Genomic DNA, 61,630 nt, shown 5'->3' on the forward strand with positions numbered 1-61,630 from the left:
ATTCTTGTATCAACATGTTAAACAAGCTACGAGGATGAGGGAAGGGGACGTTCCCTCCTTGCTAGATTTGATATTTACCAGGAAGGAGGAAGAAATATTTGACATTCAGTACCTTCCTCCCTTGGGTAAAAGTGACCATGTCATTTTGGGAATAAAGTATGCAATGTGTTATAATCTGGAAGAAAATATGAAGGTTGATGCAATTGAAAAACCTGACTTTAAGAGAGGACATTATGGCAACCTTAGAAATTTTTTTAGTGGGTATAATTGGACAGACTTGTTGCTGGGCAAGGAAGTGAATGAGATGTATGTCAAGTTTTGTGAAATATATGATAAAGGCACACAAAAAATTATACCAAAACAGAGAAGCAGAACTAGGAAACAGGATTGGTTCAACAGAAAGTGCGAGAGGGCTAGAGACCAAAAGACACAAAAATGGAATCAATACAGGAAGAGGCCAAACCCCCAAACATACCAGCGATACAAAGATGCGAGAAACAACTACACGGCAGTGAGGAGAGAGGCAGAAAGAAATTTTGAAAAAGGGATTGCAGACAAATGTAAAACAGAACCAGCTCTATTCTATAAATTCATAAACAACTAATTGCAGGTAAAAAATGATATACAATGTTGAAAATGGGAAATAGATTCACAGAAAATGAAAAGGAAATGTGTGAAACATTAAACGAAAAGTTCCAAAGTGTGTTTGTACAAAATGAAATCTTCAGGGAACCAGATACAATAAGAATTCCAGAGAACAACATAGAGCACATAGAGGTGCCTAGAGACGAAGTGGAAAAAATGCTCAAGGAGCTAAATAAGAACAAAGCAGTTGGTCCAGATGGAGTTTCACCTTGGGTTCTGAGAGAATGTGCACCTGAGCTCAGCATTCCTCTTCAACTGATTTTTCAGGCATCCCTGTTTACAGGAGTTGTAGCTGATATGTGGAAAAAGGCTAACATAGTTCTAATCTACAAAAGTGGAAGCTGGGAAGACCCCCTTAATTATAGACCGGTATCATTGACAAGTGTAATAGTCAAAATATTGGAAAAAATAATTAAAACTAAATGGGTAGAACACTTGGAGAGAAATGATATAATATCAGACAGACAGTATGGTTTTCGATCTGGACGATCCAGTGTATCGAATTTACTCAGTTTCTATGATCGAGCAACAGAGATATTACAGGAAAGAGATGGTTGGGTTGACTGCATCTATCTGAACCTAAAAAAGGCTTTTGACAGAATTCCACATAAGAGGTTGTCCTGGAAACTGGAAAATATTGGAGGGGTGACAGGTACGCTTGTAACATGGATGAAAATTTTTCTGACTGATAGAAAAATCAGGGCAGTGATCAGAGGCAATGTATCGGACTGGAGAAATGTCACAAAGTGGAGTATCACAGGGTTCAGTTCTTGCACCAGTGATGTTTATTGTCTACATAAATGATCTACCAGTTGGTATACGGAATTATACGAACATGTTTGCTGATGATGCTAAGATAATCGGAAGGATAAGAAACTTAGATGATTGTCATGCCCTTCAAGATGACCTGGACAAAATAAGTATATGGAGCACCACTTGGCAAATGGAATTTAATGTTAATAAATGCCATGTTATGGAATGTGGAATAGGAGAACATAGACCCCACACAACCTATATATTATGTGAGAAATCTTTAAAGAATTCTGATAAAGAAAGAGATCTAGAGGTGGTTCTAGATAGTAAACTATCATCTGAGGACCACATAAAGAATATTGCGGAAGGAGCCTATGCCACGCTTTCTAACTTGAGAATTGCTTTTATATATGTGGATGGCGATATACTAAAGAAATTGTTCACGACTTTTGTTAGGCCAAAGCTAGAATATGCAGCGGTTGTGTGGTGCCCATATCTTAAAAAGTACATCAACAAACTGGAAAAGGTGCAAAGACATGCTACTAAGTGGCTCCCAAAACTGAAGGGCAAGAGCTACGAAGAGAGGTTAGAGGCATTAAATATGCCAAAACTGGAAGACAGAAGAAAAAGAGGTGATATGATCACTACATACGAAATAATAACAGGAATTGATAAAATCGATAGGGAAGATTTCCTGAGACGTGGAACTTTAAGAACAAGAGGTCATAGATATAAACTAGCTAAACACAGATGCCGAAGAAATATAAGAAAATTCACTTTCGCAAACAGAGTGGCAGACGGTTGGAACAAGTTAGGTGAGAAGGTGGTGGAGGCCAAGACCGTCAGTAGTGTCAAAGCGTTATATGACAAAGAGTGCTGGGAAGACAGGACACCACGAGCGTAGCTCTCATCCTGTAACTACACTTAGGTAATTACACACACGCAGTAAAAGGGAAAGTCTCGCCTTATCTCCGGTCATTAAAACACACCATAGAATCAGAAGCAAAAATCCCACAAAACATTATATGGACATTGTACAGGAAATATCTAATAATAACAATATATATATATAATAAAGAATAGAGCGACATTATTATTTTTTCTTTGCCCTTTCCATCCTGAATTCGTCTCTGTTCACCACTTTGAACCTGTCTTTTTTTATTCTGTCTGTTCTCTCTCTCTCTCTCTCTCTCTCTCTCTCTCTCTCTCTCTCTCTCTCTCTCTCTCTCTCTCTCTCTCTCTCTCTCCTGTCTCTCTCTATATATATATATATCTGTCTCTCTGTATCTGTGTCTCTGTCTCTCTCTCTGCATATGTCTCTCTGTATCTGTGTCTCTGTCTCTCTCTCTGTATCTGTGTCTCTGTCTCTCTCTCGCTCTTTGTCAACAGTCATCACAGCCACACTACTTCCCCTCCCTTCCCCTCGTACCCTCCCCTCTCTTGAGGTTATCTTGAGATGATTTCAGGGATTTTTAGTGTCCCCGCGGCCCGATCCTCGACCAGGCCTCCACCCCCAGGAAGCAGCTCGTGACAGCTGACTAACACCCAGGTACCTATTTTACTGCTAGGTAACAGGGACATAGGGTGAAAGAAACTCTGCCCAATGTTTCTCGCCGGCGCCTGAGATCGAACCCAGGACCACAGGATCACAAGTACAGCGTGTTGTCCGCTCGGCCGACCGGCTCCCTCTATTCTATTCCCTCCGGCTCTATTCTATCATTCACCTTACAACTAAATTTTCCCTCATATCAAGCTTTTTTTTAAGCAGTAATTGAGGGTGTTATCAGGCTGGTGCCGGGAAGATGTTTAGAGGCGCTGGAGGACCCGAGGCTCCTGTAGCGACCACTCTGGGGGCCGTCGGGGACTAATCGTTCGTAATTACATTCGTATCTTCTTTGGTCATGTGGCGTTTGATAAGAGCAAGGGCAGGAGGGAAGACTGGTAGGAGAGGGAGGGAGGGTTGGTAGGGAAGGGAGGGAGGGTTGGTAGGGAGGGAGGGAGGACGGAGGAGGGAGGGAGAAGGAAAAGGGAGGGGGTGAGTGTTTATAAGTGTATTCACCTATTTGTGCTACCTGGATGGAGGTGTTAGCTTTTGAAAGCTAACAAAGCTTTGCTCAAATGCTTGTGAGCTTTTGAGCAAAGCTCAACCCCAGCAAACACAACTAGGTGAATACACAACTAGGTGAATACACACACACACACACACACACACACACACACACACACACGTGGAGAGAGAGAGCGTACGTACGAGCGTACACCATACGTGGAGAGCCAAACTATTGGAGGTGGTGACAAGCAACTTTTTAACCCAGCATGTCGGAGAACCCACAAGGATGAGAGGCAATGACGAACCAGCGAGACTCGACCTAGTCTTCACTCTGAACGACTCCGACATAAGAGAAATCGGTTTTGAGGACCCAGTAGGAATGAGCGACCACAGTGTACTGGTGTTTGAGTACTTGATTGAAGAAGGGTTATTGAACTCGAGGAGGGATACCGAAACCAAAAGGTTAGCATACCGAAAGGGAAACTATGAGGGGATAAGAAAATTCCTAACAGATATAGCATGGGAAACAGAGCTCAGGGGAAAGACGGCCCAAGATATGATGGATTACATCACGCAGAAGTGCAAGGACGCAGCGAACAAGTTTGTCCCAGTCCAAAAGGAAAACAGAGAAATGAAGATGAGAAACCCATGGTTTAATCAAAGATGTAGGCTAGCTAAGCAGCAAAGTAAAAGGGCATGGAGAAACTATAGGAATAACAGGACACTGGAGAGCAGAGAAAGATACCAGAATGCCAGGAATGAATATGTCAGGATGAGAAGAGAGGCAGAAAGACAATACGAAAATGACATCGCAAGCAAGGCAAAGACTCAGCCTAAATTGTTGCATAGCCACATTAGGAGAAAAACAACAGTAAAGGAACAGGTTATGAGATTAAGGATAGGGGCGGAAGGATTCACTACAAATGACAAGGAAGTGTGTGAGGAATTGAATAAGAAATTCCAGGAGGTCTTCACCTTAGAACAAGGAGAAATTCCAGAGGTAAGTGAGGGAATAGCTAACCAGGAACCACTGGAAGAGTTTGAGATTACCAGTGGGGAAGTAAGGAAGTGTTTACTAGAGTTGGATGTGACAAAGGCTATAGGCCCAGATGGAATCTCCCCTTGGGTTCTAAAGGAAGGAGCAAGAGAACTGAGCCTACCACTCTCCATAGTGTATAACAAATCACTGGCAACAGGGGAACTGCCAGATATTTGGAAAGCAGCTAACGTAGTCCCGATATACAAGAAAGGGGATAGACAGGAGGCACTGAACTACAGGCCAGTGTCCCTAACCTGCATACCATGCAAGCTGATGGAGAAGATTGTGCGAAAAAAACTAGTGGAGCATCTGGAGCGAAGGAACTTTGTAACACAGCATCAACATGGGTTCAGGGATGGCAGGTCCTGCCTCACAGGGTTACTTGAATTCTACGACCAGGCAACAAAATAAGGCAAGAAAGAGAAGGGTGGGCAGACTGCATATTTTTGGATTGTCAGAAAGCCTTTGATACAGTGCCACACAAGAGGCTAGTGCGAAAGTTGGAGATGCAGGCTGGAGTGAGAGGGAAGGTACTCCGGTGGATAGAGGAATACCTAAGCAACAGGAGACAACGAGTCTGTGTGAGGGGTGAGGTCTCAGATTGGCGAGACGTCACAAGTGGAGTCCCGCAGGGGTCAGTCCTTGGACCTATACTGTTTCTGGTATATGTAAATGATCTCCCAGAGGGTATAGATTCGTTCCTCTCAATGTTTGCCGACGATGCAAAAATTATGAGGAGGATTGAAACAGAGGATGATAGTAGGAGGCTACAAGATGACCTGGATAGACTGAGTGAATGGTCCAACAAATGGCTGTTGAAGTTCAACCCGAGTAAATGCAAAGTAATGAAACTAGGAAGTGGAAACAGGAGGCCAGGCACAGGATACAGAATAGGAGATGAAGTACTTAATGAAACAGACAGAGAGAAAGATCTAGGAGTTGATATCACACCAAACCTGTCTCCTGAAGCCCACATAAAGAGAATAACGTCTGCGGCATATGCGAGGCTGGCTAACATCAGAACGGCGTTCAGGAACCTGTGTAAGGAATCATTCAGAATCTTGTACACCACATATGTAAGACCAATCCTGGAGTATGCGGCCCCAGCATGGAGCCCGTACCTTGTCAAGCACAAGACGAAGCTGGAAAAAGTCCAAAGGTATGCTACTAGACTAGTCCCAGAACTAAGAGGCATGAGTTATGAGGAAAGGCTGCGGGAAATGCACCTCACGACACTGGAAGACAGAAGAGTAAGGGGGGACATGATCACTACCTACAAAATCCTCAGGGGAATCGACCGGGTAAACAAGGACGAACTTTTCAACACTGGTGGGACGCGAACAAGGGGACACAGGTGGAAGCTGAGTACCCAAATGAGCCACAGAGACGTTAGAAAGAACTTTTTCAGTGTCAGAGTAGTTAGCAAATGGAATGCATTAGGAAGTGATGTGGTGGAGGCTGACTCCATTCACAGTTTCAAATGTAGATATGATAGAGCCCAATAGGCTCAGGAATCTGTACACCAGTTGATTGACGGTTGAGAGGCGGGACCAAAGAGCCAGAGCTCAACCCCCGCAAGCACAATTAGGTGAGTACAATTAGGTGAGTACACACACACACACACACACACACACACACACACACACACACACACACACACACACACACAAAACACCACACACCACACACACACACACACACACACACACACACACACACACACACACACACACACACAACAAACACACACGTACACATTCCCAGCCAGTATAGCCCGCAACAGCTTTCTATCTCCCCGGTTTCCTATTTCCTCCTATGTCAAAAGAGTCATCAAGTTGACGAATTCGACCTAAATATTTGTCCCGGCCGGCAATAGAGCTCAGGGTCCCTGGATTGTGAATCACAGACGTCAACTACTCGTCCGCCAGACCCCGTCGTGTGTGGGGGGGAGGGAGAGGGAGGCACAGTGAGTTGTCGTGACTGTGGTGGAGTGTGGCAAGGAAGTGGCCCGGTGGTCCCGTGTCCCATTGTACATTATCTAACCTTATACATATTTCATGCACAGTACACTGGCAGCCGTGGAGTTGCTGTTTCTCTTCTCACACTGTCTCCTGGCCTCCAGTACTGTCTCATGGTCTCCAGCACTGTCTCCTGGCTTCCAGTATTGTCTCTTGGCCTCCAGCACTGTCTCCTGGCCTCCAGTACTGTCTCATGGTCTCCAGCACCGTCTCCTGGCTTCCAGTACTGTCTCCTGGCCTCCAGTATTGTCTCCTGGCTCCCAGCACTGTCTCCCGGCCTCCAACACTGTCTCTCGGCCTCGAGCACTGTCTCCTGGCCTCCAGCACTGTCTCCTGGCCTCCAGCACTGTCTCCTTGCCTCCAGCACTGTCTCCTGGTCTCCAGCACTGTCTCCTGGTCTCCAGCACTGTCTCCTGGTCTCCAGCACTGTCTCCTGGCCTCCAGCACTGTCTCCTGGCCTTCAGCACTATCTCCTGGCCTCTAGGAACCATGGCATTAGAAATAGTCCAATGTGTTTTTCAGCAGCATCTTGATTCATTTCAAGATGTTGGATTATTATCGAAAATGTCTTTTTCAGATCAAAATGTCTTACCCAACATTTCTTTGTCTGCATATCTATAAATCGAGTTTATTATTAAAAAAGTTTGTTGTATACGTTTTCTACAAAAGTAGATTTTGTTGTTCAGGTGTTATTGCTGTTCAAAAAGTGTTCCAGTTCTTTGGAGTTTTTTCCAGTTCAATGTTTTTTTTATATTTCAATTTTGTTTTCACTTTAATTGTTTTTCCAATAAAATGGGTTTACCACTTCAACAGTTTTTTTAATTATTTTTCAGTTCATTAGTTTTTCAGTTAAATATTTTGTCTGTTCATTAGTTTTAACTGTTCAATAGTTTTTTCAGTTTAATAGATAACTAGTTTAATAAATCTTCCAGTTAATAGTTTTTCCTGTTCAATAGTTTTCCCAGTCAAATAGCTTTTCCAGTCCAATAATTTTCTCAGTCCAATAGCTTTTCCAGTCCAATAGTTTTCCAGTTACCTTTCTGTGGCCGAAAACTTTTTTCTTGCCTGGGGAACATTGTGAAGTAACAAAGTTTGTTTCCTAATTTGGAGGCTATTTCTGTTCAATGTTTTTCAAAATACCGAGATTGTTCCAGTTCTTCAGTTATATTCCATTTGGCTGGAAACATACAGAGTTTTGATCATACTTTACGATCCAGTCGGTCACCGGGTCAGTATTTCTTTGTCACTCTTTGCATTGTTCTCTGTGTTTCTCCGGTTTTTCTATATCACTTTCTTTGGCGTTTGGTATCACTTTCTATGTCTCTGAGTGCGGGTGTGAATCTATATTGGTCTGTATGTCTGTCTCACTCTTACTCTGTCTCTTTCTTTCTCCCTTTCTCCTTCTCTCTCTTTTCTCCCTCTGCCTCTTTCTCTCTCTCTCTTCTCTCTCTCTCTCTCTCTCTCTCCTCTCTCTCTCTCTCTCTCTCTCTCTCTCTCTCTCTTGCTCACACACACGCATTCCCAAGTTATCAGTAAAAATATGGTCAATAATACAGTTATAACAGTAATAAAATAGTATGGACAACAAAACCATTATAGAGATTCCTTTGACATAACATTGCATTCCAAGAATTGCTGAAAATTAGCAAGAAATACAACGAAAGGCTAAAAAAAACAAATATCAAGAAATAATATAAATAGCTTAGCAACAATAAAATTATTTAGTGATTAAAATGACAAAATGGACAAAAATAATTTTTTAATGTATCATAAATTCGTAAGATCACCAAGAGCCTAGATGTTACTATATCAGCCATTCTGATTAATCAATTATAATAAAGATAGGTAATTAAAGGTCGAATTAACCCAATTAGGGTTAAGAATCTCCAGTAACCTGCTTTTTTCTTTTATGGTTAAGAGAGATGAACCGACAAAAGCATTTAACTTTGATGGAACTGCTAAATAAACATCTGTCGTTCAGTTGTTATATAAAAGAGATTATTCTTGGCGTAGTCATCTGCTGTCTTATATAATTAAGGTTGGGAAAACGTTTAAAGAAAACAGAAAAAACTATTTTGCCTTGATATTTTATTTAATTACCACTGCAAGGTAATGCAAAGGTGAGTATGAAGATTATAAATTATATTAATAATATGTATTTCAATAAAAATGAATAATAAAAATGAAAATAAAAATTTATAATAATATTATAATATAAAAATAAAAATACTAAAAATAAAATAATAAAAATTAAATTAAAAATAATGAAAATGCAATAATAAAAATGGAAAATAATATATATTGATAAAAAAAAATTGAAATAAATTCAAATTATTTACAATATCATATTAAATTATCAGTCAACCAAAAGCAGCAAAAATACAAGACAAACACCATTAAAAATTCCACTCTAACTCACCCTGGACTACAGTTACGAACAGGTAAAAAAAAGAATAAACGCCCTCACGAACGACCAGTCCACGGATGCCCTTTCAGTCCATTACGTCTCCTCACGAACGCCTTACCTACCGTACTCCGTGAATCTACTTCGTCCCCACGAACGCCCAATGCTCATTGTATCCACCTCATCTCCATGAACGGGAGTTTCATGCCCCATGAACCCCCATACGCAAGATACTTCGTGAATCCATCGCAGCACCACGAACGGCTTATTATCGGATCCTTCATGAATCCACTCCTATCCTGTGAAACCGGATCCAGATGGCCTTCAGGAAGAGTCGTGGCCATAGTCTTTATTGTGTATGAAAACACACAGTAAAAATATATACCGTTCTTGAGACAATAACAAGCATTACAGGGAGACAAAGCAGAGGGAGACGCCAGAGGGGAGAGGGAGAGAGGATAGAAGGGGGGGAGAGAGAGAGAGAGAAGCAGGGAAGAGAAGCGGAGGTTGGAGAAGAGTGGTGAGTAAGAGAGGAGGTAGAGAAAGCGATAGTAAATAGAAAGACGAATGAAAGAACGAGGAGAGAAGTTTAGATTATCAGGATTATGTTGGTGATGAAGAGATGCGGCAAGTAGAAGGAGGGAGGGAAGGAGAGGGAAGGAGAGAGAGAGGGAGGGAGAGGTGAGAAGAGTAGGAATATTTACTCAGGTCGTTTTCATTCAAACACCCGCACCACCAAGATATAGAGAGGTGTACAATCTCCTCCGTCGTATGTTTTACAGAGCTTAGTGTATGTGGCCCATGTTGTCAGGTGTCGTGTGTGTGTGTGTGTGTGTGTGTGTGTGTGTGTGTGTGTGTGTGTGTGTGTGTGTGGTGTGTGGTTGTTTGTGTTTGTGTGTGTGTGTGTGTGTGTGGTGTGTGTGTGTGTGTGTGTGGTGTGTGTGTGTGTGTGTGTGTGTGTGTGTGTGTGTGTATGTGTGTGTGACGTTTGATGGTGGAGGTGTAATGTGTTTGGCATCCGGAGTGCGCTGTGTGCTATATTCGGTAGAGTATGGCTTTAATGTTTGGTCACGGTGTTTAGCAACTGTCTCTTCAATTGTCTGATGATTGAAAAAAATAAATGGTTTAATACATGCTGTTTGCTCATAGATGTTTGGTGTGAATTGTTGGTGTCTGATGTTTGATATATTTGAAGTTCAGTGAAGTTCTATTTGATGTGTCGGGATTTATTTTCCTGTGACTGGCTAGTGGGTGTGTAAGCGCTCATTCGTGTTCATTGAAAATTACATGTGTTTGCAGAAAGACTTAAATACGTTGCACATATAGTGGAAGAAATGGTTCCTGGACTTCAACTAAGAAAAATGCAAGGTCATGTGATGAGACAGATATAATGAGACATGATAAACAATATATAGTGAAGGAATTGAAACTATGCGAGTATCATTAAGGGAAAATAATATATATATATATATTATATATATATATATATATGTTTCATTGAATATGACCGCATATTCTGTATTTATTATTTTCTGGTTTAGGGCTTCTATCCCTCTAACTATTTCTTAGCATCAGGGCTTAATTGAAATAGGAGTTCTCCAAAACTCATTTTCGTACTTTTAAGGTGAAGAAAAGAAGTGATTTACTATAGAGTGTATTACACTATTTGTATAATTTGCACGACGTTTCGAACCTCCATGGTTCATTCTCAAGTGAACAGATCTTACAATACTAGTTGATTTTATACCCACATTAGGTCAGGTGATAATACAATGAAGGTGAAAACATGGGATACATAAGGGGCTGCAGAAGCTTATTGGCCCATACGAGGCATCTCCTAATCTAAATCTCCTATCTTTTCTTCACCTTAAAAGTACGAAAATGAGTTTTGGAGAACTCCTATTTCAATTAAGCCCTGATGCTAAGAAAATAGTTAGAGGGATAGAAGCCCTAAACCAGAAAATAATAAATACAGAATATGCGGTCATATTCAATGAAACATGTTTGAAAGAAAACCTGCTGCCAGTATACACCAATATAAACCCACATGACCCAGCAGTCCGCAATACAGAGTTTACCTATAGGTATAGGCAAGAGCTCATTCGGCATCAACTAAACAAGAAGAAGGAAGCCCTCCAAACCTTTATAGAGCAGGCGGAGCATCTGTTAAACAAATGGACCCAGTACGACATCCCTATCCAACTCAAGCAAACCATCAACAGTGAACTATTTAACCTGAAACAACAACATAAAATTCTTGTAGAAACAAAGACACTCCGTAAGTTAACATCCCTAAACGGTGGACAGCTAAAAATCCCTCGTCCTAAAGATGGCTACTTTAACCTGACTTCTTATGATCTTACCCAGGACCAACGAGACCTCTTAAATCTTGGTCTAAATTGTCAATTCTTATCTAAACCAAAGATGCATCAAAAACGCCTGGAAATCGAAATGCTTCTGGACGATATCCATAAGCTAGAAGACAACAAAAAAGTCATCACCACTGACACACTTCAAGCCGAACTACTTGCAGAAGCAGGGAAAAAACGAGGAACATATTCATCTACAATCTTAACCCCACGACTCAAAGAAGCAGCGAAACAACTAAAAAATCTGAAAGACGTAACAATAAGAAAAGCCGACAAAACAGCAGCATATGTATTGATTCCTACCCATGAATACATGAACAAAATTAGCGACATCCTAAGTGACGACTCCAAATTTCAACGAATCACGAGGAACCCCGTAGAAGACCTTAAGCGGAAAGTAAACAAAACAATTACAGCAATCAACGCAAAGAAAGGTAGTGTGCATTTCAATAAACTTCAAGGCGACTATGGCTTAGGATATGCCTACGGCAATGTTAAGACGCATAAACCAGGTAACCCACTACGCCCTATAATCAGCCAAATACCAACCCCAACTTATCACCTGGCAAAGAAACTCAATGAACTCCTAACTCCATACACTCCAAGTAAGTTTAGTCTACAATCATCAGCAGACTTCCTAGAATTGATCAAATCTACCCAGCCCGATGGAATCATCGCTTCCCTGGACGTTGAATCCCTTTTTACCAACGTCCCAGTCGACACAACCATAGGAATGATACTGGACAGAGTATACAGAGACGAGAGCACCCCAAATTAGACATACCTGAGCCACACTTGAAAAGTCTTCTCGAAGCATGTACAAAGGAAGCCCCTTTCATCAGTCCACAAGGAGACATGTATTTACAAATAGACGGAGTAGCGATGGGCTCCCCCTTAGGAGTTTTATTTGCTAATTTTTATATGGGAACCATCGAAGATAGGGTCTTCAGTAGCAGACAAAAACCAACTGTATACTGCCGTTATGTAGATGACATATTCGTAATAGTAAAAGACTCGGATGAACTAATTGACCTAAAAAGACACCTAGAGAGAGAGTCAGTACTCCGATTTACACATGAAAATAGTGAAAATAACAGTCTGCCATTCTTGGATGTACTAATAACAAAAACAGGAACCTCTTTAAGCACCAACGTATATACCAAGCCCACCAACATAGGATTATGCCTGAACGGTAGAAGTGAGTGCCCCCAAAGATACAAAGCCAGTGTTCTCAATGCTTATATTCGTCGGGCGCTTACCCACTGCTCTGAATGGAGCAACGTGAGTAGAGAGTTTGAAAGAGTAACTCAGGTATTGGTGAACAACGGATATAGCAACGCGGAAATAGACGCTGCTATAAGAAGACACTTGGACCGTTGGTATAATTCAGAACCTAGAACAGAAACCACAACACCCCCAATAAAATTATATTACAAATCAACCATGCACAGTGAACATATAAAAGAGGAAAGAATAATGAAAGAAATAATCCGTAAAGGAGTAAAAAGCACTACTCCTAACCAAAACATAAACCTGATAATATTCTACAAAACCAAGAAGACTTCCGAACTCCTTATCAAAAACAGCCCGAAGCCGACGGAGAACCCTCTACAGCAGTCAAGCGTTGTATACATGTACACTTGCCCCCACGAAGGATGTAACCTTCAATGTAAGTACATAGGTATGACGTCGACCAAGCTGACGAGGCGTTTGACATGCCATCTTCAATCTGGTGCCCCTAGGAATCACATGAGACAAGCCCATGACATTACTCTAACAAGAGAAATGTTGAACAAGAATACTTGCATAATAGACAAAACCCAAGATTCAAGAAGATTACAAATTCTTGAGGCAATTCACATAAGAATAGAGCGACCTACCATGAACACCCAAATCACGGAACTATTTACTCTACCCACCATGAGAGTAAGGACAAGACAAGAACATATCGATGCCAACACAGAAGACAATGTCCAACATAACAGGCCAATTACACTGGATTAATCTTTGTGTTTAGATAGGAGATGCCTCGTATGGGCCAATAAGCCTTCTGCAGCCCCTATGTTTATCCCTCATGTATCCCATGTTTTCACCTTCATTGTATTATCACCTGACCTAATGCGGGTATAAAATCAACTAGTATTGTAAGATCTGTTCACTTGAGAATGAACCATGGAGGTTCGAAACGTCGTGCAAATTATACAAATAAGTGTAATACACTCTATAGTAAATCACTTCTTTTCTTCACCTTAAAAGTACGAAAATGAGTTTTGGAGAACTCCTATTTCAATTAAGCCCTGATGCTAAGAAAATAGTTAGAGGGATAGAAGCCCTAAACCAGAAAATAATAAATACAGAATATGCGGTCATATTCAATGAAACATGTTTGAAAGAAAACCTGCTGCCAGTATACACCAATATATATATATATATATATATATATATATATATATATATATATATATATATATATATATTATATATATATATATATATATATATATATATATATATATATATATATATATATATATACATATGTCGTACCTAGTAGCCAGAATGCACTTCTCGGCCTACTATGCAAGGCCCGATTTGCCTAATAGGCCAAGTTTTCCTGAATTAATATATTTTCTCTAATTTTTTTCTTATGAAATGATAAAGCTACCCATTTCATTATGTAAGAGGTCATTTTTTTTTATTGGAGTTAAAGTTAACGTAGATATATGACTGAACCTAACCAGCCCTACCTAACGTAACCTAACCTATCTTTATAGGTTAGGTTAGGTTAGGTAGCCAAAAAAGTTAGGTTAGGTTAGGTAGGTTAGGTAGTCGAAAAACAATTAATTCATGAAAACTTGGCTTATTAGGCAAATTGGGCCTTGCATAGTAGGCTGAGAAGTGCGATCTGGCTACTAGGTACGACATATATATATATATATATATATATATATATATATATATATATATATATATATATATATATATATATATATATATATATATATATATATATATATACACACACACACACACACACACAATCACACAATTACATGAGCAGTTAATATTGAACCCAAGACAAAAGACTAAGATTCAACAACCTTCAGGAGTCAAGATACGGACACATTCCAAACACTATACAACAACATACGTCAGACCAATGCTAGAGTATGCAGTACCAAAATGGCATCTCCAACACAAAGGACACAAAGCAAAAATTAAGAAGCTACTGTGTTCACTACTTTCGGTACTTTGACGGAGTAGAGCTTCAGGATTATACTAAACTGAACCTAATGACATTGAAAGAAAGTAGAAATAGAGAAAGTAGAAATATAGTCCCTTAATGGATGCATAGGTTGTGAAGTGACGCAGATTGACGAGTAGTTGTCACCAATCATTTAACTACCGACAGTTGGTAAGGCGAATCCAAGGAGCTGAAGCTCGTTTTCGCGAGTTTTTTTAAGATTAGAACCATCACAGGTAAATCCAAACCCAGACACATGTGTGCTCTGCTAGAGTGAAGAAAATTCCAACATTTAGAATGAACAAGACAGGAAAACCCTGAGGAGCAGAGGTACAAGTGGAGCTGATGAGTGTAATGGTCAGTAACCAAACTCGCCTCCCAGGGACCCTGGTTCGAGGCGCGAGCAACAGCTGAGCCTTTTCTTGGCATACTCTAACGTAATTAGTAGTTTTTTTTATTATTCTTGTCGTGTTTTTTTATGTATTTGTTGATGTTAATTCTACTGGTATTTCGGTTGTATGTTGCTATTGTGTATGTTGATAATATTGTGTTATTATTGGTGTGTGTTCCTGCTTTATTAATGGGGGATGTTATTGTTGCTGTTTGTGAACCCATCAACTTTATTTCTGTTGCTGTTGTTGTAACTGTTGTCAGTATATCTCCTCTTTATTATTTTATTACAACAATACCGTGCTCAATATTATTATCATGGCTTGTATTATTAATAACTTGTCGAGGAATAATTTTTACCAGTTGCTTCCTTGCATTCTGGTGTGACGAAGAGAGTCATTCTTATTTTTTTTGTGTGTGGTTGTCCAGCTGAAGTTCCATGGTCGTCCTGGGAGATATTCTCTCTCTGGTCTGCCAGGGAGAGAATATCTCTCCAGTTCTTCCCTCCCTTCCAGTTATTGTTTTATCTCACGACCTCAGTGGTGACTGAGGAAGTCACCACTGTGAGGAAGTCACTACAGTGTGTGTGGTGAGATTACTCTCTTGATTCAGGTGTTCACTTCATGTTCTCTCTCGTGACTTCTTCAGTAGTGGCTGTGTTGATAGGTAACCTTTTTTCTTTTTGGAGAGGTGTGGGTGTGGAGGGTTTTGAGTGCATTGTGGGGACCCAAAATGGGTTGGCCTCTGTTCTCGACATAGGCCACCCCCCCCCCCCAGCGACTATTGATTGTGAATCCATGTATCATCACGTACAATATGTATTAATTTAACTTGTTGTGGTTGTTATAGCTATGGAAAGTCTCGGATCAACAGTGTATTCTTAAAAATTTAAAACACAAAAAAGAGTAGTCATACTAAAATATATAGGTACACTAATTCGATATAGTTCTGAGCTTAGGGATGATAATGGTACGACAAACTATCGTCTAGGAGTTTGAGAAACAAATAATATCATTATCTTTTTGATAGTCATGAAAACACTAGGCTGGGGACCCATTTTTCCGAACTCTCCACGAAGATAACAATCACCCGCTGGTCAAGGACTATACCCTGCAAATACAAAACGAAACTGTCCCTATTTTCCGCTTGTTACAACATGTAATAAAGTTGTTACATCTAGTTATAACGTTTTTATGACGTATTGAAACGTTTTTACAACTTGCTGTATTGGTTACATCTTGTTAGATGCTGAAACGTGTTGGAATGTTGTAACAACGTCGTAGTTTCGTTATGTGTTTATATACTAATAATAATAATAATAAAAATAATAATAATAATAATAATCATAATAATTATATTTTATTTAGGAAAAGTACATACATAGATGCAGAGTTACAAACATTCTGATTGATTTATAGATAGAGCTAGTACATACAGTATCTAAAGTCACTAGTACGTATAGCGTTTTGGGCAACAACAATAATAGCTCACTCTATGATATAACTCAGCTCACTCTGGCGTAACTCAGCTCACTCTATGACGTAACTCTGCGAGTTAGTCAGCTGTTGTGAGTTTGCATCCTGTAAAGGGTCAGTTGTTCCACCTTAAGGGGTGCTGGAGACCTCGATGTAAGCCTTAAATAAATATATACTCACAGGCTTCCTGTCCCCAATAACGGGCATAATGAGCCCATACACCCCTATTCAAATAACCCAATAAACGGACAGATATAGTCTATACACAACTGACTAATAGAAGCCGCTACACTCGGAATTGGGTCGTTGGGGCCCATAAAATACAAAGTCTATTCAACTCGTATTATGGTAAATAATTCATGGTGATATTTTCGTCAGTTCTGCTCGAGTAAAAACTCGACTGGTCGATGTTTGGTGGAATCGGATGAGGTAATTTTGGAGAGTATATCGTGTGTGTGTGTGTGTGTGTGTGTGTGTGTGTGTGTGTGTGTGTGTGTGTGTGGTGTGTGTGTGTGTGTGTGGTGTGTGTGTGTGTGTGTGTGTGTGTGTGTGTGTGTGAGTTTGCTCACAAACTCTCACCTGGGCCACACCGTACACCATCACCCCTCACCTGGGCCACACCGTACACCCAACACCCCTCACCTGGGCCACACCGTACACCCATCACCCCTCACCTGGGCCACACCGTACACCCATCACCCCTCACCTGGGCCACACCGTACACCCATCACCCCTCACCTGGGCCACACCGTACACCCATCACCCCTCACCTGGGCCACACCGTACACCCATCACCCCTCACCTGGGCCACACCGTACACCCATCACCCCTCACCTGGGCCACACCGTACACTCATCACCCCTCACCTGGGCCACACCGTACACCCAACACCCCTCACCTGGGCCACACCATACTGCATGGGCGCCGGGGCGTTAGTGTATGTGTGGGAGACAGCGTTGCGGACCGCCTCAAAGAGTGGGCGTAGAGCGGAAGGAAAGTGGGCGTATCCAAGCCTCCAGCCGCCCACCGACGCCCACTTGCTGAAGCCACTGGTGAGAATGGTGCCCTCAGGGAAATGCTAAAGAGGGGGATAGATTAGGTTAGTTGTTCATTTGTTATTGAGCTTTATGGTTGAAATAATTGATGTCAGTAAATACACAATATTTACTTTATAATTATAGTAATGAGGCCTGGTCAACGACCGGGCCGCGGGGACGCTAAGCCCCGGAAGCACCTCAAGGTAACCTCAAGGTATGAGTAACTCAGTAGGAGCGGTGGTGAGGATTCGAACTCTGGGTGTTACCATGCACAAGTCTTAGACAACTTAGACATTCCTACGAATTTTCTCATTGATTCATCACATTACTGTGTATTGAAGGTAGAATTCCTAGACGAGAGTGCATACGTGAAATTGAGTGAAACACAAGTGCTTCGCTGTCGACTTTTGTTCGAACCACAACGCTGTAAATGCTTCATCCACGTACTACAAATACCAATAATCGCCAACAGATCCTAAACACCTAACCAGCGCCTAAATATGCACAGTATGCTAATATATATAATAACATGAATTTTTATTTGAGAACATTCCTATTTTGAATGAACATCAACAATTGACGAATGCGTCTCTGGGGTCGACCGTTGGATGGAATGGACTCTGAGGACGGGTTGTGTGAGTGTGTAAAGCGTTTTTCATTCAAAATAAAGTGTTTGGCAGCTGGATTAACGATCTTTGTTTATGAAGAAATGCTGCAATAATAATGTTAATTATAGAAGCAATGATAGAGGAAGCAGCAGCAACGTGACCTACCTCGGCCATGGACGCGTGCTTTCTGTTAAAAGTCAGTCGAGCATAAATTTCATCACTAAGTACGATAACTCCTCGCTGGCGACACACGGCGCTGCCAGACGCAAGAAAAAGGTAAACAACTGTATTTACGTGAAAAGACGATAGAATATAACAATTATATTTTATTATCAACTTACATTTCAAACAATAATTTTGTTGAGAAAGAGCAAACAAGCATAAAATGTACATATATGAGTAAGTCTTTAGGAGTTGAATCATAGACAGGGAAAATATTGAATATATTCAGCCACACACACTTAAGAAATGTACAACACTGAGACACACTTAAGGAACCTTCAACACTGAGACACACTTAAGAAACCTATAACACTGAGACACACTTAAGGAACCTACAACACTAAGACACACTTAAGGAACCTACAACACTGAGACACACTTAAGGAACCTACAACACTGAGACACACTTAAGAAACCTACAACACTGAGACACACTTAAGGAACCTACAACACTGAGACACACTTAAGAAATCTACAACACTGAGACACACTTAAGAAATCTACAACACTGAGACACACTTAAGAAACCTACAACACTGAGACACACTTAAGGAACCTACAACACTGAGACACACTTAAGGAACCTACAACACTGAGACACACTTAAGGAACCTACAACACTGAGACACACTTAAGAAACCTACAACACTGAGACACACTTAAGGAACCTACAACACTGAGACACACTTAAGAAATCTACAACACTGAGACACACTTAAGGAACCTACAACACTGAGACACACTTAAGAAACCTACAACACTGAGACACACTTAAGAAATCTACAACACTGAGACACACTTAAGGAACCTACAACACTGAGACACACTTAAGGAACCTACAACACTGAGACACACTTAAGGAACCTACAACACTGAGACACACTTAAGGAACCTTCAACACTGAGACACACTTAAGAAACCTACAACACTGAGACACACTTAAGGAACCTACAACACTAAGACACACTTAAGAAATCTACAACACTGAGACACACTTAAGGAACCTACAACACTGAGACACACTTAAGGAACCTACAACACTGAGACACACTTAAGAAATCTACAACACTGAGACACACTTAAGGAACCTACAACACTGAGACACACTTAAGAAACCTACAACACTGAGACACACTTAAGGAACCTACAACACTGAGACACACTTAAGAAATCTACAACACTGAGAAACACTTAAGGAACCTACAACACTGAGACACACTTAAGGAACCTACAACACTGAGACACACTTAAGAAATCTACAACACTGAGACACACTTAAGGAACCTACAACACTGAGACACACTTAAGAAACCTACAACACTGAGACACACTTAAGGAACCTACAACACTGAGACACACTTAAGAAATCTACAACACTGAGACACACTTAAGGAACCTACAACACTGAGACACACTTAAGGAACCTACAACACTGAGACACACTTAAGGAACCTACAACACTGAGACACACTTAAGAAATCTACAACACTGAGACACACTTAAGGAACCTACAACACTGAGACACACTTAAGAAACCTACAACACTGAGACACACTTAAGGAACCCACAACACTGAGACACACTTAAGGAACCTACAACACTGAGACACACTACATAAGTTAGTGTCTTTCTTAAAGACCAAAGACAAACAAAATAGCGTACAAAGTTAAATATATTATTAATAACAAAACACACACACACACACACACACACACACACACACACACACACACACACACACACACACACACACACACACACACACACACACACACACACACACACACACACACAGGGGCACACGCACTAGGGGGACACAGGTGGAAACTGAGTGCCCAAATGAGCCACAGAGATATTAGAAAGAACTTTTTTAGTGTCAGAGTGGTTGACAAATGGAATGCATTAGGAAGTGATGTGGTGGAGGCTGACTCCATACACAGTTTCAAGTGTAGATATGAAAGAGCCCGATAGGCTCAGGAATCTGTACACCAGTTGATTGACGGTTGAGAGGCGGGACCAAAGAGCCAGAGCTCAACCCCCGCAAACACAACTAGGTGAGTACAACTAGGTGAGTACACACAAGGCCACGTCCAAGAATCAAAAGAGAGAGATGGTTGTAAAACAGGAATAGGACAGGTTCTGTCCCCTCTACTCACCTGATAGCCTGAAGCTCCTGCTCAGAGTAGCAGGTACCACCTGGAGAAGACCCAAGACAGTGTTAGCGAGCTACAAGGCTCCCTGATCATCACTACCATCCATCCAGCCTTTACCTCAAAGACCTCTCCAGGAACTTAATAATATACTTATATATATATTTCTTATACTTCGTATACTTCTTATACGAAGTATAAGAAACAATTTCATTATCAACATGTGTGTGTTTGTGTTAAAAAACAAATACATAGAAATACTTTTGAAAACGAACATCAGAATTAAATAATGCAAATGGACGATACTGAGTATATCTGTGTATACATTGACCTCAGTCAACCAGTCTGAACGCATGTATATGTATGAACTTCGTAATATTTAGCACGCGAGTATGGAGCACTAACTAGGGTTTCCGGGGTTGGTGAGGATCAGGAGCTTCCAGCCAGGAGCTGCCTGCTTTGCAGCCTTCTCCAGCGTCTCCGGCGTCAGCTTCCAGCCCTGGTCCTGCTCTGTCTGGAGGACCCTGGGGACCTTCCCCGCCAGGCGGCTCTGGGAATAGAACGAGGGCCAGGAGGGCGCGGGCAGCAGGATATCTGTGAGGGGACATATGAAGCCTACTAGGACTCAGAGAACCTAATATGCCGAATTGATTGAATTTATGTATATTGTATAAGAATGTATGAACATGGTAATACAGGAAAATGTAAAAGGTTTATAGATCTATACCAGGCAACTCGAATTTATCTCCACCTAACTCGTATATATATATGTCTAACTTCTTAGAAGTTCCTGTCTATAACTTCCACTCATTTTTCTCCCCATGTTCTGGCAAGAACTATGGCTCTGTACCTCCTCTGAAGGAAGCCATGATGAGGAATATGAGCTCCTTGCTGCCAGGTCCCACCACGATGCCCTCGGCGCTTAAACTCAAGCTGTCGTACCGCTCGTGGAACTTGACCAGCTCCTCGCGAAGCTCCGGAATACCTGACGGAAATGTTAGAATATGTTAAGAAAACCCCTCAAGAAACCAATCAATATTTAATATTATACATCTGACATTCATAGTTAGCGAATATAGTAATATTTTCAGAAAAGATATTCACTCATAAGCCATTCAGATGGTTTTGAGTTCAAGAGTGGTAGTAGGTTGAGAAGATTAATATCACTGCTTTTACTTTTAACAAACAAATCACATTAAAACTAAAACAAAAATCTAAGCGCTTAATCTAAATCTAAATCTAAGCAATACAACTTTTGTCCAAAAAATGCTATATAATAGTCTAAGATTACAAGCCTTTCAAGAAAGAACAAATGCATATGTCCTCAGGTCCCACCTTGTGTTGGGAGGTACTGGGTGATGTGGGCGCATTCCTTCAGCGCCTCCGTCAGGCACTCCGGGGCGGGAAATGGTGACTGCCCGAAGGCCAGGTGGCACACCTTCCGCCCTGTCTTGATGAGTGCCTTCACCTGCAACGGTGTGGTCTGTGATTGGTGGGTGTGGAGAAGCCTGTGATTGGTGGTTGGGTGTGTGGGGAAGGCTGCTATTGGTGGTTGGGGATGTGGAGAAGGTTTCATTCACAAAACGATTCACAAAATTCCGGATTGCGAATCGAGAACGAATCCGGCTGCACTACTGAGACCCTTGAGATGTCAGATATCTAAACAAAAATAAATGTTACAAAATATGTTACCGGAAAAAGACGCTTTAGGAAGGAAAGTTCAGCATCAGTACTGCTTTTTTTCATACCTGTGATTTAGTCATATATACTAACTTGCTCGTTGAAGGCGAGGTTAGAGGCAGCAGATGAATTACCAAGGTCCTCCCTCACAAGACCCTCCAGAGGCTCGTTTTCTTTCATCGTAATTTGCTGAAAGAAAACAAATCGTTTTTATACAATAACTAATTAAAATACATTTTTAACATTGGGAAATAAATAAATCAACTCCAGAATTTTCAGCTGTATTATAGATAACTGTATTACAGGTAAATAAAAATATGAACATATGTTTATTGGCTCTTGAACTAAGAAATACATCTTAGAAATGAACAGTTTCCTAACCCAAAAGGTTCTCCAGTAGATAAAGGAGTATCTAAGCAACTGAAAACAGTCTCATTGAGACGAGAGATTTCGTAGTCGGATTACAACGGACTGGACCCGAGTTTGATTCCCGAACAGGAAGAAACGTTTTGGGCCCGTTTCCCTATACGCCTGATACCACAGTTCACTTAGCAGTAAACAGTTACCCAGGAGTTAGGCAACTGTTGTGGATTGAACGAAGTGCAGCTAACTTGAGACACTGTTGCTAGGGGAGGAGGTCTCTGCGAGTCCTCAGGTTGCTGAGATGAACGAGATTCAGCGAGCATCCTCCAGCGACTCTTTTAGATTTAGCTACACAGAACGAAGCGTCCATGTAGCACGGGCTATGGTGAGCCCGAAAGACCACTACAGTAATTACGTACTACATATATATATATATATATATATATATATATATATATATATATATATATATATATATATATATATATGTGTGTATCACGAAAATAAACACGTGATTAAGAATGTGACAATGTCAGACCACGGAGGAAAAATGAAACAGGAAATTTCCTTAAGTACTTTCGTATATTAAATACATCTTCAGAAGCAAAGATGAAGATGTATTTAATATACGAAAGTACTTAAGGAAATTTCCTGTTTCATTTTTCCTCCGTGGTCTGACATTGTCATATATATATATATATATATATATATATATATATATATATATATATATATATATATATATATATATATATATATATATATATATATATATATATATATATATATATATATATATATATACACAGGTGTAGGAAGGCATCAACCAACACACACCTGTCATTAGCAGGTCTGGACGCATTTGATAAGATACCTGTCAGATAAGCGAGATTTGAAGTTCTTGCTGTGTTCAAGGGATGTGTTTAAGATGAGTTGAAGGTGGGTTTAAGAGGAGTTCAAGGGGAGTTGAAGATGTGTTCAAGGTGTGTTTAAGAGGAGTTCAAGGGGAGTTGAAGATGTGTTCAAGGTGTGTTCAAGTAGGGGGTGTGACAAAGAAGTGTTAAATCTGTCAGTGTTGTAGGTTGTATCAGTGAACCTGGTGTGTCAGCGGCGCCTCAGTCATATCGAACACGTATAGCAATAACCTGCTTGAACATACAATGCAAAAATAATGGAAAATTACAGAAGGCTCATTGGCCTATACGAGGTAGCTCTTATTGGACCATTCAAGGCAGCTCATATTGGTCCATACGAGGCAGCTTCCTATTGGTCCATACGAGGCAGCCTCCTATTGGTCCATACGAGGCAGCTCCTATTGGTCCATACGAGGCAGCTTCTATTGGTCCATACGAGGCACCTCCTATTGGTCCATACGAGGCAGCTCCTATTGGTCCATACGAGGCAGCTTCTATTGGTCCATACGAGGCAGCTCCTATTGGTCCATACGAGGCAGCTTCTATTAGTCCATTCGAGGCAGCTCCTATTGGTCCATACGAGGCAGCTCCTATTGGTCCATACGAGGCAGCTCCTACCGGCCCATACGAGTCAGCTCCTGTTTATACCCACGCAAACTCATTCGTATATACGTCTCACCTGCGCTTGAAACCACATAATGTCTGAAGCCACTGCAGGGAAATGCGTCGAATTTCTAACGATTTACCTTCGTGGCTCTCCGTCTGTGGTCGGGGGAGTCAGGCCTGAGTGTGGCACCCTGGCACTGGTGCAGCTTGGTGACTACTGGCAACTCGCGAGGCAGTGCCACTGAGGTGGGGGGGGAGGGGGAGAGGGGGGGAGGGGGGAAGGAGGTTCACTAAGATGTGCATGTAATAGACTTAAACTCCACCGCCCACCGGCAGACCAGGCCCGTCCTCACGAGTTGTCACGTCACAAAATGATGTACTAAACTGCCCGAACCTAACCTAACCGAACACCCACGAATAGAAAATGTATCAGCCCGTCAATTCAGCGAGCGTGTAGAGTTTATAGTACGGCATATTTTGACGTTGGGGGGACTATAAGCCAAGTGTGCTACGAGATCCTAAAACTCACGAGGGTACGAGACCTACGTACCCTGCGTAGTATAGGATTCACTACGAGACCTAAAACGAGGCTACGAGACCCTGAAAGCCTTACAGACCTCCTTGCAAAGGCTGCTCTACTTTCTCAAGTCTGAAAACCCAGTCTTTTTCCATCCCTTCAAAAAGACCATATTGCTTTATCAGCGTGGGCGTGCTATACCCTAAGGGCATGAGGGAGAGACCAAAGGGGGAGGGGAGTGGGGTGGTGGAGGGCATGGAGAAGAGGAGGGGGGGGGGTGAGGTGGGTAAGGTGTGGGGGGCATTCATGCCCAGTAGCTATGGGGCTTCCTGTGCCCAGTGGTCGCCTATATACCCTCTGTGATGAGAGGGTAGCTGGGTATGCTCCCTGGGGGTATATAGACTTCAAGAGGTCCCTTTGTCCATGTTTATTTAATAATTCATCGTGTCCGGGGACAGGCAGCCAGAGTGTATTCATACACGTTAGGCTTATGTCAAGGAGGTCTTCCTTTTCACCCCCTCCTCCCCCCCCCCCCCTCTCTCTAGGTCGAATTACTGACCCCGCCCAGGATGCAACCCCATAACAAGCTGACGAACGCCTGAGTACCTACTCCCCTGCTAGGTGAACAGGTGCATTAGGTGAAAGGAAGTGTGCCCAACCAATTCTGTCCCGGCCGGGATTTAAATTAATGTTACTGTCTCTGTGTCTTAGTAGAGTCGGGTTCATTTTCGACTCACAATCAGGAATCCCGCGTTCGAGTCCCGGGCGGGGTAGAAATGGATGGGCACCTTACTTTTCACCTAATGCCTCTGTCCACCTAACAGCAAATTAGGTATCAGGGAGTAGGTAACTGTTTTTGGTTTCAATCCTGGGAGGGGCCTCGATTCCGACCTTATGTACACATGTATATAAACAGGCTGCCTGTCCCCGACAGAACGTATGATTATTATTATTATTATCTCTGTCTCTATAAACACTCTCGAACGCATTCGGACGTTGTTAACAGAAACAAACTGATGGGCTGCTGGAGGAAAATCAGCATATAGCCCGCGCCCTTGTTGACGTCAACTGCTTCATATGTGTTCCAACTCTTGCCTGCAGCCTTGCCTTCGTCTCCACGAAAATATACATTCTATTAATTGATGGTTTGCGTCGTCAGTGCATTTCAGTCATTCCGAGAAATTGAAACCCTAATGGGATGAAAGAGAAATGAACTGGAGCCACATTCACGAAGCAGACTTATTTAGAGTAAGTTCAAGCACTTACGAACGTGTACATCTTTTCCTCAATCTTTGACGGCTTTGGTTACATTTATTAAACAGTTTACAAGCTTGAAAACTTGCCACTCAACTGTTGTTATTGTTATAAACAGCCTCCTGGTGCTTCGCAGCTCATTAACTGTTTAATAATTGTAAACAAAGCCGCCAAAGATTGAGAAAAGATGTACAGGTTCGTAAGTGCTTGCGTAACTGCTTCGTGAATCTGGCCCCAGGTTCGTAAGTGCTTGCGTAACTGCTTCGTGAATCTGGTCCATGGACAGCATCATTGGTCCTTGAGAAGAAGGGTCGCACGACTCGTGGGATGTATTATGGCGTTGTAGGATCTATCCTGGGCTGCTGTAGTATTCTGGCGATGTATTCTGTACCCTTTAGGTGATCCAGTGTGGTGCGATTACCCGTGGCTCAGGGAAGACCTGGGTAAATACTGGTTCGGAAACAGGGTTGTTGATTTTTGGAACAAAATGGCGGATGACAGCAATTGTGGAGTTGCTGGATTATTGTACTCACTTAGTTGTGCTTGCGGGGGTTGAGCTCTGGCTCTTTGGTCCCGCCTCTCAACCGTCAATCAACTGGTGTACAGATTCCTGAGCCTACTGGGCTCTATCATATCTACATTTGAAACTGTGTATGGAGTCAGCCTCCACCACATCACTGCCTAATGCATTCCATTTGTTAACTACTCTGACACTGAACAAATTCTCTCTAATGTCTCTGTGGCTCATTTGGGCACTAAGTTTCCGCCCGTACTGAAGAGTTTGTCATTGTCCACCCTGTCATTTCCCTGAGAATTTTGTAGGTGGTTATCATGTCTCCCCTTACTCTTCTGTTTTCCAGGTGTGTGTATATGGGTGTGTGTGTGTGTCCAGGAGCTGGAGCACTGCCCGGACAAATCACACTCAACAATCACACTTCATATGCTACAAACATTTTGCTCTATAAAATAATAAATTACTTTATACAATACGCATTACAAACTACTTAATGTATTTTTTCTTAAAGTAGTGAATCCTCCATTCAATAAAATTCCCCAGATTTTGTTGGATAGAATAACAAAAAAAGACCGAATATGCTAATGAAGTCCGAAATCATTTTGTCCGGTCTTGTAATCCCCAATGGTGGTAATCCCGTGACAAGGACCCCCACACTCGGGGGGGGGGGAGGAGAGGGATTTAATCCTCATTTCCTTCTCTGTTGTGACCAACCACAAACAGGATGCGTGTCGGATCCCTGAACAATATGGCGGTCGTACGCCTCACTTAATGGTCGTACGAACTCGTTAGAAACTCTGTGACAATAATGGCAAACCCTAATATAATGCTTTAGCTGTGGTTGAAGAGAGTGACAAGCCATAAATTCGAAGTTGCTATGGGAGTATATAGGAATATTAGCCCTATAGGCAGGGAGTGTGAAAGGTGGTTTTTGTTTTTTGAGGGAGTAGCAGATCCGGCCTACTCACGTGTACCCAACACGTTTATTACTCGTTCAAGAACGTTTTGTTGATGTTGTGATTCATCCATGAATGGGGGAGGAGGAGGGGGGGAGTTGTGAATGGGTACTATTGATGGTGAATAACTGAAGAATGTATTACACTAATTATAAAATTATAAAATAAATTATTCAATTCATTTTCTTCACTTTGAAAACAACGTGAGGTTTGGTGAACTCTTCTTCCAGCTGAACCCTGATGCAGGAGCATTAGTAAGAGGGATAGAAGCCCTAAATCAGAAAATAGTAAATACGGAATATGCTGTCATATTCAATGAGACATGCATAAAAGGAAAAACTTGCTGCCAGTATACTTGCTTTACCTATATATATATATATATATATATATATATATATATATATATATATATATATATATATATATATATATATATATATATATATATAGGTAAAGATAAGGGAGATACATAGCGGATAAATGGAGGATGAAGCACATTAGAACAAAGGTAACTGCAGAGGGCCTATTGGCCCCATACGAGGCAGCTCCTATCTACATACAAAGATTAATCAGGTGTATTTGGCCTGTTATGTTGAACAGTGTCTTCAAATTAGTAAATATATATATGCTATGGAAGTACACATCCACAGACACGTACACGTGTGCACACGTAGCCACAGGAGAGATCACACCTGTACAGCAGTGTGAGGAAAGAGAGACAGACAGACGGCTGCTTCAGAGAATGAGAAATCCTCCGGGAACAAACATTGAAATAGAAACTCAGAGGAACATATTTGCCGAACCACGTCAGCCTCATCAATCACTCTGACCATCGTTCATGTGATCTTCTGGAGTTAGGACAAAGAAGCCTTCCAGGTCGTATATACAATCTACGCGAGACTCACTAAGGAGTATGCAGCCACGGCATGGAACCCGCACTTTTATTAATCACCACACAGAACCAGTTAAATCCAAAGGTATGCAACAAGGCTAGTTCCTGAACAGAGGGTTCTAAGCAACGAGGAAAGACGGAAGGAACTTCATTGACACTGGAGGAGAGGACATGATGACGACATAGAAGATTCTAGTGGATTGGAAACTTAGAGAAAGAAAAAATATTTTAGGCAAGGAACAGGGGAACGAGTTTTCAATAAATGGCAATTAAAGAATAAAATTAGTTATATATATATGTTAGAAAGAACAGCTTCACTGTTACAATTGGCATTAACTGGAAAGAGTTAGACAAAAAAATGCTGAAGCAAATTCAATTCATAATTTTACATGTAAATATGATCAGAAAAAGCATTGACAATTAATCACTGTATTAAACTAAGCATCTTTAGATGGCGGGGCCAAGGAGCTGATGATCGACCCTGGAACCACATCTAGATTGATTGATGAAGATTAAGCCACCCAAAAGGTGGCACGGGCATGAATAGCCCGTAAGTGGTGGCCCTTTTGAGCCATTACCAATATCAAGAACTGATACTGGAGATCTGTAGAAGTGCGACTGCACCCTGCGTGACGGGAGACGTCTCCCGTCAGCACATCTAGATGAGTACATTGAGATGAGTACACACATGGACTCATAAACCTGCATCCCCCCCCCCTTCCCCCCCCCCCCTCCTCACAACCCAACTCACCTTAACAGCTCTCCCTATTCAATGACCTCAAAAGAACAAGTGCCTCATATATTTATAGCCTCGTACCCCCCTCACGGCACCAATGAGGGATTGACTAGTCACAGGTGAAGGGCCTCCGCCTAAGGAGCTCCAAGGTACACCTTCAAGAGACAAACAGACCTGCTTCTTAGCCCTGTCAAGAGGTCTTCTTCAGCAGGTCTCGTGTCAAGTACCTGGAGAAAACGGAACACTGAGGGGGGAGTCTTCAGGGCTCACTTGTGCATAATTAATTTAGCCAGACGTAAACAGCGATTTGATTTGACCGCACGCAGACCTCTCAATAAGTGGGGATATTTGATTTACAGACTTACAATATATCTATAATAAATTACGCTGAGGTAGATAGGTAGATAGTTCGAAGAAAAATTGCAGCCACTTTATAAAGTAGATATAATAGACACAACTAGAATTGACTTACAGCAACTCTACGAGTATTTAGCAAAGTTAATTCCACAAAGTTAAAATCGAACTCTGAGACAGTTGGTGTTATTATGATGGACAGTGGAGAGTCTCTCAAGAGTTTCCATACAGCCGGGGATTACTGTAAGCAGCGGTAATCCCTTCCCCCCTGTCTAAACTAACCCCCCCCCCCACACCCCTTCCTGGGACGCCATCTTTATATACGGTTAATCCTGCCCTACGAAATCCCGACCTTGCGATCTCTGTCAAGCTGCCCCCACAACCTCGTAACCTTTGACAGAGGTCGCAAGGTAGTGGGACAGCCTGTCAACCTCACCCCTGTCAGGTTGAACAGGGTGAACATGAATACGTGAACATCCCTGTGTTCACGTATATCAGGGTGAAAAAACTGCCCATTTGTTTCCGCCTCCGCCGGGAATCGAACCCGAGCCATTAAGACTACGACCCCCCCCCCCACCCCCGGGTGCTGTCCATTTAGCCGCGAGTCCTGTGTGTGTGTACTCACCTAGTTGTACTCACCTAGTTGTGCTTGCGGGGTTGAGCTCTGGCTCTTTGGTCCCGCCTCTCAACCGTCAATCAACTGGTGTACAGATTCCTGAGCCTATTGGGGTCTATCATATCTACATTTGAAACTGTGTATGGAGTCTCACCCTCCACAACCTCACTGCCTGTGTATATATGTGTGTGTGTGTGTGTGTGTGTGTGTGTGTGTGTGTGTGTGTGTGTGTGTGTGTGTGTGTGTGTGTGTGTGTGTGTGTGTGTGTGTGTGTGTGTGTGTGGTGCAAGATAACTGTATATATATATTTACTTGGGTGACATTTAACACACTTATCTTATCTCGTGTGCGTCTGTCTGTCCTCATTTCAGCCAAAATGCCAGGCAGGATTTGCTTTTCCCGAGTCCTTGAGAATATTTAGGTCACGTTAAGGTTGTTTAACAATACAATTGTCTTATATTTCTTTGCATACTCTAACAAAATATTAACTGCAATTAGAGAAGATGTTAAGGCTGTGCATTGGGATCGAACTCGCATCTCTGCATGGACTCCTCCCCCCTGCAGGCACACGCATCGAACCGGCTGAACCACGATGAGCTCACTGGATCAATCATGATCGTAAGGTTTCGTCGTGTACCGTTAGCCCCGGTTATTGTTGGCAATGATGAACACTTGCGATAGGAGAGAGAGCCAAACATGCATCCAGTTATCTCTGTAGTGAAGAACATACTTCTTAGATGATGCTTTCACTGCTTCCAGCACCGGGTTCCAGCACCGGGTTCCAGCACCGGGTTCCAGCACCGGGTTCCAGCACCGGGTTTCAGCTTCAGCAACTTGTTCCGATGCTGTAACATCATGTCCCCCAGCATCATGTTCCCAGGATCATGTCCCCAGGATCATGTCCCCAGGATCATGTCCCCCAGCATCAACATGATACCCTGACAACATCAGGCTAGAACCGACAGCCAAGTGTTCACACCAGAGCACACACCACAGAGGCCTGTCTGTGTGTATGGTCTCACACACACACACACACACAAGGACTCGCGCCTCAGAGCCACATCACACAATAAGCTCATTAAAGCATACAGTCATTCCGGTGTGTGAAGGCGTTAATTTTATGCATGTGGCGTGTACTCCACTTCCGCAGCTTGGGTCACGTATGTCACACATTATATATATATATATATATATATATATATATATATATATATATATATATATATATATATATATATATATATATATATATATATATATATATATATATATATATATATATATATATATATATATATAAAGAGACGGTAATAAAGAGCATTCAGGGAAAAACTAATCGTTTGACTCTAAATATACATATATATTTGCTTCTCCTACCACCCCCCTTTTTCGTGTCATTATATAACAAGTTGTTTATGGTATATATATTATGCAAGATGACAGTTTAACATAACTGAATGGCTACAGAATGTGAACATTAAGAGGAAAGAAAAAAGGGAATTTTGTTGGTTTCTTCGAACTCCTCTGAGGTCGTGGACATTTCCCCCCTCTGGATTGCCACCCAGAGGCGCTGGAAAAGGAAGCACGCCGCTCTTGGGTTCCTCGTTGTTTCAATGACCTTGGAGCCCAAAAACCTTGAGAAACCTCTTTGCACTCTCCCGCAATGCACCAATGATCTCAAATGCCATAGGAGCCTAGAAGAGACAGTAGAGGGCCATGCAATCCGTATTCTTCTACGTCCAACGGTAGTATGTTGCGGATCAAGACATGTCCATGTTGCAGAGATATAGGGACTTCCAAAAGGGAATCCCCAGCATGGAGAGCACGCACGGCTGTGAGGCAAGCATGGGCACTCGGATCTGCTGTTGCTTCTAACAGAAACTGGGGGGCTGCTTTGTCTGCAGTGGGGGCTGTCCCAACTGGATTTCCGATGCTCGTTGCCTTTCAGTAGGGTTGGTGTGGGTGCTGGGTCCTCCGCCAGGGTACCCTATTCTGTGTCGCAGTCTGTGCGGACACTGAGGGACAGTGACCAGGGTAGTGACAGAGGAACAGTGACCCAGGGTAGTGACAGAGGAACAGTGACCCAGGGGTAGTGACAGAGGAACAGTGACCCAGGGTAGTGACAGAGGAACAGTGACCCAGGGTAGTGACAGAGGAACAGTGACCCAGGGTAGTGACAGAGGAACAGTGACCCAGGGGTAGTGACAGAGGAACAGTGACCCAGGGTAGTGACAGAGGAACAGTGACCCAGGGTAGTGAGAGAGGAACAGTGACCCAGGGTAGTGACCAAAGGAACAGTAACGCGTCTAATTATACAAGAAGGAAGTATCAAAGCTCCTTCATTCCCACCTCAACCCCCGAAAGTAACACTTGAGGAGGGTGCTATGCTCTCAACACTCTCCCTTCTCTCTCTCTCCCTCCTCTCTCTCCCCCTCACCCAACAGTTCCCGTGTTGTTCCCTCTCCTCTCTGACGGAACAGAGGTGGCTTGTTTGGTGTCTTCTAATGCCAGTTTCTGATCTGATTGCTCCGTTGATGTGCAAATGATGCAAGTGTTGAGCAGTACTGTGGGCTGAGTGGTCGGGGGGGGGGGAAGCTGCCTGAATGGGAGGTGATGGGTAGTTAGGTACTCAGCTAGTTGTGGTTGAGCTCCGGCTCTTTGGTCCCGGTTCTCGACCGTCAATCAACTGGTGTACAGATTCCTGAGCCTACTGGGCTCTATCATATCTGCATTTGGAACTGTGTGTGTGTGGAGTCTGCCGCCTCCCACATCACTGCCTAGTGCATTCTATTTGTTAACTACTCTAAAATCTGTGTAATGTCTCTGTGGCTCATTTGGGTACAACGTTCCCATCTGTGTCCCATTATTCTTGTTTCAACCATGATAAAATGTTTGTTTTTATCAACCCCTGATAATTCCTCTGGAATTATGTAGGTGGTGATCATGTCTGCCCTAACTTTACCGTCTTCCAGTGACGTGGAGTTTAATTCCAGTAGTCATTCTTCGTAACTTATACCTCTCAGCTCGGGGACTAAGTATTGCTAAGCCCAATTCCAATAGGACTTCTTCTCGTATATGATACCCTGTATTCGAGCGTCCTGTTCCCTGTACCCAGTTTCATTACTTTGCACTTAATATAGTTAGCTCTAGCAACCACTTGATGGACCATGCTTGCACTATATCCAGGGCATTCTGAAATAATTTAAGTCTTTCATCGTAGTTATCCTCATCATTTTTGCATCTTCTTTTCGCACATTTGAGAGGAAGGAATCAACGCCCCTTTGTAAAGTAGTTTACATAGTATAGGAATCAAAATGGTCCCAGTACTGACCCCTGTGGGACGCCACTGATAGCATCCCATTACTCTAAGGTCTCTCCTCTCAATGTGACTCTTTTGTTACAGAGGAACCCCCTTTGTCCACTGGAGCACCTTTCCCCTCACTCCGGCCTGCTTCTCCATTTTGCGAACTAGTCTCCTGTGGGGTACTATGTCGTAGGCTTTCTGACAGTCCATAAATATACAGTCCGCGCACTCTATCTTCTCCTAGTTACTCGGCCAGATAACTCTGTTAAGTTTGTGGGAAAGGAAATGCTCTCCTGAACCCATCCTGATGTTCAGAGAGAGAGAGAGAGAGAGAGAGAGAGAGAGAGAGAGAGAGAGAGAGAGAGAGAGAGAGAGAGAGAGAGAGAGAGAGAGAGAGAGAGAGAGAGAGGATGAGAGAGAGAGAGAGAGAGAGAGAGAGAGAGAGAGAGAGAGAGAGAGAGAGAGAGAGAGAGAGAGAGAGAGAGAGAGAGAGAGAGAGAGAGAGAGAGAGAGAGAGAGAGAGAGGATGAGAGAGAGAGAGAGAGAGAGAGAGAGAGAGAGAGAGAGAGGATGAGAGAGAGAGAGAGAGAGAGAGAGAGAGAGAGAGAGAGAGAGAGAGAGAGAGAGAGAGAGAGAGAGAGAGAGAGAGAGAGAGAGAGAGAGAGAGAGAGAGAGAGAGAGAGAGAGAGAGAGAGAGAGAGAGAGATTAATGGCAACGCGAACCAGATAAGAGAACGTGCTAAAATTAAATTAAGTGAGATAAACACCAGAAGAGAAGCAGGAAAGATATCATACATGACAGAACTAAACACACACACACACACACACACACACACACACACACACACACACACACACACACACACACACACACACACACACACACACACACACACACACACTATCGGACAAACGTCAGGATGTCCTTCAAAAACCTAAGCAAACTACCCTTCCTGCTGCTGAACACATCCTCTGAGGGACTCACTCATCACCATCTCGCCCAAGCACGGACATGCAAGTATGTCTGACGAGTTTAACCACTTTAATAGAATAAACGTGATAGCTTTTAAAAATGGTGTTAGTAAGGTTAGGTTCGCTACGAATCGCTTATCGTGCACAATGTAATCTAACCTAACTTGACGCAAACTTAAGCTAATCTAATTTATCCAAATCTAACTGAAGTAACTTAACTTTATCTAATCTAAGCTAACTTAAAATAACCTAGTTCAAATATATGAGTCATAAATACTAAAAAAAAGAAAATTGAGTAAAATTTAGCCTATATGAGTAAGGTGTCCTTGCATTACTATATTCATCATGAGGGCCCTGACTCATGAGGAAGTATATATATACCTCATGCTACCCACAACGACTCATCAATGAGGTCCATGACCCATGAGGAAGCCCAATAAACTAGGAGGAGAAGCCTATCCCACACAAAACTATAGGATAGGCTTCTCTCCAAAAATAGAAGACGACTCCCCCCCCCCACACACACACACATATGGCCGCTGCCTAACTGTGACTGCATAAACAGTGACAGCTTCGTCAGGTGTGTGTGTTTGGATTCCTCCTGGCAGAGGAAGGAATGATAGCATGATAGGTAGAGAGAAACAAGGGGCCAGATTCACGAAGCAGTTACGAACTTGTACATCTATTCCTCAATCTTTGACGGCTTTGGTTACATTTATTAAACAGTTTACAAGCATGAAAACTTGCCAATCAACTGTTGTTATTGTTATAAACAGCCTCCTGGTGCTTCGGAGCTCATTAACTCTTTAATAAATGTAACCAAAGGCTTCAAAGATTGAGGAAAGATGTACAGGTTTCGTAAGTACCGGCGTAACTGCTTCGTGAATCTGGCCAAAGGTCTTTGACACCCTGGAGAGTTGGTATTGGACACGGAAAAAAATATTAATATTACTTTTCTTATGAGTATAAAGAGAGGAAATGAAGAATTTGGGTGTTATTTTTGTTTTCCTCCTCGCATCTGTTTTGAGTTCTCCTGTCTGTTTGTCTGTCTGTCTGTCTGTCTGTCTGTCTGTCTGTCTGTCTGTCTGTCTGTCTGTCTGTCTGTCTGTCTGTCTGTCTGTCTGTCTGTCTGTTTGTCTGTCTGTCTGTCTGTCTGTTTATCTGTCTGTCTGTGTCTGTCTGTCTGTCTGTCTGTCTGTCTGTCTGTCTGTCTGTCTGTCTGTCTGTCTGTCTGTCTGTCTGTCTGTCTGTCTGTCTGTCTGTCTTTCATTCTCTTAATGCTCATTTTATGCTTTTAAATTAAGCATTGTAGAGGTTTGTTCACTACTTCAGCTAAATGTTTTAGCATACAGGAGAGACTGTATAGTTTACCATACAGGAGAGACTGTATGGTTTACCATACAGGAGAGACTGTATGGTTTACCATACAGGAGAGACTGTATAGTTTACCATACAGGAGAGACTGTATAGCTTACCATACAGGAGAGACTGTATAGCTTACCATACAGGAGAGACTGTATAGCTTACCATACAGGAGAGACTGTATAGTCGTCAGCATGTATTCGCCTCAATACAGTTGCCTATTTAGCTCACCTACAGTAACTTCCACGTTACAGTGTCTCAATTACAGGTGCCCAAGATCCCAATTCTCTCACTTAACTGCGCTCTAGACTCTATGACAACTTTGAGTAAGAGGACGGGGCTCTAGAGCAACTCAGTGAGAGAACAATGCTCTAGGCCCTAGAGCATTGTTTTCTCACTCAAGGGGAGGACTTAGAGTATCTTCTCTCAAAGATACTCCTATCGTATGGACCAATAGCAGCTGCCTCGTATGGACCAATAGCAGCTGCCTCGTATGGACCAATAGGAGCTGCTTCGTATAGACCAATAGGAGCTGCCTCGTACGGACCAATAGAAGCTGCCTCGAATGGACCAATTGAAGCTGCCTCGTATGGACCAATAGGAGCTGCCTCGTATGGACCAATAGAAGCTGCCTCGTATGGACCAATAGCAGCTGCCTCGAATGGACCAATAGGAGCTGCCTCGTATGGATCAATAGCAGCTGTCTCGTATGGACCAATAGCAGCTGCCTCGAATAGACCAATAGCAGCTGCCTCGTATGGACCAATGGGAGCTGCTTTGTATGGGCAATTTAATTGATTAATTTACGCTAATTATGTTAATATCTTTGAAGAGCGTCCCAGATAGAGACAAAAATATAAAACAATAACTAAATATCTCTCCTAAACACCATAACTGAAAAATACGCATTTGTAAATGTATAAATACAAAATGCTATCACTCTACTGTAGTCTATTCGTAACTCCGCTGTAGGATTCTACGTACATAGTATTTGAAAGCCAATAGGAAGCCGCGCCAAGCAGCAACGTCATCACAGCGACCAATCAGCGTACAGAGTTAGGATGCGTACCATCACCGGATTCCTACAACTACCATTATGTAGATTATTGTAGGACCAGAAACAACATTGTTTAATTAAGTCATAACATGATGAGTTATTCCAGCGTCCAATCGACCTATTACATCATAACAAGGATGTTAAATCAAATTAAACTCCTCGATTGTTGAATTAATAAATCAAAATTAATAAAGCGACATGGCAACTCGACTCAAGTCTGGGGCAGGGAGGCTGGAGGTGGAGGACTCGCCAGTCAGTCTACGCGCTGCGTTCAGTGAGGGAGGAGGTATATGTCTTTCCGCTCGAGTGTATTAGTGAGAGACGCCCACCTAAAGGGACCCCTTATAGTTACTGGGGTCCTGCAGTGTCGAAAATAAAAAAATACTTTTGTTTTGAGCAGTGGAAACTATATGGTGGAGAGTGTGGCCCTTGGATACAGCGATAATATGTAACAGAATTGGTGATATGACCATTGGTAAGTTAAACTGCTTTTGTTTATGTAATGATAAACATACCATTGTGTCTTTTAGAAGGTATGTTGGTATATATATTTAACAGAGGTTGGATATACCCAGATATCTATCGGAGATACACCATCAGTCTTAGATAATATGTGCCTTTTAGAGTTGAATCTCTGCTCTGGAGCCCCGCCTTTCTTCCATAATCCAATGCAATGATTATCTTCACTCGCTTTATATAGTCTAGATTATACCACAATGATTGTATATACCTGGCGTAGTATAGATTATACCATAATGAGTATATACCTGGCGTATATTAGAAATATATACGCCCTTTGTCTATTGACAAAAATAGTCTTATTTGAGAATTGATTTACAAAACTATCTTTTTTATTTATGATGAATAAATACTGGTATATACCGTGTATTTTATGGAATATTCGGGAGCATATATACATATATATATATATATATATATATATATATATATATATATATATATATATATATATATATATATATATATATATACAGATACTGTGTGACAGGAAAGTTAACTGTGATGTTAAACACTGACTTGTAGGAAAGGAGCTCTTAATATTAGACAGATATGGATGAACTAGCGTGTCAGGAAAGTATTAGGAATGCCATGAGTGACAGGAATGCCATGAAAGTGACAGGAATGCCATGAAAGTGACAGGAATGCCATGAAAATGACAGGAATGTCAGGAAAGTGACAGTAAACACGGGCGACAGGACCGTCAGGTGGCCAACCATGGCTGTCTGAGCGTCTCGAGTCAGCCCAACGCCCCCGGAATGCTAATGTTTGTCTGGCTGACAGCAATATGCCCCTCCCCCCTGTGGAGAAGTATGTGCACACCCGTAGGAGGCAGGTATGTACATATCCCTAGAGGCAGATATGTACGCGTCCCTGGTGGCAGTCTTGTGCACATCCCTAGAGGCAGGTATACACGCATTTTGCGTCGTATGTGCACAAAACTCGCTTCAGCTATGTGCATATACCTGTTACCTACCAGTAAATAGGTACCTGGGTGTTAGTCAGCTGTCACGGGCTGCTTCCTGGGGGTGGAGGCCTGGTCGAGGACCGGGCCGCGGGGACACTAAAGCCCCGAAATCATCTCAAGATATAACACATATGCCAGATATGTGCATAAAAATTACGCCAATTGGATGTGTGTGTGTACATAAACCATGTCTAGAATGTGAACAATTAGGCTTCTCAGCTGTACTATAGTTAGGTTTGTAAACATTGCATTAAGCCTAAGTCCACGTTACCCAATTTTGGATACATCAAAAACAGCAATATTAGCTGGGAAAAAATGTATAGGGCTAAGCCATGAGGTGATATAAACAAAGAATGTTTCAAAATGTCTCAAAATGTCAAAATTCATGTCTCAAAATGTAGTCAGTAGGCTAGAGGGTGTTCTAAATGTATAGGTCTAGTAGATCTAATAAAAAATCCATATTTTTATTTAGTCTTTCCGAACACCCATACTCATCTCTCCTTCCCCCCCCCTTCCTCTAATCAGTCATTCAATAATTATTTACCCATTCCCACCCATCATTTATCCCTCCCACCCCCCATCATTCACCCCCCTCCCACCCCATCACCCACTTTGTTATGCAACCCACAAAACCTCCTCCATTCCTCCCATGAATAACGCGAGAACACCAACACACTGATTACCCCCCTCCTCCTCTTCCCTGTGAGTCACCCCACCCCCCACCACACACCCATTATCCCTACACCCCCTCCCCCATCACCCGTTCCACCCCTCATGGAAGTCCCCATGTACTCATACACTCACCGTCCTCCCCCCCCCCCCCCTCACTTAGACCCCCTAACTCCACCCCCCTCATCACGTAGCTCCTCTCACAAGTCTATCACCCCTTCCATTTGTTGTCATAATCAAAATCTAAGAGTTGTGTATATGTTGTGGCCCTCTTCCACTTCTATCGACTATGGTAACACTGCCGGTAACTCCTAACCCCGCTCCTAACACCGAGCCTGAACCCCTCCTTTCTATCTCAAGATACTATCTCAAGATACTCTCAAGATACTCCCCCCTCTCACCCCCTCCACCTAGCCTAACACAGTAGCAGCCTAGCCCCTAGCCTAGTCCCTCGGGTCTTTCCCGAATCCACTTCGTTTTCCCTGTTTTAGCTTCACTATTTTTCCTATTGTATTGAAGTAACTTTTCCTTGTGGATGTTTGGCATGTCAACAAGTTCATAACTAATTATAGCCGGTCTGTTTAATTACCTCTTTAATTATTCTCTACATTGGCCTAATTACTGTTATAGTCGTTGATTCACAGTTATTATTTAGTATTTATTATAGGATTGGTGTACTTTAGGTTGTAATATAGACAAGCTGTTCAACAATTTTACCTGAAACGAAGCGTATAGGCCTACTTTGTCTATTCCTTAGCTAAGAATGCTATGTATTTTCAAAATAGCCATCAGAGATTGGCCTATGTTAATCAGGCCTAATTCATTCTGCTCCATTCAGGCTGAGGCTGGAACAAATAGTAGGCCTACAACAATTTCCGTGTTTGTGCGCTGATCAATTAGCCTATTGTCATTCTCATTTTCGTGGTTAGCCATAGGCATAAGAAACCGATTTATGTTTGTATAAACCAATAAAATAGTTTTTATTTAAACAGAAGTATCGGCTTCGTAAGAACCTAAAAAAATACTTAATAGGCCTATGTTTAAAATGATCCCTGAATCTTTCCACCCAGATCTTGACCATGCTGAAGCACGTGACCTATCGCTCCACCTCGTCCTTGGGTCGAGCGTCAACTGACCTGACCTGCCGAGGCTCGAGCATGACCTCAGACACCATGAGCCTCAAGGGTGACCTGCCATCCTCACCCGAGCTCTCTCTCATGGGCGGTAACTGCCTGCTCTCCTCGGATACCATATCCTTGAAGGATGACCCCGTGTCGGACACCCTCTCTCTCAAGGGGGGCTTGGGTCTCAAGAACTACGCCTCAGACACCATCAGCCTCCACTCCGCCTTGAGTTTCTCGTCCTTGGCGACCAGTAGACTGTCGTCAAGGTGCTCCTCGACTGCCTCTCTCAACGATCAACATACGGTGAGTCTTTCTACTTTGCTCTGATGACGGCGAATTAAGCCGAAAACGCGTTTAGCATTCTCTGTTTTTCACATGTGGGTTTTTTCTGCATATGTGCATGTTTCTAATGTAACCCAGTGCTAACATTCGTGCATCTTATGCAACAAGAGGTAATGGCATATTTTTTTTTAGATATATACAAGAGTTGTTACATTCTTGTACAGCCACTAGTACGCGTAGCGCTTCGGGCAGGTCCCTGGAATACGATCCCCGCCGCGAAGAATCGTTTTTACAACCAAGTACCCATTTTACTGTTGAGGTAAACAGAGGCTACAGTTAAGGATTTGCGCCCAGTAAATCCTCCCCGGCCAGGATACGAACCCATGACAAAGCGCTCGCGGATCGCCAGGCGAATGTCTTACCACTACAGCACGGAGACTGGTGACTGACATATTGTGCAAAACACTGAATCTTAGACCTAACAGCCTTAGACCTTAGTCTTAGACCTTAGACCTAAGGGAGCCGGTCGGCCGAGCGGACAGCACGCTGGACTTGTGATCCTGTGGTCCTGGGTTCGATCCCAGGCGCCGGCGAGAAACAATGGGCAGAGTTTCTTTCACCCTATGCCCCTGTTACCTAGCAGTAAAATAGGTACCTGGGTGTTAGTCAGCTGTCACGGGCTGCTTCCTGGGGGTGGAGGCCTGGTCGAGGACCGGGCCGCGGGGACACTAAAAAGCCCCGAAATCATCTCAAGATAACCTCAAGATATAACATGCAACAGTTTCAAACACAACTGCTTAGCTACCAGGACTCGACAGCGTATTGGTAGGCAAGGCTACCTTGTCTTCACACTTAATGCATCGCAGTTTGAACGCCTTTTCGACCACAGCGTCGGAAATACGGTGTTCTCCCGAGCGTAACAGCACTGCAGTATTGACGTAAGGCAGGACTAACTACCTGGACCTCGTAGGTTAAGTGCCCCTCACGCTTCACACTACACCTGACTGAATGTTGAGGCTCCAGGCACTGAATGTTGAGGCTCCAGACACTGAATGTTGAGGCTCCAGACACTGAATGTTGAGGCTCCAGACACTGAATGTTGAGGCTCCAGACACTGAATGTTGAGGCTCCAGGCACTGAATGTTGAGGCTCCAGGCACTGAATGTTGAGGCTCCAGACACTGAATGTTGAGGCTCCAGGCACTGAATGTTGAGGCTCCAGACACTGAATGTTGAGGCTCCAGGCACTGAATGTTGAGGCTCCAGACACTGAATGTTGAGGCTCCAGACACTGAATGTTGAGGCTCCAGACACTGAATGTTGAGGCTCCAGACACTGAATGTTGAGGCTCCAGACAGTGAATGTTGAGGCTCCAGACACTGAATGTTGAGGCTCCAGACACTGAATGTTGAGGCTCCAGACAGTGAATGTTGAGGCTCCAGACACTGAATGTTGAGGCTCCAGGCACTGAATGTTGAGGCTCCAGACACTGAATGTTGAGGCTCCAGACACTGAATGTTGAGGCTCCAGACACTGAATGTTGAGGAGGGGGGCAAGGTATGTTTATCTAAACATCAATAAAAAAGAATAAACATTAGTGAAGCCTTAAACGATTTGATCATTATAAACAAATTTAAATTTGTTTTCCTTTGCGTGCCAAGCGATGAGGAAGCTCGTCATCACTGATGTTTTTTTTGGCTTTGATGATTCCCGATGATTCTATATTCTTTTCGCTCGGTATCATTAATTGGGTACCTGGTTGTTACCTGGTACCTGGTTGTTAGAAGGGCGGGGGGTCGCGTTCCAGGGGTAAAATAGTGGGTGTAAGGCTTACCCTGAGCTATGGGTAAGGGGGAAGCTCTCAGCCTGCTAACAGGAGTCAGCAGTCGTCTGCTCCTGTACCCTCCTGTGTGTAAACTTTGAAGATAAGGCATAAATAACTACCTCATATCTCTATAATCGCTTATAAGTTAACATTCTATATGAGTTACTAATATAATATTTTGTCCAATTAGTCGAATACTGTCAATATGTCCCACTTGTTGAAATAATTACTTACAAAAACATGTTTTTTTTTAACTCGTGTGACTAATAAAATTAGTTTATTGTTTATACGGGCCCGTGAACAGCGGGGAAGGATACGAAACGCAGCGTTCTCCTTTTCGTTGGAAGTTTCAATGTGGACGATTTGTGATTTCTGGTCAGTGGTGGTGGGAAAATAATCCAGGCTAAGTGGAGTCATTCGTGAAGTATTACCTAGACGCACATGATGTTTCTGACATCATTGATGTGTCACGAACCAGGCGGAAAAAATTCAGCTGCATCTGAGGGATTTTTCTGTTGTTTATTTAGACGGTTCGCTAGGGGCCTCGTAGCCTGGTGGATAGCGCGCAGGACTCGTAATTCTGTGGCGCGGGTTCGATTCCCGCACCAGGCAGTAACAAATGGGCAAAGTTTCTTTCACCCTGAATGCCCCTGTTACCTAGCAGTAAATAGGTACCTTGGAGTTAGTCAGCTGTCACGGGCTGCTTCCTGGGGTGTGTGGTGTGGGAAAAAAAAGTACTTGGTAAACAGTTGAATGACAGTCGAGAGGCGGGCCGAAAGAGCAAAGCTCAACCCCCGCAAACACAACTAGGTGAATACAACTAGGTGAATACACACACACACACCCATCCCCCAGGATGCAACTCGTAACAGCTGTTTAACTCCCAGGTACCTATTTACAGCAAGGTGAACAGGAGCACCAGGTGAAACAAACTGCCCCTTTGTTTCTGCCTCGGCCGGGAATATATTCCAATACCGATTTTTCATTAATCAATCCACTGCCTTTAATTTGTACGGTAATTAAGCCTCCTTGCCCCTCCCTGCAGTCTCCTACCCTTGCAGTTTCATGCGTTGAAGTCTAGTGTCCACATACATAGTGGTGTCTCTTCTGTGTGATGGAGAGGAGAGAAGGCAGAAGAGGAAGGAAAGAAGGAAAGGGGGAGGTAGGTAGCCTAGGGAGAGGAAGGGAGGGATGGGTAAGTCTTGAGCACCTAAATCACTCACCTGTGGAAAATCTAGCCAATTAAGGGTTACAAAGGCAGGTAGAACAGACCCTTTAGGGGGTAGTTGGGGGGGAGGGGGGGGGGCTGACGAGGGTGTTAGGGGGCATGGGGGGGGGAGGACCTAGGACTGTGTTGCAGCTAATGGATAGTTTAAGGTGGACTGAGAACGGCTGGGGGTGAGTGCTGTGTGTAAACAGCTAGGATAACGATTATTGCTAGGTGTTGGATAGCCTTGCTGGGGTCGACGATGGGTTGATATAGTGTGGTATTCCTATTACCACACTAATACATGCTAGGAGTATGCTAGGTTGCTAGGAGTATGCTGTGTTGCTAGGAGTATGCTGGGTTGCTAGGAGTATGCTGGGTTGCTAGGAGTATGCTGGGTTGCTAGGAGTATACTGGGTTGCTAGGCGTATTCTTGGTTGCTAGGAGTATACTGGGTTGCTAGGAGTATTCTTGGTTGCTAGGAGTATGCTGGGTTGCTAGGAGTATGCTAGGTGACTTTGAAGATGCTGGGTTTCTATACAGTCCGTCCTCCCGAGCGGTCACAACGTCACTAAACTGATGTACTGAGTACGTACTAAACTGATGTGCCCGAACCTAACCTAACCCAGGACCCATGGAAAGAAAACGGGATCTCACGTCAATTTTTGCGAGCCGCTGTGATATTTAAGTACACCAGGTTTTTTTTTTTGCGTTAAGGTATGAATACGTCAAAATATGACTTATTATTCGAAGAGGACGGGTTGATTGCGAACCGAATTTAGGCCTAAGCAACATATCTTAGGCCTGGCACTGCGGGGAATTTAAACCAAAAAGTGATTAATCTACATGAAAAATAAATTTGACTTTTTGTTAATAACAGAACTTGAGCTGTAACATGATTTCTTGTCTGATTATTTTGAGTGATATGTTAATAGAAGGTAGATTCATCTACCCCCTTCCCTATCTACCAATAGGGGTAGATTCTTCTACTCCCTTCCCTCTCTACCCCTTGACCTCAAAGGCAGTGTCCACCCCTTCTCTATCCCTTGGGGGGTTAGATGCTATTTAAGTCTACTCCAGGACCCGGCTTCTACCCCCCTCGTAGGGGCCTCGTAGCCTGGTGGATAGCGCGCAGGACTCGTAATTCTGTGGCGCGGGTTCGATTCCCGCACGAGGCAGAAACAAATGGGCAAAGTTTCTTTCACCCTGAATGCCCCTGTTACCTAGCAGTAAATAGGTACCTGGGTGTTAGTCAGCTGCTTCCTGGGGGTGGAGGCCTGGTCAAGGACCGGGCCGCGGGGACACTAAAGCCCCGAAATCAACTCAAGATAACCTCAAGACAACCCCCCCCCCCCTTCTTAAGACCCCAGGGGTGGCTCCTTACCCCCTTAGTTTCCAGAATTAAGGGGTACTGCCAAACCGACTCCGTTTCCAGTCCCTAAGGGGCATTTTCGACCTCCCCCCCCCCCCCGTCCCTTTTTTCAACCTTCAGTCCCTCAGGGTAGCTCATACCCCCACCCCACCACCGCTGGTGCCCAGAAGCGATGCCCTAAGCAACGCGACCTTTGACCTTTTCTTACGACCTTCGCGACCTGGAGTTTTTGTCGCTTAACTCTGCATTCTTGCCCTGACCCCAGACCTCCTCGAGGGCTACTGGGGCGTTGGTACCCCCAGGGCATCAGGTCCCACCACACACATGATGTTGTGTGGTGTTGGCTGGGGCAGATGTTGTTGAATATGATGATATGATGATGTTGGTAGTGATGATCCCTTGATGTTGATCTTGATATTGGCAGGTGAGCGAATATATTGTGTTGTGATGGATACACACACACACACACACACACACAGACCCGTATCACTGACAAGCATCCCCTGCAAAATACTTGAAAGAATAATTAGGCTAAGACTTGTTGAGCACCTGGAGAGCATTGGGTTTGTAAACAAGCACCAACATGGGTTCTGGACAGGGAAATCATGCCTAACAAACCTTTTAGAATTCTATGATAAAGTAACAAGGATAAGGCAGGACAGAGAAGGCTGGGCAGACTGCATATTTCTTGACTGCCAAAAGGCCTTTGATACGGTACCGCACATGAGACTGCTATACAAACTTGAGAGGCAGGCAGGAGTAAGCGGAAAGGCCCTAGTATGGGTGAAGAACTACCTAACAGGAAGGAGCCAGAGGGTAATGGTAAGGGGCGAAAAGTCGGACTGGCGAACAGTAACAAGTGGAGTACCTCAAGGATCGGTGCTGGGACCAATCCTCTTTCTAATTTACGTAAATGATATGTTTACAGGAGTGGAATCATACATGTCGATGTTTGCAGATGACGCAAAATTAATGAGAAGAGTTGTGACAGACGAGGATTGTAGGATCCTCCAAGAGGACTTAAACAGGCTGCAGAGATGGTCAGAGAAATGGCTACTGGAGTTTAACACCAGTAAATGTAAAGTTATGGAAATGGGATCAGGTGACAGGAGACCAAAGGGACAGTACACAATGAAGGGGAACAGCCTACCTGTAACGATTCGAGAAAGAGACCTGGGAGTGGATGTGACACCTAATCTAACTCCTGAGGCACATATAAGTAGGATAACGACAGCAGCGTACTCTACACTGGCGAAAATTAGAACTTCATTCAGAAACCTAAATGAGGAAGCTTTTAGGGCGCTTTACACTGCCTACGTGAGACCCGTCTTAGAGTATGCCGCGCCATCATGGAGCCCCCACCTGAAGAAACACATAAAGAAACTGGAGAAGGTTCAGAGGTTTGCGACGAGGCTTGTCCCAGAGCTACGAGGGATGGGATATGAAGAGCGGCTGAAGGAACTGAACCTTACGACACTAGAGAAAAGAAGGGAGAGAGGAGATATGATAGGGACATATAAAATACTCAGGGGAATTGACAAAGTGGAAATAGATCAAATGTTCACACGTAATAATAACAGAACGAGGGGACATGGGTGGAAACTGGAAACTCAGATGAGTCACAGAGATGTTAGGAAGTTTTCTTTTAGCGTGAGAGTAGTAGAAAAATGGAATGCACTTGGGGAACAGGTTGTGGAAGCAAATACTATTTATACTTTTAAAACTAGGTATGATAGGGAAATGGGACAGGAGTCATTGCTGTAAACAACCGATAGCTAGAAAGGCGGGATCCAAGAGTCAATGCTCGATCCTGCAAGCACATATAGGTGAGTACATATAGGTGAGTACACACACACACACACAGTCTGCAGTCTCCGTGGTGTAGTGGTAAGACACTCGCCTGGCGTTCCGCGAGCGCTATGTCATGGGTTCGTATCCTGGCCGGGGAGGATTTACTGGGCGCAATTCCTTAACTGTAGCCTTAAAAGCACCTCCAAAGGATACCTGATCAACCAGGCTGTGACTCGTACGTCAGGCTGCGAGCAGCCGCGTCGAACAGCCTGGTTGATCAGTCCGGCAACCAGGAGGCCTGGTCGACGACCGGGCCGCGGGGACGCTAAGCCCCGGAAGCACCTCAAGGTAACCTCAAGGTAAGGTAGCCTCTGTTAAACGCAACAGTAAAATGTGTACTTAATGGGGTCTCGTAGCCTGGTGGATAGCGCGCAGGACTCGTAATTCTGTGGCGCGGGTTCGATTCCCGCACGAGGCAGAAACAAATGGGCAAAGTTTCTTTCACCCTAAGTGCCCCTGTTACCTAACAGTAAATAGGTACCTGGGAGTTAGTCAGCTGTCACAGGCTGCTTCCTGGGGTGTGTGTGTGTGGTGTGGGGAAAAAAAAAAAAGTAGTTAGTAAACAGTTGATTGACAGTTGAGAGGCGGGCCGAAAGAGCAAAGCTCAACCCCCGCAAAAACACAACTAGTAAACACAACTAGTAACACACACACACACAACATATGGGTCAACATGTAAGCAGATACATAGCCTATGTACATATAGTCCAAATATTAGTGTCAGTGCTGTGAATAGCTAGCCACTAATTATACAACAGCTTGTTCTGCTGTAATTGCTTTTCCTAATACGGCTTCTACCAGCCTTCATCTACAGGCTTCTACTTCTGTTATGTCTTCTACGGGCCTGGGGCCAGATTCACGAAGCAGTTACGCAAGTACTTACGAACGTGTACATCTTTAATCAATCTTTGACGGCTTTGGTTACATTTATTAAACCGTTTACAAGCATGAAAACTTCCCAATCAACTGTTGTTATTGTTATAAACAGCCTCCTGGTGCTTCAGAGCTCATTAACGGTATATTAATTGTAAACAAAGCCGCCAAAGATTGAGAAAAGATGTACAGGTTCGTAAGTTCTTGCGTAACTGTTTCGTGAATCTAGCCTCTGGCCGGGAGAACTCACGAAACACACTCCAGGTATGCTCCAGGTACTAGGGATAAGCTAAGGCTCACAGTACCGTTGTTGGAGAAAATATTGGAACAGCACCATGAACGAGGAAGAAAACGGGGGATGGACTGCTATACAGGGCTCCCCTTCTCCCATGGCACAACAGGACTCCCATGTTGTCATCACGGGAGGGGGGGGGAGGCTAGGGAACAATCAGGAGAAAGCGCCAAGCCATTACGACTATATAGCCCTGGAAACGGGGTCAGGATAAGGATTTGTGATGGGACGGGGAGGGGTTAGGAATGGTGCCCAACCACTTGTGGACGGTCAGGGGGATTGAACGCAGACCAGTATGAACGTATTGTGGATATGAATCAGTTTTTTTTCTGATTCCATCTACGCTTTGTCAAGCTTCTAATATTCACCTAGTTGTGGTAGCAGGGGGTTGAGCTTTGGCTCTTTGGTCCCGCCTCTCAACTGTCCATCAACTGGTTTGAGATCTTGTGTTTGTCTAAATGGGATGTTGTTCTCCTATTTTCACAGACGCCTGTGAAGGTGTACCTTCGATCTCTACGCCCCGACATCGAGTACAAGACGATGAGCCTGTCGTCCTCGACCACCTGCCGCCAGATGATTCTGATGATCTTGGCCAAGTTCCGCTTGCGGCACCGCGACCCCAACTTGTTCTTCGTGACGATGGAGGTGGTGGTTCGAGCCCCGGGCGGAGGCGCCCCAGCGCGGCGCCTGCTGGTGCTGGAGGACCACGCCTGTCCCGCAGAGTTGCAGCAGTGTCGCCCTCGAGGCGAGGCGCGCTTCAGCGTCGGCGTCCGTCGAGGAGGACTTCTGCGGGTCTACGACTCCATCCTCATGCCTGGGGTGAGTGCCTTGTGGTGCCAGAGGGCCTTCTGGTGCCAGAGGGCCTTGGGGTGCCAGAGGGCCTTGTGGTGCCAGAGGGCCTTGGGGTGCCAGAGGGCCTTGTGGTGCCAGAGGGCCTTGGGGTGCCAGAGGGCCTTGTGATGCCAACTGGCCCTGTGATACCAGATGGTCTTGGTGACTGTAAATGGAATCTTTATTATAATAATTTCTGATAACAATGATATGTGTCTTACCACTTGACTAGTAACATTAATCACCAGCTGTCACCACCTGGTAACGTGTACTAACACCAGCTGTCACCTCCCCCCCCAACAGTCGCAGTACAAGTCCCTGCTGGTGTCGTACCGGACCACAGCCGAGGAGCTGGTCCAGCTGCTGCTCAACTGCTACAACAACAAGGAGAACCACAACCACTACATCGTGCACGAGGTCAACAACAGCCCCTACAGTGACCGTCCACTCCGGCCCGAGGAATGTCCCTTGTTGGTCCAGAGCGAGTGGCCCAGGGCGGCCCGGGCCAACATGGCCTTCGTCCTCCGTCGCAATGTGGCCTACGCCCTCAGTCTTAAGTCTAGGGTAAGTCTTCTAGGCCCTCTTAAGTCTAAATTAAGTCAACTTGTAGTATCTGAACATTATAGTCCTTTCAAAACTGGAAAATGGAGTCTGTTGTGTCTCAAAGTCCAGTTTCCAGTCTGGAATCCAGTCTAGAGTTTCCTATCCTGTCTGGAGTCTCCTAATCGTTTGAAGTTTCTCAAGTCTGAAGTCCCTAATTTTTTCTTTTCAGCTGTCTTGGAGACGCAGTCTGGATCAGGCGAGTACGGACACAGAGTCTGAGTACGAGGACCACAACACTACCATCGGCAGCCTCATCTCAGCCTCCAGTGTCTCCTCTGCGCTCAGCATTTCCTCTCACAGCAGCTTGTACTCGACAGGCAGCGTGTCGTCGAGAGGGAGCTTGTCCTCCAATGTCAGTGTGTCCTCGAGAGGGAGCTTGTCCTCCAACGCAAGCGTGTCCTCTGATGCCTCGTCTTCATCCGGCGTGTCGTCCTCGACCTCTCCTGTAGGGTCACCTGCGCCTTCACCTGCAAAGAGTGCTCCTCGACTCTGTATTGCAGAACCTTTGGAGGCTAAAGTCACTTCAAAACCTCCCATCTGTTCGGTCATCACAGCTAAGTCTCCAGTAGTCATCAGGCACAGCATCTTGCCCCTCGAGAACCTCGATCTCCCCTCCAACGCCTGTCCCGAGGACGATACTGAACACGTCAGTGTCAGAACTGAAGAGCAGATCTCTACCAGCAAATTCTGCTGACTCCGAGGTCAAGACAACGACGTCTCAGTGTCGCTCTACAACTGATGTTATTGTCTGTTCTTCCTCAATGTCTGTGCCTTCTTCCTCCTCCTCCTCTGTGCCCACACTCTCCTCTTCTGTGCCCACACTCTCCTCTTCTGTGCCCACACTCTCCTCTTCTGTGCCCACACTCTCCTCCTCCACACCTACTCTATGTTCCCCCACGAGTATCTCTTCCTCTCTCTCCTTTACGTCCACACTTACACTACTCTCCTCAGCATTCTCTCCCTTTTCCATATCCACCTCATCTTGCTCTACCCTCTCCTCTCCCACTGTGTCTTCCTCCCCCTCCATGCCTTCAGTCCCCTCTATATCTACCTCCTCCTCCTCCCCTACCAGCTCCCCCCCTTCCTCCACATTACCCCCTTCCACCACCCCCACCTCCACACTGGGTGGAGCACCAGTGGAGGGAGACAGAGTATCTCCTGTGCCTCCACCACCTCCTCCACTGCCTGCAAGACGAATGTCCTGCTGCAGGAACTTTGACAACTGCTTCTACATCTGAGCGGCGTCAACCGCAGCTGATGCTGGATACCAAAGATTAGGTAAGCATCTTATCTCCCGCTCCGCGTCTTAAACGCAACGTATACGTGTGTTTATATATATAAATCGTGCCATTGTGATTTCATTGCGATTTATAATGTATATTACTTTTTTTTGGTAAGGGGAAAGGGGGGGTTTATAAAGATATTTAAATGTAATGGAATGCCCTGTTTTATTTGCAAGTGAATATTACTCTCTTATTCTCTTGTGTCACAGGTCATAATTGGGGAGTTAGCAGTGTTGCTCATATCTAACCCCGAGGAGAGGAGGAGTCGGTGCAATGAAGGTCAGATTGTGTGAACATAAACTGAGAACTGCCGTGAACAATTCTGAACGATCACAGTGCCTAGATGATGAAGCAGAGTGAAATGTTGCAGGAGCGGTGCCTTTAAATGCAAAAAAAAAATTAATTTAAACGCCGTATGAATCATAGGTGCTCGACTCTTTTTTAAAAGACGCCGCCTGCCTGCCTGCCTGCAAGAAACAGGCAGGCAGGAGGTCACAGGGGTCACACAACAGTCAACCACCGCTGCTGCTGCTGTTTCCACCGGCAACAATACACGACCCTGAACTTGGTGGGAGAAAAGCAACAGTGGAGTGGAACCCCCCCCCCCTCTCTTCCTCGTTGTTCTTTGCCAGTGGGCGTTCCCTTCCACTGGCAGAGTCTGTCTGCAAGTCAAGGGGAAGCTGCCACGCCCCCACCTTCTCAAGGAAGGTCAGGCACGGGTCACACAAGGTGCTTGCCCTACGAGCGAGGGGAATCTCGTATTTCGAGATACTGCACATTTGTTCGTAGATTAACACAGTTCCATAGTTTATAAGATGTGGGACATCTTACATGTTTAGGAAACTATGCACAACGGTGCTGGAGGATTGTGGGAGAGATGAGTGTTAATTAGGCACTCAGACCATGATTCTAGTTGTCGTTTCTCGGCTCTATATTTCTCGCAGTGCCACGGTGCCATGTCGGCCTTCCGTCTCTCCTACAGTTTCCTCTATTATCCTTCCATTTCTCCCCCCATTCTATCCCTTTCCACTTCTCTACGTCCACTTTTCCTCTCCTCCTTCTCATCTGTGATTATCATGTGTGATAATGGCTGCTCCCCCATAGCCCTATGGCTGCTCCATAGGGCTATGGGGGAGCAGCCATAGCCCTATGGCTGCTCCCCCATAGCCCTTCTCATGCTGTATCTTCCACTTATCTGGGTCCCCATCGTCCCCATTCCTCCTCCCCAGCCTTCCCCCACTTACCAACAGTTGACAGTCGAGAGGCGGGACCAAAGAGCCAAAGCTCAACCCCCACGCAAGCACAACTAGGTGAGTATAGCTTTCCACACCCCCATCCTTTAATTCTGCCGCCCTCCCCCTCTCCCCCCACCTCGCCACCACTTCTCTAATGGGCAAGGGAACCCTACCATCACCGCAGGGCTCACCCACAATAGGGTTGGGTCGCTGGGGGTGTGGGTTGGAGGTGGTGGAAGGAAGGAGGAGGGGGGAAGGGATAGGATAGAGGGGGGAGGGGGATTATGAGGGAGTGGGGGGGGGACCTGTTACAATAGACTAATTTAAACAATTGATTGTTTAGGAGACTTGAGTGCTCCTTATGACCACGGGAGTCTCTGTCTCTCTCTCTCTCTCTCTCTCTCTCTCTCTCTCTCTCTCTCTCTCTCTCTCTCTCTCTCTCTCTCTCTCTCTCCTCTCCTCCCTCCCCAGACCCTGAGCCCATGCCCAACAGTGCACGCTAGCACACCAAATGACTTCGCGAGACCTGCTAGTTGAATAGCCTAGTATCCTAGTGCTTCTGGTTTTTTTAATATGATAGTCAACTTCTAAGTCATAATAGATAAATGTTCAGGATAAACACACAAATGTTACTTTAGTACAAAAATGGCTTTTGTCTTATTTCTGCTAAATTAGAAGCAAACATAAGAACGTTTCTGACGTCTGCTAAAAAAAGGAATAATTTCTTATGCCTGCTAAAAGGAGAATGCGAATGTGGTCTCTCATTCCCTCTGGGACATACATACCCCCTCACATCCACCTATCATCCATTTCCAATCAATCCACTTATCCTTCTCCAAGCATCATCCACCAAAGACTGACACTAGACACTCTGATACTGGATGAAAGACCACATTCCATCTTAGCACCAAGTTATCATTCTCTATGTGTGTGTGTGTGTGTGTGTGTCTGAGGCCATGTGAACACTGTCAATCATCCTGTTGGGAGGTTGAATGATTGCCAATCTTCCTCTCTTGAGGGATTATCAATCATTCTATCCCGAGGGTGAGTTAGTTAGTTATTTAAGGCCGTAACCTGAGTTGACTGGCCAATCAGCAAGTATACTTTAGCCCTGAATATTGTCCAAGACCAAAGTAAACTTAGTATACACCGAGATGAAGTGGTGTACCTCTCCTGTATAAACTTTGATGGTAGACAAGACTGTCACATGATCATATTCCTGGTTGCTTATGCACAGTGCCTTAAAAACATATATATATATATATATATATATATATATATATATATATATATATATATATATATATATATCGGCATTTGTTCTAATTTTTAGATCTTTACAGAAACATCAACTCGATAAATTTTTGTTTTACTGATAAAAATTAAGTTTTTTAATTCGCATAAAAATCATTGGCCCGTGTTTTCATAAATTTATTATAGATGCATTAAATTACGTGTACATTTAAAATGTAATTTCTTGATGTCCAGAAACTTTGGTTTTAATGTCATTAATATTTTATGTCTTGCAATCAAGGTGTGTCTGAAGTTTCAATTAGCAGCTACAATTGCAATATTTGATACTTTTATTGATATATAAAAGTCGTGGTGAAGCATTATCAAACATGGCATTGTTGAGCCTTATTGTTTGTTTGTTTGTTTGTGTTCTGTTTCTTGTTATTGTTATTAATATGATCTTGGGAGATGCATGGTACCAACCTACACAGGACTGTGGATCCTGCAGCAATGTGTTGTTTTGATTTGCCAAATTGTAAAAAAAAGGCAGGGGGTTCTAAAATACAGGTACCCAAGCCTACCTACCTAACCCAACCAACGTACGATGTATAGAAAACGTGGATATTTGTGACCAAAACGTACAAATTTAGATGTATTAACTCGAGAGGCCGGCCCGGATAGGAGACACATCTGTTAAACAGTATTAATTATTTTCCACAATAACGTATTGTAGCTGAGAATACATTAAGTCCTGAGATTGAACTGGCGTCCCCTCGATTGCCTACTAACGCGAGTTCAATCCCAATACAGTGACTCCCTGGCGTATAGTGAGATCACAGAGCCTGTTTTATAGTGACGCAGTGCTTTGAGTACACACACATATATATATATATATATATATATATATATATATAAGTACTTGAGACACCACTCACAGATTTCATTGAGTACTTGAGACGCACTCAATCTTCCAATGAAGTTATTATTGTAGACAAGCCACCTTTGTTTAGAGTGAAGACAAGAAGTGGGTTATAATTGGGGATAATTTGTTGAATAATAGTTACTCATGTGTTGTAGTCAATGTGTAGAAAGCATGATAATATTTGATAAGAAAATCTCCATCAAACAAGTTTAATTAATATATTTACATAGCTAATGTGTGTTCTGGTTAATGGTAACGAATGTTCCTGTCTAGGAAAGGGAGGTGTTCATTCCCCCCCCCCCCCAGTGTTCATAAATGAACTTTCACAACTCTTCGTGAACACAACCTTGTATCCAGCCTTTGTTCACTAGTATTAATGGCATCTATGAACATTTGTGAACAACTCAGTATCTTTGACATATCAGATTCCATTTTTTTTTGTTCATTTATCTATCATTGTAATTATGTAAATAAGATGTGTATATAAAATGTTACAAAGATTACATATATATTTATATACATATATAAATATATACCTATATGTGTATTGCAATAAAATACTCTACCTATTGAATTGCTTTTTTTTTAATTCTAGATAATGGGAAAAATTTATAAGCTAATTGGGGGTCCAGGAAAGTAATTAAATAGGGAGAGAGAGAGAGAGAGAACCGTATTGTAAATGGGATAGAGAGATAGACAGGTCAGAGGAGATATGACCCATGCATGCAAAGTTCTAGAGAGAGAGAGAGAGAGATGGACTGAGGGCCAAAACAAAACAGGAGACACAGATATATATATGTAAATAAACAATTGATTATATATATATATATATATATATATATATATATATATATATATATATATATATATATATATATATATATATATATTTTAGCTAAGCTAAAATATATATATAAACAGCTAAGAGGGATATCAATTGAGAGTCAAGAATGTCTCGAGACAGTTGGTCTGAAAAAACACCCGGGTCTCTGTGTTCTAATGGGCTTCGTGTTTTTTGGGTCTTCCGAAGGACCACGTTAATAGTGCTATTCCCGATGTAATCATTTTTTTTGAATTGCTGAATATTATTTTATGGGTTTTCTGAAACTTGGGAAAGTTTACGGATTAAAATATGTTACTTTTTTAATTTTTTGGTCAAAATAGCATTTTTGTTGTAATAATTTGAGTAGACTGTTTGTGTAAAAGCTGTTGTATGTGGCAAAGTATAATGTCATGTGATAGCATACTTAGTGAGTCTACTCCAGACAAACAGACTACTGTGTATTAAACCCACAATATCGCTCTTAACATACATGCATAAATACACACACACACACATATACATATGTGTGTGTGCGATATATACATAGATACATACACATACGTACACACACATACATAGATACATACACACACACACACATACATAGATACATACACACACACACACACATACATAGATACATACACACACACATACATAGACACATACACATACGTACACACACACACACACACACACATACATAGATACATACATATACGTATACACACACTTATAACCCTGTACGAATCCCACCACTTTTACAACTTTTGGGAGAAGAGTTTGAAGAGTGGTAAAGATCCTGTGCTCTTAAGAGTTCCGTATTGACCAGTGGTGGGGGAGGGGGGGGCGGCCTTGACCTTCCGGCCCACCACTGGTCCATTGTTAAGAACAATCAATTACCCGACCATTGAGACGACGCCTCTAAGAAGAACAGGAACCGGCTGAACAAGGAGAACAGTGGTGGGTGTGTAGGGGGGGGGGAGGGGGGCTTGAACACGTGTGCCGCTGGTGTGGTTGGACAGATGTGCCTCTGTACTGTGTGTACACTCACAGGGTGCACATGTATAGGGGTTCAGCGTCTCAGTGTGTGTGTCGGGGGTAGAGCAGAACTGGGTGGTGGTAGGTGGGGGCAGGGTAATATGTTTGTGCTCTCAGGAGTTGGGCTTCATTTCGGGCTATTCATGCCCGTGCCACCTCTTGAGGTGGCTTAATCTTCATCAATTAATCAATCTTGAGCTTCAGTTCTTTGCTCCAGACACTCAACAATTTCAATCACACCATATAGTGTCATAGTGTCTACCATAGTGACATAGTGTCATATCTGTCAACACCATAGTCACATATGTAGAGAAACCAGGAAGTTGAATGGATTGAACAGAAGAGGGTGGAAAGTGGACACAAGGAAGGAAAGGCTAAGAACTACTGTACTGAGCTGTACTGAACTACTGTACTGTACAGTACTACTGTACTGTACTGAGTTCTACTGTAGTTCAGGAGTTCAGGAGAGAGGGTTAAATGCCTGCACACTTTTCTTATTTTTCTTATTTTTTTTGGCTGTAGTTCAAAGGACTCGATTTCTCCAGCATGGACCTCTGACCTTCGGCTTTCTATGATATTTTTATGAATTACCTGATGGTAATTTATTGCTGTTATCGAACTCATTATAATGTTTTGTGGTAATCTGTGTGTCTGGTGGAAATTATTTCTTAATACACACTCTCTCTCTCTCTCTCTCTCTCTCTCTCTCTCTCTCTCTCTCTCTCTCTTTCTCTTTCTCTTTCTCTTTCTCTTTCTCTCTCTCTCTCTCTCTCTCTCTCTCTCTCTCTCTCTCTCTCTCTCTCTCTCTCTCTCTCTCTCTCTCTCTCTCTCTCTCTCTCTCTCTCTCTCTCTCTCTAACGTGGTTACAGTACCCTGTACGGTTGAGGGTGATCCTGAGCGCCGGGGTTCGAATCCTGGCGGGGTCAATAGAGTTCTTAAGAGTGGTTTATGGCTCGCGCGGTCATACAATCTTTGTGTCGTACTATGTATGTATGTATGTATGTATGTATGTATGTATGTATGTATGTATGTATGTATGTATGTATGTATGTATGTATGTATGTATGTAACTAATACGCAAACTACCGATGCTTAAGATGCACCCGACAACATATGTGTGTGTACCTCTGGGGCTTCAATTTAATGTTAGGTGGACAGAGGCATCAGATGTAAGAAAACGTGCCCCTCATCCTGCCCGGGGCATGCGCTGACCTCTGACCTGAGTGCGCATGTGAGCTACGGTCATGTCACGGTTACCAACATATGTCATGCTGTTTTACCCATCACCCCCTTACCCATCACCCCTTAACGATTATCCCCCTCCCCCATCAATCACCTCGTCCCTATCTCCCCCTCTAACCGCTAAATGGGTTTCTTAAGGATAAATTAACCACTTACAGTTTCCATATTGTTCTTCAAGATGTATTCCGTCACGCCCTCGGCCTTAGGCTCATTTCGGTTTTAATTGGTCGTTACTGCTTCTCTGCGTCTGGAGTCCGGGTCGTCCATACATCACACTCCTCCTTTGATAGCGGCCGCTGTCTTCCAGGACAGCTGGAAGGGCCCTTTGTTTGAGAGGCCCCTTGATCCGGGCCCCCTGTTCCAGGCCCCTACTCCAGGCCCCTGTTCCAGGCTCCTACTCCAGGCCCCTGTTCCAGGCCCCTACTCCAGGCCCCTGTTCCAGGCCCCTACTTCAGACCCCTGTTCCAGGCTCCTACTCCAGGCCCCTGTTCCAGGCTCCTACTCCAGGCCAGTACTCCACCCCTGAAGCTCCACGAGCTGATGGTCTTCGGTTCCAGACAGAAAGAAGTTCCACCGCCCGTTCCACTCTCTGGTTCCGGACAGATCGTTCCGCAACATGTTCCAGTCTTTATTTCCAGACAGTGACTCCAGCACCTGTTCCAGTCTCTGGTTCCAGGCAGAAGTCCTTGCCACCTTTCCCAGTCTACAGTTCCAGGCAGAAGTCCTTTCCACCTTTTCCAGTCTACAGTTCTAGGCAGACGTCCTTTCCACCTTTTCCAGTCTACAGTTCCAGGCAGAAGTCCTTGCCACCTTTCCCAGTCTACAGTTCCAGGCAGAAGTCCCTTCCATCTTTTCCAGTCTACAGTTGCAGACAAAAGTTTCGCTACTGCAAAATACATTAACTATGCAAATTATGACCCCGTGTTGTATCCATTGTATCTTTTCAACGCTTGACTGTATTCTGGCTGGTCTTCATAACTGTATTTTAGGCTACTACTGTATTGCTCTGACGACGTTAGTTATTAGAAATATTGAAAGAAACTACTCGACCTGATCAGATCCCAGCACTTGCAACAGATGGGCAATGATAGCCGTCAATGTTCTGATTGGTTTATGGGATGGATCGATAGATAGGATCGATAGATCAGGGTCATGTCGGGTAGATCCTTTACCACTTCGGTCATGTGTGGTGGATAGACAGGCTGATAGATCGGGGCCATGTGGGGTAGATCCTTTATCACTTCTGTCATCATGTGTGGTGGATAGACAGGGGCCCCTCGGTCAAGTGTCTATCGGACAGTCCCGTTTCTCTCTCGACTCCTTATTGCTTTACACAACTGTCGAAAGTAATTTGAGGAAGTAATTACTTTCCAAGAACTTCGCGACGTACCGTTCCGTGCTACTGACTCCCGCCTCCCACAAGTACCCTCTCTCTCTCTAGAATTGCATTAATCAAGTAATTAAGTAATTTGGCTTGACGTAATTATTTTACAGTTGCCAGTTTGCTGACACAACAACACAGGATTTGTTTTGTTTTTAGCGTATTATTTACGTAATTAGGAGATGGATTTCATGGTTGGATAATTACAGTGTTTTGGGTGTAATTGTGTTGTGATCGTTAGTGAAGGGTCGGAGGGTCTTGTTTGGGGGGGGGGGTGTTTGGTTTTTGATGTGTGTGGCTCAGTAGGCTTCGTTGGCCACACATGAGACACATACATGCACATACGTTTATGCATATATGTACTCGCATATATATATATATATATATATATATATATATATATATATATATATATATATATATATATATATATATATCCCCCTCCCAAAACACACACAATTTACATATACAAAAATTATCTCCGTTATCTCTCTCTCTCTCTCTCGCTCTCTCTCTCTCTCTCTCTCTCTCTCTCTCTCTCTCTCTCTCTCTCTCTCTCTCTCACGCACACACAGGGGACCTCGCGGCTGAGTGGACAGCGCTCGGGGGTCGTAGTCCTAAGGGCCCGGGTTCGATTACCTCTCGAGGCATAAACAAATGGGCAGTTTCTCTCACTTGATGCCACTGTTCACCTGTGAGTAAACATGTACCTGGGAGTTAGACAGCTGCTATGTGCTGCATCCTGGGAATGTGTGTACGAGAGAGATATATATGTAGTAGATAAGATAGAGGAAAATAAGTCGGGAGTCAGTGCATTAGACAACCGACGATTAGAAAGGCGGGGTCCAAGAGCTAATACCTCGATCCTGCAGGGATGAATAGTAAATACACACGCACAGGAAACCCAATAGGTTGTACTACTGTTGATTGACAGTTGAGAGGCGGGACCAAAGAGCCGAAGCACAACCCTCGCAAGTACAACTAGGTGAGCATATCTAAACCAGCAGTTAACTATCCAATTATGCTTTTCCTTAGACTCCTCATGACGACAAATGAGAAATAAAAAACCTTTTATTCTATACATCGAGGGACCGTTAAAAGGCTATAGAGCAGGAGACAGGGGAGTGTACGTGTTCTCGTGTCTGTCTGTCTGTCTGTCTGCCTCAGGCGCGCTGGTTCTGTCTACCGTCTGTTCATAGATTCCTTTTTGCAGGAAGCTGTAGACGGCCACGGGATAGAATTTCTTCCTCACCTGAGGTCACTGTCTTCTATTTCTGCCTCCCCTGTCAACACCACCATCTGTCTTCTGTCCCTTGTGTCTCCTTCCGTCTTCCGTTACTTACGATTCCTCTCTCTCTCTCTCTCTCTCTCTCTCTCTCTCTCTCTCTCTCTCTCTCTCTCTCTCTCTCTCTCTCTCTCTCTCTCTCTCTCTCTCTCTCTCTCTCCCCTGTCCCATGGATATGGGAACAGTTGACAGAGAGACCAAAAGGACAGGTACACGAGGAAAGGAAACTCCACCTCCCTCTTACGACTAGAGAAAAATACCCCGAGAGTGGACATAACACCAAACCTAACTCAGAGGCTCATATAAACAGGATAACATCAGCAGCGTGTGCTCTACTCTAGTAAAACTGAGAGCATCATTCAGGAACGCAAAAAAGGAGGCATTATAATTCCTCCTTATTTGTGATCACCTTTGGTACAACTGGTGATAATGTTCTCCCCTCCCCCCCTACCTCATCGTAGAGCCTCCCCCCTTCATCGTAGCACCCCTCCCTGGGGGAGGGGTGGGGGGGTTTGGGCTTTACAATGAGGTATGAAATGTCCAGGATGTAGAAGCAATCTCCATTCACAGTTTTAAGAGTAGATATGACTAAGAACAAAGCCTGGACAGCCGGTGACTAGAAAGGCGGGGTCCTAGAGCTAATGCTCGATCCAGCAAGTACAAATTGGCTAGTAGATGCAGGTGAGAACACACACACACACACACACACACACACACACACACACACACACACACACACACACACACACACATACACACACACACACACACACACACACACCGAGTACTCTTAGTCATTTAAGCATTATATAATCAGTATAAGAAGACGATGAGTCACGATAACGTGGCTGAAGATTTGATGTTGTTATTGGTATAGATTCAGCTACTCGGAACAAGTTCCAAGTAGCACGGGCTATGGTGAGCCCGTATCTTACCTGGCACAGGAGCGGGACAAGTAGCACGGGCTATGGTGAGCCCGTATCTTACCTGGCACAGGAGCGGGGCAAGTAGCACGGGCTATGGTGAGCCCGTATCTTACCTGGCACAGGAGCGGGACAAGTAGCACGGGCTATGGTGAGCCCGTATCTTACCTGGCACAGGAGCGGGACAAGTAGCACGGGCTATGGTGAGCCCGTATCTTACCTGGCACAGGAGCGGGGCAAGTAGCACGGGCTATGGCGAGCCCGTATCTTACCTGGCACAGGAGCGGGACAAGTAGCACGGGCTATGGTGAGCCCGTATCTTACCTGGCACAGGAGCGGGGCAAGTAGCACGGGCTATGGTGAGCCCGTATCTTACCTGGCACAGGAGCGGGACAAGTAGCACGGGCTATGGTGAGCCCGTATCTTACCTGGCACAGGAGCGGGACAAGTAGCACGGGCTATGGTGAGCCCGTATCTTACCTGGCACAGGAGCGGGGCAAGTAGCACGGGCTATGGCGAGCCCGTATCTTACCTGGCACAGGAGCGGGGCAAGTAGCACGGGCTATGGCGAGCCCGCAGTGGACTTAACTGAGATTTGATGATTAAACCACATATCAAGAGATGGAGAAATGACGACGTTTCGGTCCGTCGTGGACCATTCTCACACACGACTCGATAATGGTCCACGACGGACCGAAACGTCGCCTTTTCTCCATCTTCTGGTGAAACAGTTAAGTACAACATCGGGGAACCTAGATAAAGAAGCATGTAGATAGTAAATATATACATCACCTACACATCACCTACATGAGACCAAAGCTAAAGTATGCAGCTTTGACGTAAATTCCCCTCAAGAATCTCTAATAGAAACCTGAGACGTTTTAGTAATTTGCAACGAGATGGTTCCAGACTTATGGATCACGGTTCCAGGCTTAGGGGGGGTGACATGGTAGGGTGGTGAACCGGGCATGTGAGCATGGGTACAGGGTGTGGTGGGTGCTAGGGATCACACTCACTAGGACTCCCGCTGTGGTCACCTTCATAGGACCCTCTCAAGGTGGTGCAGGTAACCTGAGCCACTAGGAGGCTCACCTACTGTTCTCTTACCATCCTCTCTTACGGGCTCACCATAGCCCGTGCTACTTGGAGTTTTTTGTTCCAAGTAGCGAATCTTAAACAACAACAACAACCTTCTCTCTTCTCTCTCTTCTCTCTCTTCTCTCTCTTCTCTCTCTTCTCTCTCTTCTCTCTCTTCTCTCTCTTCTCTCTCTTCTCTCTCTTCTCTCTCTTCTCTCTCTTCTATCACCTGCCCCTCAGTGAGTCAGTAAACTGATAGGAGAACGTTCC

General features: G+C 43.9%; 2 protein-coding genes across 2 annotated transcripts in view; one reads left to right on the forward strand and one right to left on the reverse strand.

Annotated features, from left to right (window-relative positions):
- Positions 1 to 24,176, reverse strand: part of LOC138366321 (aspartate aminotransferase-like) — a 41,022-nt gene extending 16,846 nt beyond the window's left edge. The window contains exons 1-8 of the mRNA XM_069327350.1: positions 24,041 to 24,176; positions 22,178 to 22,273; positions 21,740 to 21,872; positions 21,255 to 21,389; positions 20,810 to 20,998; positions 20,411 to 20,450; positions 18,198 to 18,288; positions 17,286 to 17,465 (exon numbers count right to left, since the gene is read on the reverse strand). Of these exons, the coding sequence (XP_069183451.1) occupies positions 17,286 to 17,465; positions 18,198 to 18,288; positions 20,411 to 20,450; positions 20,810 to 20,998; positions 21,255 to 21,389; positions 21,740 to 21,872; positions 22,178 to 22,273; positions 24,041 to 24,058 (882 nt within the window). The 5' untranslated portion in view covers positions 24,059 to 24,176. The remainder of the gene's footprint in view (positions 1 to 17,285; positions 17,466 to 18,197; positions 18,289 to 20,410; positions 20,451 to 20,809; positions 20,999 to 21,254; positions 21,390 to 21,739; positions 21,873 to 22,177; positions 22,274 to 24,040) is intronic.
- A 12,580-nt stretch (positions 24,177 to 36,756) lies between these two features.
- Positions 36,757 to 50,597, forward strand: LOC123757511 (uncharacterized). The gene is made up of 6 exons (XM_045741214.2): positions 36,757 to 36,976; positions 39,727 to 40,083; positions 47,968 to 48,300; positions 48,616 to 48,876; positions 49,085 to 50,193; positions 50,408 to 50,597. Exons 2-5 carry the CDS (start codon positions 39,736 to 39,738, stop codon positions 49,607 to 49,609), a joined length of 1,467 nt encoding a protein of 488 aa, XP_045597170.2. The 5' UTR covers positions 36,757 to 36,976; positions 39,727 to 39,735; the 3' UTR covers positions 49,610 to 50,193; positions 50,408 to 50,597.
- Positions 50,598 to 61,630: the final 11,033 nt, after the last annotated feature.

The sequence above is a fragment of the Procambarus clarkii genome, chromosome 19 (assembly GCF_040958095.1).
Source record: "Procambarus clarkii isolate CNS0578487 chromosome 19, FALCON_Pclarkii_2.0, whole genome shotgun sequence".
NCBI classification, from domain to species: Eukaryota; Metazoa; Arthropoda; class Malacostraca; order Decapoda; family Cambaridae; genus Procambarus; species Procambarus clarkii.

Excerpts from the sequence above, each read along its gene's own strand:
- LOC123757511 (XM_045741214.2), top strand. The coding sequence starts at position 39,736 with ATGCTGAAGCACGTGACCTATCGCTCCACCTCGTCCTTGGGTCGAGCG. Across the intron at positions 40,084-47,967 it reads CTCTCAACGATCAACATACG|ACGCCTGTGAAGGTGTACCT; the intron begins GTGAGTCTTTCT and ends CTATTTTCACAG. Across the intron at positions 48,877-49,084 it reads CCCTCAGTCTTAAGTCTAGG|CTGTCTTGGAGACGCAGTCT; the intron begins GTAAGTCTTCTA and ends TTTTCTTTTCAG.